The 72,089-nt window shown below is 36.4% G+C and overlaps 2 protein-coding genes across 12 annotated transcripts; one reads left to right on the top strand and one right to left on the bottom strand.

The window, feature by feature from the left end:
- Window positions 1-2,032: 2,032 nt before the first annotated feature.
- Window positions 2,033-10,497, top strand: LOC131156738 (protein RTE1-HOMOLOG). Of its 11 annotated transcripts, none has more exons than XM_058110680.1 (3): window positions 2,033-2,308; window positions 7,952-8,238; window positions 9,961-10,497. In XM_058110680.1, exons 2-3 carry the CDS (start codon window positions 7,969-7,971, stop codon window positions 10,381-10,383), a joined length of 693 nt encoding a protein of 230 aa, XP_057966663.1. In that variant the 5' UTR covers window positions 2,033-2,308; window positions 7,952-7,968; the 3' UTR covers window positions 10,384-10,497. The 11 variants fall into 11 exon arrangements, with proteins under 11 accessions (XP_057966663.1, XP_057966622.1, XP_057966672.1 ...); XM_058110639.1 differs by having other exon boundaries at window positions 2,072-2,308; window positions 9,958-10,497; XM_058110689.1 differs by having other exon boundaries at window positions 2,074-2,308; window positions 7,944-8,238.
- A 9,009-nt stretch (window positions 10,498-19,506) lies between these two features.
- Window positions 19,507-48,756, bottom strand: LOC131158011 (subtilisin-like serine-protease S). Its single transcript, XM_058112589.1, has 12 exons — window positions 48,361-48,756; window positions 47,037-47,216; window positions 35,393-35,487; window positions 25,444-25,541; window positions 25,140-25,298; window positions 24,661-24,772; window positions 24,043-24,571; window positions 23,745-23,839; window positions 23,404-23,643; window positions 23,194-23,308; window positions 22,775-22,961; window positions 19,507-20,057 (listed from the first exon to the last, which is right to left on the bottom strand). The coding sequence occupies exons 1-12, from the start codon at window positions 48,754-48,756 to the stop codon at window positions 19,507-19,509; spliced, it is 2,757 nt and encodes a 918-aa protein (XP_057968572.1).
- Window positions 48,757-72,089: the final 23,333 nt, after the last annotated feature.

Here is a 72,089-nt window from a genome sequence, read left to right as displayed (position 1 = left end):
ATAGGGTTTAGATCTTTGAGCATTTTATCAGATACATTATTTATCAAATATTGAAAATGATATTTGATATCACCCTTACTCTACTGAGCATAATTATATCATATGAGAGACCATGTATTTAAGTTTTTAATGTGTACATCTATGCTTGTATTTAGAAACGTTTTAATATGTACAAAAATGATTTTTAATGTACCAGTTGGGTTCATCCCGTTAATTGAATTGGGGAGTCTCAGTCCCATAAGTGAGACCGGTTCAGTTCAGTTTGAAAATTGAACTGGGGAGTTTTAGCCCCGTAAGTGAGACCGATTTGATTTAACTCGAAAATTGAATTGGGGAGTCTCCGCCCCATAAAGGAGACAAGTTGAGCTCAGCCTTGTAATTGAGTTGGGGTTTACCTTGCCCCATAAGGAAAGGTTGTAAACGGTTTCTGCTCCGCCTGTTTAAGTGAGTAGGGATAGTGGAATCCTTGAGAGGTATGCCCAAGGCGGGGACGTAGACTGGTTTGAGCAAATCTTGATAACAAATATCATGTGTGTGTGTGGGTGTCTATCTCATTTAATTACTGCATTTTAAATTTGCATATGTGTATGCTTGTTTATTCATAGTTCTAATTATTTGCATGCCCACTTTTATTTAAATGAAATATGTTGCACGTGTATGTTCATACTCATAGTTTAATCATTTTACATACATGCTGTAATATCAAATGAGATATGATCTATGGTGAATCAGAAAATGTTTAAATTAATTAAAAAGTTTTAAAACCCAATTCACCCCTTCTTGGGATCACACCATTTCCAACAATTTTTGTTGTTGCTAAATGCATAAAATTACTAATAAAAATAAAAACAATAATGTGTAAGCTCTTTATTTATTTATTTATTTGCAAGACATAGTGTTGTACACATTTATATAAAAAAATTTGTTAAAAAATAAAAATATATAATAAGGATGAGAAATATTTAAAAACATAAAAAGAAACAATAAAAGCTAATAAATTCAAGACTAAGTGAAAAGCATCATGAATATCAATAAAAAAAAAAGTGTTTTGACAAAAGTTGTATAATCAAAACACTTGCATTAAACACTCAACGCTAAAAACACGGTCAAGTCTCAAACCAAATCTATAATAGATCTATGATAATTAAAAATTTAAGCGTCTTACGAACCATTTTTCATTAATGTGATATTATGATTGTCCGTTATCAATCTTTTGTCATAATTAACTATAAATTATCAATTATCTTGAAACACAATATTTTCACACCAAAAAATATCAATCTACAATCTATTAAAATGTGAATTCACAATTCGATTAGATTGCTTTGAAGGTAACATTTTTTAGTTTTAACAATGAAATAAAATAAAATTATATAAAAAATGTGACATAATGAATTAATAATAACATCAAAGATAAAAAAGTAAAAATTGAAATTGAATGATATTTTTATATTGTTTTTCTTATTGCGTTTTATTTTGAGCTGCAATATTTAGTATTGGGCATATCCCTCAAACCACTAATTGAACGAAATTTTGAATTGTTAGAAGATGTGAATCAAAACTAAATCGTTTCAATTGAACAATAAAAATTTGGTTAACTAGTTTTTGGACTAATATTTAACAGTTAATTGAACCAGACCATTATATTTGATTTAAAATTTTAAAGTCATTATCAATTAATATATTTTTTTCATTATAATTATCATGTAAATTATAAAAATCAAAATTAAAATCAAAACATTAGTAAAAAGTTATATAAATTTATAAATTTTAAATTATCACCCAACATAAGTTTAAAAACATTCAACTATGAATTGAACATAAACTAGTTTAGTAATCCAAGTTCAAATTTTTGGAAAAAAAAAAGCCCCACAAAACAACCAATTTGAATTCTAAATTGTTGAATTATTTTATTTAAACTATTAAATATTATATAATATATATTACTACATATGTTTATAATATATCGGCTTACATTTTTAATTAAAAAATTGAAAATTCCTAGAAGGAACCAAATCAAGAAAAAAAATTTAATCGATTGTTTACTTCTATTTTGATTTTGCCTCAATTTGGGGGTTGATTCGTTCTTTCAAATTTTCTTCTGCACTCCTAGAAGTATTCTTGAAACGGAACGACATCGTTTTCTATTTTCGCTCAACGAAACTCGAATTTTGCTCTAAACTAAAATATTTGAGCAAACTATTTTGAGTATTTTCCTTCTAATTTGACGGTTCAGGAGAACCCAGTCCCCATGGATTGAGCTCCGCATCTCGCGAGTCTGCTTCTTTTCCTTGTTCAGGTTATTCAGGTAATCTCTCTCTCTCTCTCTCGCTCGCTCGCTCGCTTGTTCGCTTGCACGCATTGTGTCCTTGTGTATCCGCGACGATGCAATCTTGAATCATTGTCGTTTATGTGTCGAGAATTGAAAGCGTCTAGTTACGGGTGAATTCTAGGGTTTGTATTTTCAGAAAACCGCACTCGATATAAAATTTCTATCAAGGTCAAATAAGTGAGGTAAACCTAGACATGCTTCATCCCCTTAGATTCTCTTGAAAATTGCTCATGTCTAAGCGCGCATTTTGCTCGATATCCTTATTATTGTTGTTTTCGCTATTGTATTACTAATATTATTTGTTTGTTTGTGGGATGATTATTGCCTTTCATTGATTTCTTTTTATCGTAACCGCTTGTTCCTGTTTGCTGGTCATTCTGATAATTTCCACCTGTAGCTCTACTCTAGATAAATTGATATTATTTAGTTGTTTGCACAAAGTATAGCATTGTTGATTGGTAAATGCATATGTTAATTATATGTTTAGTAGTTATGTATTCTTATCTTTCATTTGAGAGTATGAATTTCGGGTCTTGAATTTAGAATTATAGATTTGTGTGGATTTGGACAAAATGTAGTATAAAGTTGTGTTTAGTTTCTTTCAAATCCAAGGCTTGAAATCAATACTCCCAAACACTACATTAATAAGTATTTAAATACTGGTGCTGAGCATTAGTAGAAACATGGTTGTAGAGAGATATACAATTATACATAGTTCTCCGTTGCTTAGCTTAGAGGTTATTGTAAATCCTATTGGTTTGGAGGTCATCTTTGCAAATTCATTTGGCAACCAAAAATAGATACAATTGACTAGCCTCCAATTTTTCATTGCTATTCCGTGGGGTTGTATTTTTTTGTTGGATTTTAGACAAGCTTATGTAAAGTCAAAGAAAAAAATTAAAATGCCTTGAAAACTTATACTGGAAATAATAACTTATTTAGGTTCAGAATTTGAGGTTTCATACCGATAAACCCAGAAATAGTGCAAACCAGGGCCAACTTGGCCAAACCCAGGCAACCCATTCCTCACTCGGCCGAACCTATGTCACGGCTGTCTTAACCCACTTCTCATCAAAATAAAATTTTAATGTCTGCTGGAAAAAAGGATCAATCTGGAAACCTGTCTATAGGAAAGTAAAAAGACTTGACTTACCAATGCACCAAGTTTTGTTTTTGGTTAACTGCTGAACATATATATATATATAGACACACACACACACACAAACACACGCAATTTTCTTGTATATATATATATATATATATATATATATATATATATATATATAGACACACACACACACACACACACACGCAATTTTCCTTGCATGTATATGCATACACATACATATAAAGTTATATACATATGAATGAAAAAAAAACACCCAACTTTTTTAATTCTTAAGGAAATTATTAATTGAGTTCAATGTTTTAAAAGGTGAAAGCGTAAGGCGAGGCGTTTTAACCCTTAAAAGGCGAGGTGTAAGCCTTAAGGCGTTGGGGCATAACGCATAAGCCTTTTGATTAGCAACTTGGAATATAGGGACACTTACGGGTAAAAGTATGGAAATTGTGGATACAATGATTAGAAGAAGAATTAATATAATTTGCCTTCAAAAAACTAAGTGGGTGGGGGAGAAAGTTAGAGAAATCGATAAATCAGGATTTAAACTTTGGTACACTGGAAAAGAAAAACATAAGAATGGAGTAGGCATTATTATAGACAAAACCTTAAAAGATAGCGTTGTGGATGTAACTAGAGTAAGGGATAGAATTATAAAAATCAAAATGGTATTAGGACAAGAGATAATAAATATCATTAGTGCTTATGGTCCTCAAGTTGGCTTAGCGGAAAATCTTAAGACACAATTTTGGGAAGATATGGATAGTATTATACAAGGCATACTAGCAACTGAGAAAATATTTATAGGAGGAGCTCTGAATGGACACGTTGGAAGAGATAATAAAAATTATGAAAGGATACATAGAGGATATGGATATGGAGACAAAAATGAGTCTGGGGAGATGATCTTAGAATTTGCTATGTCATATGATTTTAGTATAATGAATACTTGCTTTAAGAAGAGAGAAGAACACTTAATAACCTGTAAAAGTGGACAAAATAGAAGTCAAATAGATTTTTTTTTAACTAAGAGGGTAGATCGTTTATCATGCAAGGATTGTAAAGTTATTCCAGGGGAAAGTCTAACCACACAACATATAGTCTTAGTGTTAGATATATTCATTAAAAAATGGAAGAAAAAGAATAAAATAAACCAATGTAGGAGAACTAGATGGTGGAACCTAAAAGGAGAAAATATAATAAAATTTAAAGATAAATGATCAAAGATGGAGATTGGACCTTAGAGGATGGGATAGATTCAAATACTCTTTGGAATAGATTAGCTAGCTTTATTAAAAAGATAGCAAAAGAGATTTTAGGCGAATCAAGGGGAAGATTCTCAAATAGCAAAGAAAGTTGGTGGTGGGATAAAGATGTACAAAAAATCATAAAGACAAAAAGAATTTGGTATAAAACGTGGCAAAAATGTAGAAACAGAGATAACTTTGAAAAATATAAGGAAGCAAGAAAAGATGCAAAAAGGGCCGTTGGTGAAGCTAAACATAGATCATTTAATAGTTTGTATGATAGATTAGGTACAAAAGAAGGGGAAAGAGATATATTTAAACTTGCTAAAGTTAGAGAAAGGAAGAACAAGGACTTAGGAAATGTAAAATGTATAAAAAGTGAGGATGATATTGTTTTGGTTAAGGACGAAGATATTAAAGAAAGATGGGGAAGTTACTTTAGTAAGTTGTTTAATGAAAACCAAATAGAAGGCTTAAATTTAGAATTGTCAAATGAGGAAAAGACTAAAAATATAAGATTTATTCGCAAAATTAGAGTTAACGAAGTTAAGTTTGCACTAAAAAAGATGAAAAATGGGAAAGCTATGGGACCAGATAACATCCCAATTGAAGTTTGGAAATGCTTAGGTGATAACGGAAATTATATGGTTAACTAATTTATTTAATACAATTGTAAAAACTAAGAAAATGTCAGATGAATGGAGGAAAAGCACTTTAATACCTATATACAAAAATAAAGGAGATATTCAAAATTGTAATAACTATCGTGGAATTAAACTTATGAGTCATACAATGAAACTATGGGAAAGAGTAATTGAACAAAGATTAAGGTTAGAAACGAAGATATCGGAAAATCAATTTGGTTTTATGCCTAGGAGATCTACCACAGAAGCTATTTATCTTTTAAGAAGATTAATGGAAAAGTTTAGGGAAAAGAAAAGGGATTTGCATATGATATTTATTGACCTTGAGAAAGCATATGATAGGATACCTAGGGAAGTTCTATGGTGGGTTTTAGAAAAAAAAGGTGTATGCTGTAGGTATACCGATGTCATTAAGGATATGTACGATGGAGTAATGACTAGTGTAAAGACTATAGATGGAGAAACTAGAGAATTTCCAATTACCATAGGTGTACATCAAGGATTTGCTTTGAGTCCTTATCTTTTTGCTTTAGTGATGGCCCAATTGACTAAGAGTATTCAAAAGGAGGTTCCATGGTGTATGTTGTTTGCAGATGATATTGTATTAATTGACGAAACTAGGGATGGAGTAGAGGCTGAGTTAGAATTATAGAGAGAAGCTTTGGAATCTAGAGGCTTTAAGATAAGTAGAAATAAAACAGAATATATGAAATGTAATTTTAGTAATGATAGGAGGAATATTGGAGACAAAGTTGAACTTGATGATAAAGAAATCAATAGCACTTGTAGATTTCGATACCTTGGATCTATTATGCAAGCTGAAGGAGAAATTGAAGATGATGTAACGCATAGAGTTAAAGTAGGTTGGGTAAAATGAAAAAGTGCTTTAAGTGTTCTATGTGATCGTAGAATATCCTTAAAATTGAAAGGGAAGTTTTATAGGACAGCTATAAGACCAGCTATGCTATATGGATCAGAATGTTGGGCGACGAAGAAACATAATATCCAAAAAGTAAAAGTTGCCGAGATGAGGATGCTTAGATGGATGAATGGTATAACATTGAAAGATAAATTAAGGAATGAACATATTCGTGGTAAGTTAGGTGTAACTCCTATAGAAGATAAGATAAGGGAGGGACGACTCAGATGGTATGGACACTTGCAACGTAGGCCTTATAGTGCACCTGTGAGGAAGAGTGACTTAGTTACTGTGGGGGGTAGTAAAAGGGGTAGGGGTAGACCTAAAATAACTTGGGAGGAGATAGTGAGTAAGGATTTAATATATTTGAATCTATCAAAAGAAATGGTCCATGATCGCATAAATTGGCGGAAAAGGATTCATATAGCCGACCCCACTTAGTGGGACTAAGGCTTGGTTTTGTTGTTGTTGTATATTTAAAATAAAGTAAAAATTAAGAAAATCACAAATATAATGTAAAAGAGAAAAACTAGATCTACTTCAAAAAATACTTGTTGGCTATTTTAAAAATTGCTAACTTGAATATTACATAAATCATGACAAGAGATAGTCAGATAGCCATACCATTACAAAGTTCAAACTATTTTCATGATGTAAGGTATAAATCCAGTTATTTTGGAAAGGTTGAGGTTCAAGAGTTTTACAAATAAACTTATATTATGACATTCCTTTTGTACAAACATGCAATTAAAATTTTCTAACCAATTCTAACTTGAGAATCATACACCCAAAATGTGTAAGCCTCAACTAAAAAGGCGCAAAAGGCGTGTTTTTTTGTAAAAATGCGTAAGCCTCAGGATGTAATGCATTAGCCTTTTTGGAATTTGGTATTTCAGATTGAGCCTCAAGGCGTTTTAAGCATGCTTTGCCTTGAGGCGAGCCTCGATTGAGACTTTTAAAACACTGATTGAGTTAAGCCCTTCTTTATCCCTATCTTTCATATTTGTTGACCTCCTAAAAACAATAATAACAATTTTCAAGAATTGTTTCAAATAGTAGGAAGATTGACTCAAAATTGGTGACATTGTTGCTCTTTATATCATTTTGAACTTTCCAGTTCAGATCAAGGGTTTGGCTGACTGGTGTTGGTTACCAATCCAGGTTTTAAAACAATGAGAACACTGATGCAGATTTAGAATGTATATAAATTATTTGATTTTCACTCTTGCATTGGCTGGGGTAATGTTAGATTGGAAACTAGTGGAATGCATTGCAGGTATTTGCTGGTGCCACGTCAATCTTTTCTGATAAATAAGTGGTGCACTGTTAGACTGTGTTGTCTGGCACCAAATGTTAAGGTTTCCAAAGATTCACTATAGAATGTGCTTTTCTGAATTTCATGTACTACACAAAGGACAAGCAGATGTCTTGCCCACGAAAGTATATCTTTGGGAGACATATTGAGCTGGATAAAATGTTTCTGTGCCTACATCACAATTCCCCCTCTGAACAGAACAAGAAAGTGAAATGGTCCATTGCTATTGCAACTTTTATGGACTAACACAGCACATCTTTGCACGAACAACATCTTTGTGAAAATGTGAATGGAAGTGCTTATGCATAACAACATATACTTACTGTTATTTTTATGTCAATTTTAAAAATATCTCATGTGTTGAAGTGGTTCAGTTGGATACAGTTCTGCTATGGAACCAAATAAGGATCCTGAGCACCAGGTGATGATTGAAGAAGATGTTCAACAAACAATGCACATTGATCCAAAACGAGCCAGGTTTCCTTGCTGCATTGTATGGACGCCCCTTCCTATCATTTCATGGTTAGCTCCTTTCATTGGGCACATTGGAATATGCCGAGAGGATGGAGTAATCTTAGATTTCGCGGGGCCTAATTTTGTTTGTGTAGACAATTTTGCATTTGGAGCAGTGGCTCGCTACATCCAAATAGACAAAGAAAAGGTATATGTTCATTTATGAGTGATTGCCGATTGATTTGACTTTTGCCAATCATTTACTCAATTGTTGAAGTAACCAGCTTGCAACCTTTTGCTTGGGATTTTGTTGCCCACGTCATGGTAGGTTGGACAAGCTTTTATTGTACAACTAGGAAACTCAGACACTTTTGGAAGCCTAATGGTCGGTGTCCGACACGTATCATATATTGACACCTGCTTGACACTCCTTGACTCATATCCAACACGTGGAAATTAAGTAATTTTTTTTAAAATTTTTTTGACACAACCGAGACACTTCCTGACACAACAAGGATACCTTTGGGACATGTCTTGCACCAAAATGCTGCATTTTTGTTGCCCCTTTAATTTTGTTAGAAAAACCCAAAAGAAGAAAATGAGAATAGGTCAAGTGATTGAAAGTTGGGTTCTCTAACATTGAAGTGGTTGGACTTTGGAGCCTTAGTGCCACTACACTAGCTTTGTAGACCAATGTTGGACCTCCCAGCCCCCAAAATTCCCATCTCTGTAAAGTCATTACTTTTTTGCACTCTTTGTTAATATATATATTTTCTTGATAAGTGATACCCATTGCCTTGATGATTGTATAAGTGTAGTTTGTAAAATATGTGTTAGATTATCACTTTACCTAAAAGTTTAAGTTGTTAGGTTGGGGGCCAACAATATATATTAAGCTTTAATACTCCCTCGCACATGTAGCCTCACGTTGAGAGATAAACAAACGGTAACTAATAGCCCCATTACAGGGAACGATATTCTTTTTTTTGGGGCCAAAAACACTCACCTCCCTTGAGGTTTGACAAAAATATATTGACCTCTCTCCGAGGTTTCAAAAATAACATAGACCTCTCTCCGAGGTTTCAAAAATGCCACAGATTTTGCTTGAGATTTGTCAAAAATACATAGAGCTTCCCTAAAAAAACTTGTCTTTTTGCAATATAAGGGGAGGTATGTGTCTTTTTGATAAACTTGAGGGGAAGTCCTTGGAATTCTTGAAACCGCAAGGGTGGTCTATAGAATTTTTAAAATCTCAAGGGCGTCCATTGTCTTTTTCTCACACTTTAGAGGAGGTCAGTGTCTTTTGCGCTCCCCACCCTCCCCCCCCCCCCCCCCCCCCCCTTGTTTTTTTCTTCAAAATACCACGTAAGAAATGTAAGCAATGAGACTAAAACCCAAGACCTTCTGGTAATCGGCTCTGATACCATGTTAGATTACCAATTTACCTAAAAACTTAAACTTTTACGTTGCGGGCCAACAGTGTATATTAAGCTTTAAAAATGTGTAGTTTGTAAAATGTGTAAATGACAATTTTGCACAAATGGTGCTTATATTTCATTTTAAATCAAAATTTCCACATATTTGTGATATGCCTATATATATATATATAAATCAATGTACCCGGTGTCGTATCCTTATTTTATCAAAATTGTTGTATCATGGAGTCAGTATCATGTCGGTATCAATGCTTCCTACTAGTCGTACAATCAGGGAAGCAGGCAAATTACTGCAATTGTCATCAGCTTCTTAAATGAAATGCTGAGACCCTCATACACGATGATGCAGTGCATTGAGGTTGGCTCAAGCTGTGCAGTGATTGTTGAAAGTTTAGATGTATATTAATTAGCTGCACCTTTCTTGGCAGTGTTTCATCTGCTTATGTCTTGTCATCTTCAATTTCATTTATGTGCGTTCAAATTTTGGCTAGCAGTACTGCGTTTCTTCTCGGTCAGCTGTGTACAAAAATGGGGATCAATATGAGCAGGATGAACATGGAAATGACATACTGATATGGGATGATGCACTACGGAGGAGCACGCAGGAATTCCAGCACCGATCTTACAACCTTCTTACTTGCAACTGCCACTCCTTTGTAGCCAACAGCCTAAACAAGTTGCACTTCCAGGCTGGTGGGTGGAATGTGGTGAACCTTGCAGTCCTGATTTTCCTGAAGGGTCAATGGGTGAGCAAAGCCTCTGTTGCACGATCTCTCTTGCCATTTGTTATTGTGTTTTTTCTTGGACTTATATTTGGAGGTGGGACCTTCTTAAATTTCTTGGCAGCCTTCTGCCTCCTGTTTGTTGGTTGGTTTCTTCTTGGTACCTACTGTTTTAAGGGCTTGATTCAGTTGTAGTTCTGGCTTCTTCTTTACTTGAATCTCTTCATCTGTAAAACTGTATTCTTTAACTGATGTATGTGGGTTTCAGATGTATAAAAAAATGAATCACTGTAGAATAGTTTGATGTCATTTTCGATTGTGGTTTGAGCAGCTAGAAAAGAAAAAGTCTTTTTCTCACTGCGAGTATCTTCAGACCTTTTTTCCCCTCTGTTTGTTTTGGAGGGGTGAGGTTTGTTTAGTAATCTAATAGAACTCCAAATGATCCTAAGCAGAACATGGATGAACAGATAATCTGGGGCCCACACAACGTAAAAGGAACTGTTCATTTTTTTTTTTCTTTCGTGCTGTCATGCATGTAAAATCTTTGGGGGGCCCCTTAGCGAGTTTTTTCCCGTTTTATTATTATAAATAAATAAAATATTAAATAATACTCGATTGAGAAAAATTTTACCAAACTAATGCTCATGTAATCTCGTAACTTGATGCTGTGAGATTTAAACTAATGAGCCACTAGGAAATTGACGCGTGGCACGAAGTGGAGTAAATCTCGCAGCCAGCAAGAAAGTGACGTGTGGCAGGGGCTGGAGCAAATCTCACAGCTTGGAGCTGCGAGATTTGCAGGGAGCGGCAGGGGGATAACACTATGTAATCGATTTTCTCTGTTTTCTTTATTCCTCTGTTTTGAAACTCAACTTTTTCTTCAGATCTGTCAAGGAAGATGGCAGAAAATAAATTTACTTCTCTCACACAAAATTCAACTGGGCCATGGATAACACTTATCCATCCCTCTCTTCTCATCTCCCTTCTTTGCTCTGGCTTTCTTTTTCTCTAATTAACTTAAAAAATAAACATGAACCAGTGGTCCTCCTTTGTTTACTGTATATCGTGTCTATTGATCCAAAAAAAATTTGTTCATTGTCTTCGATTAATGCAATAATTAAACAATGTAATATAAAATTATTCAATTTGATTTGGGTACGGAGAAATTTGTTTCAAGTTGCTCATTTTTAATTTGTGAATGCAGTCCGTGCCACTGTACCTCTCTGAGATGGCTCCATACGGATACGGAGGAGCTCTCAACCTTGGCTTCCAATTGTCTATCACTATAGGCATTCTGGTTGTAAACGTGTGGGTAGAGAGGGGAAGCTGGTTGCAATTGATTCTGCTACAATTTATTCATCTTTGTCGACGTCCCAAGACTACCACCATCAAGGCATCTTCACTACTTTCTCAAATGGGTTCGACAGATCTGCCATGGCCGCACATCAAGAACAGCAGCAGTAGCGGCAACACCACGTTGCCCAGTAGATCTGGCGGGATAAACTAAGAGTGCAAGCAAGTGGGTTCGAACTGCGCCGCCGCTTGTGGCTTTGGAAGAAGAGGAGACTGGGGGGCTTCCCGCTGTGTACGAGACCGGCGGATTGCTGTCCGAGATGTTCAATATTCCTCCTGGTGCATCCCCGGTACTGCCATCGGCGGCCAACGACTAGTACGGAAACCGGCGAGTGATGGTAGGTGGGTTCGGAGAGCCACTTCATCGACGCTTCACATGCTGCTTCCGACGCAAATACGCAATCACTTGTGCCTTCCGCTGCCGCTCCCCGAGATTTGCTCCAGGCCGTGCCACGCGTGGCTTTCTCGTTAGCTGCTTCCTTTAAATCTTGCAACTTGGAGCTGCAAGATTTGCTCCACTCAGTGCCACGTGTCAATTGTCCAATGCCCCATTAGTTTAAATCTCGCAATATTAAGCTGCGAGATTACGTGAGCATTAGTTTGGAAATTTTTTTTTCAATTAGAGTATTATTTAATATTTTATTTATTTTTAATAATAAAAGGGGCAAAAACTCCCCCTTAGCTGTTGCTTGTCAGAGTATTGCAACTGTAACAGTTTACTTCTGCTTCAGAGCAGCACTAGTCTCTAATTATTAAGGGACTGTTTAGATCTTGGAATTCATGAGGGAAAGGAGAGGAAAACATTTTGAAAATTATTCGGAATGTTTAGTCGTAGAATTAAAAATGAAGGGAAGCAAGAGAAGTAAAGAAAACATGTTAAATAAAAAGGAAATCTCATTTTCTAGAATACAAAATAAAAGAAAATGAGGAAATCCTTCATCTGCGATTTCGTACTTGCCCTTCTCACTGGGTCCTGTTACTCGTCCATGGCTGCCTGTAGTTGATTGACACAGATGCAGCCTTCCAATCAGCCGCGGCTGTAAATAGCTTCTGAAAGACTTTGGCCATTGACAAACTTCAAATCTCTATTCACAAATTTAAATAATTTTTGTTGCTTGTTCCCAATACAGATTTGCAGTTAAATTGTCACAGTTATTTATACCTTTGCCTCTCCTTTGGTTTGTAAAGTCAGACTTGAAATGAAATAAAATTTTAGAAATGAAATCGTACTCCTATTATTTGTTTATAGAATTTCAAGACAGAATTGAATTTCAGTATAATTCCTGTGAATGGAGGAATCGTGATTCCTATCAAGATGGGCTAGAATTGATCTTCACTCAATAGAATTAGAATCATTTTATTATAAAATAAATTTTAAAATAAGAACAAATATTAATAATACTAATTATTATTACTATTATAATAAAAATAATAATTACATTAACAATAAAATTTATTATTGTAAAAATAATAATTACAACAAGAACAATATCAATAATAAAAAAATCCAAAAATAAATATTATTCTCATTATTATTTTAAGGATAATATTTATTATAAAAATAAAAATTAAAACAATTAATATTAATTAAAATAAAAATAATATTTATTAATTATGGTAAAACAATATAAAAATAAAAGCAATAAGAATAAAAAAGGCAAAAATAATAATGATTATTTTAAGGATAATAATTATTATAAAAATAATAGAAATAGTAATAAAAACAATAAAAGATAATACTTACACTAATAAAAATCACTACTATGAAAATAGTAAAAAAAAAAAATAACAAAACAAAAACAATAGCAAATAATAATATAATACTAATTGTTACTATTATTATAATAACAATAACAACTAATAATAAATACAATAACAACAATAAAAACTAATAATAATAACATTTAATACTATTAAAATAATAGTAACAAAAAAAATAATAATAATAAAAGTACAAAAAATTATTTTAAGGAGAATAATTATTATAAAAATAATAAGAAAATAATAATAACAACTAATATACAATGTCAAAAATATTTTTTACTATAAAAAATAATAATAACAAAAAGAACAATAATAATAATAAAAGGGAAAAATAATAATAACTATTTTAAGGATAATAATTAGTATAAAAACAAAAAAATAATAAAAAAATAAAAAATAATTAATACTAATAAAAATTACTATTATAAAATAAAAATAATACAACAAAATTATGTAATTATCTATTATGGGGTTTTATAAAAAAATAGCTTATTTTTCATTCTATTACATAAGGAAGAATATCAAATATTAGAAATAAATTGAAATTGAATTTTACAGTCATTCCATATTACTAATCAAACACAACAATTATATTTTGAAAACAATTTCATTCTTAAATTGATTTTATTCCTCTCTTAATTTCTTTCCCGCTTCAATATCTTTCCGCAAAATAAATTGGGGGGTTGGTAGATAAGGGTGGAAATGGATTCGAATAGAATATAATCAAATTCATCATTTTATTTTTTCATATTTTTTGATTCAAATTTTCATTCTATTTCTTTCTTACTGCAAACCAAACGTAACATATATGTTTTTTTTGGATTACATAGGAACTCCAGTCACCGACGAACCCTTCGGACCCCCTGTTGCGGCACCAAACCTACGGATCAGCATCCTCCACCCCCAGGTTTCACTGATCAAGGTAAAGTCCGAAATGTGGATATGACTTTCGTGCATCAGTTGGACGTTCGGCCAACCCGATCCCCGGGACACATCTCCATTACCATCCACGGTCCTCGCTAGCTCACAGAGAACTCTCATCATCCACGGTCCCCACTGACTCATAGAGCAAACTCTCACCATGCACGGTCCCCACTGGCTCACAGAATAAACTCTCACCATCCACAAGTACCGCTGACTTTGTGAGTGTATCTACCTGGAATTGAACCCCTGATGCTCCTTCTTACGTCCTGATGCCTTTCCACTGTGCCATACCTGTGGGGGCAAACGTAACATATTTGTTACGATTATGCTATCACGCTTTAGTTACAAATGGTTTGCAAATATTTTAAAATTCTATGATGGAGTAGAACTGGGGGTCTATGTAATGACCTGCCTATTTTACTATAATTTTTTTTTTTCATAATAACATTTAATACAATAATCTTGATATCCTGATTAGCTAATAAAACATAATCAACTTGAACCCATGGGTACCAGAGACATACCAGAAATATAACTTTGATACCTAGGTAGCGGAAAACACGAATAATATACATATCAAGTCATTCAATCAACACAATACCAGAGTTTTACCAAACTTGTCATATACATATACACATCCCAAAAAGAACAAAAAGTGCCCCAGGGTGATAACCCAAAAATCCATTAGACCCTAGCATAATGATTTACCCTTCTGATAGGGTGGGACAGTATAAAAAAGGGATTTTGCGGGCTTTGTCGATGAAGTCAATGTTCTCGTCAACGAATACCCTTTAGTGCTTTGTCACCGAAATTTAGAGTGTTGTCGAGGAGGAGATCCCAACCGACAGGAAAAACATCAGGCTTGGGTTCGTTGACGAGGGAGGAGGTTCGGCGATGAACATCCTTCTATGTCTCGTTGACGACTGACCAATTCATCAACGAATTTGATAGGGTCAAAAGGCCTATAAATATCATTTTTCATTGCTTAAAGGTTAAGAAACCCAAAATTCTCTCTCTCTCTCTCTCTCTCTCTCTCTCTCTCTCTCTACAGTTCTTCGCCGTCCATCGCCCGTTTTGATGATCAAAAGTTACTGCAAGGATCAAGGAGCTAGGATCTACAGTTCTAGTAGATTAGGTTTTCAGTTTGGTGATAAAGGTTGGGATTTGGTTTTCGAGCGTTTCGGTTTCTATTTCGAAATCAAGTAAGGGGATTATATTTAATGCAGTGTTTTATCATTTTTGACCGGTGAATATGTTTATGGTGTGAGTATGTTTATGTTTTCAGTTGTTCTTCTGAAAATCAACCGTTCAAAAAGTTTGTTTTTAAATTTAAGATATACGATATGATATTTTGAGTAGAAATGAACGGTGGAAAGATCGATTTGTTTCTACAAACCATTTATACAATGTTTTCATGGTTGCCTACGGGCTATGTTTTTAATATGGAAAACTATGTGGCAAGTGAATATTATTTTAAGAATGACGAAAATGCCAGGGTGGATATGTTTGTGTAATAATGAACTATTTGCGAAAATACTGGAATTGTTTTGAGAAATGCAGGAACTTATGAGAGGGCCGAGGTCAAGTTTGTATTAAATGACCAAGGCCGGGTTTTAATAGTAACAGAGTTTATTTTGAGACTGAAGTTTGTATTAAACGAACGAGTTGTAACAAAGGGGCCGAGGCCTGAAATTCTACTTTCTGAGAGGGCAGAGGCCCAAGTGGTGTTAAACGGCTAGTGGCCGGGTTTTGTGAAATGAGTTTTAAAGTGTAGTTTTATTTACTTAAATTGCACGATATGCTTTAGGAAACCTGTGAACCTAGTGTTGCGAGCACGGTACCGTTGCTAGAGAGAGTCTCACCAATTGACCGCGTGCGCCCACATCTACGAGCGTGTGGTGTTGGGTGGTCCTAGCCGATTGGCCTAGACGCAATCAGACCGGTAAGCGAGCTTGTGGAAGCCTGTTGACGTATATAGCAGGGAGTTGACATGACTTGGGTTGATCCCTCGGGTTTTTGTCTAGCCTTTGGGCCGCACAACCCTGACCATGGGGGTTTATACATGGCGAGTAGTTCCAAGGTGTATCTTTTATGCATATTTGTATATTTATGTAATGATGTAATTCTTTTCTAGTATTGATTTATGTTTTGAGAAATGAGAAATGAGTATGCATACTATGTTCAATAAAAGAGAGAGGTATGTTTCTATTATACACTGAAAAGCATGCTGCCACACATTATCATTAACTTAATCTTCCTTATTGAAAGGTGTCTCACCTCGTTTTATAACATATCTTTTCAGGGAATCCTAGAGATCGAGTTTAGTGGGATCAAGGGGGTGGAGACTAGTTAGTTAATTTTTGTGAGTGTTTTCAAGAACTTAGATATGAGTAGATTTGGTAGTATGCCTTTGGGCTTGTATCGCTGGTCATGTGGACCGAGGATGTGAACTAGTTTTTTTTTGGGATGTAATATGTGTATGAACAGACCCTTGATATATATGTTGATTTAGACTCTAGTAATAGTATGTTGAGATTGTTTCATTTATTCCGCTACATATCGTGTATGATATGATGGTATCAAGTACTCAGACATCACTAAAGTTGCACCCTAGGCCCACGTGTCGGGTCGGGGCGCTACAAGCCAGATATACCTCAACATAGGCTCAGATCAGCTGACCTTCCTTGAACCCAGCTCGGCAAAGTCGTATGAGCCTCAACATCGGCTTTGATCAGCCGACCTTCCTTGAACCCAGCTCAACAAAGCTGTACGAGCCTCGACATTGGCTCGGATCAGCCGACTTCATTTTGGCTTGGAGAAGCTGTTTCCCACAAACTCGGCTCCGCAAAGCTTGATACACCTCAACATCGGCTCGGATTTGCCGACCTCCTCCAAACTTGGCTCGGCTAGCCAAAAAAATAAAAATAAATAAATAAATAAATATGATATATATATATAGAGGAAGTGGTAGGACATCTTTTGAACTTTCAAGAATAAGTTCTGAAAATTCGAAATTAAGGGGGGACAACTGATATACCCTAAATATATCAAGGTCAAAAGAGTCCATCTGCTATAAAGGATCATTAAGGCACAACTACAATAAGGGCCATAATCACTGAGAGACAGTTGCTCAACCAGAACAATTGGCGTCAACTCCATAAAGACCAGAGCGATTCACGCCCACACCATAATTTGCCAATAAATGACATTACATCCTCGGGTTAACTTCCGTCACTATAAACAAGGATTTGGAGGAGAGGCTAAGGTATCTCATTTTTAACCCATCTTTATTGTTGCTTGCTACATCTATAGAACAATCCTTTACTTAGGCATCGAAATGATCCCCCAGAGTACACCCCGGATCTTCCAAGCCTTACTTCATTTTTTTGTCCTTTTTAGGAGATCAAGATCGGAAGGTCCACCGGAGGTTCTTCAACTTTTTATTCGGCTACAGAAGGTTCTTTGTAAGCCGAAAGCTCTTTGTGAGCATGTAGGGATTTGTTCCCGAGAGTAGGGTTGTGTACCTGAGTTGTAAGGCTTGCTCTGTCGGAGAAGGAGCGTTTATAGTGGATTGTGGAATCCTTAATTTAGTGTTAAGGCGTGGACATAGGCTTGGTGTCGAACCACGTTAAAACTCGGTGTTAAGTTTTTCTCTCCCTACTCTTTATTTTACTATTTGTCTTGTGCATGATTTATATTTTGTATATTATGATATAATTGCTTGTCATCTTGTCAAGACTATTGTTTTGTAGAGAGAAATTTTTTATACGCGAAAAAAGCCATTCACCCCCCTCTGGACTATATACTCCTGGGATAGGACCGATTAACTGTTTTGGAGTGTTTATATACCATACAGAGTAAGTTTTTCGTATATATGAAAAATGACCCAAAATGGAATTCTTTCCAACAAAGAGAGAGAGAGAGAGAGACATGCCCATGTGATGGCGCTACTTGCAGTTGAAGATACTGTACATGGACATGCTCTAGAGGATTCTTTACGTACTCTCGGAGATTGTGCTCTAAGTTAATGTGGACAAAAAAAATTAAGAACATCTACTTAATTTGTTGAAATTTTCACTTATGATATTATTTGGGTTCTAGGCACATGTTTTTAGCTCAACATTATTTTTTATGGAAATGGAGAAATGCAAAAAATTTTCAATGGGGATATTTTACCCCAAAATGCTTCAAGCCAATTAAGTTTTGCACTCAACAAGACAGTATGTACTACCTTGCAAAGTGAATAACGCCAAATGGTTGCAGTAAGACAAAGAATCATATATTTCTTGGAGCTTCACTAATCCTTGTCAGTTTTTATAAATGATTTGATGGAAGTTTCATCCCATATAGTATTAGTGTTCCTACTAGTTTATCTTGTTACGATTGGCTTGCTAAATTTAATCAAGAATAATAAATAAAAATATAAAATAAAAATACATATGAAACACAAGATATAACGTGGCTTGGTTTCGATGCAAAATCTATGTCCACTAGCAGTAAAGAAGAAAATATTTGTTATGAACAAAAAAAGATTACAATGAATCTCACCTAGATTTCAATTACATCTATTGCTATAATTATCTTTTTGTTTGTTTGTTTTGGGCTCTTGCATTACATCTGGCCAAATGAAAAAAAAAAAAACAAAGGAAAGTTTGGTATCATAAATATATAATAGGTTAGATTGAATTGGATAATACCGTAGAGAGAGAGAGAGAGAGAGAGAGAGAGAGAGAGAGAGAGGTGGCGAGCTGTAATAAGATTGGAGGTTCCAACTAAAAAAGAATGAAAATGATGCAAGTTTACAATTATTTTTTTGTATGGTGAAAGATTTTTGTAAGAGTGAGTGGCTAATTAATTGCATGGTTTCAACCATACGTAATGAATTTCATGAAAGAGAGTTGATTAGCTAAAACTGTAACTCCATGTTTGGGAGAGAAGTTGAATTTGAATTTTCTTGAATTTGGATACTATATAATATAAAATTATAGAAAATTTTGTCCTAATTCATCCAAATCTAAATCTTAAACTCAAAATTCATGCTGACATAGGAGAAAATGTATGCACTTTTTACCAATGCTGTTTATATTATTGCATTCAAGCTCTTTTATTTTTACATACAAACAACTATATTGTTTTATTGTTAGTAGTGAGGAACCCAACCATCTAAAGACAAAGAAGTAGAGATTCAATGGCACAGGGGCAAAATCGATCAAGAGAGCAGGAGAGATAAAGCTTCCATGAAAAGTGCACCAATGCTTGTTATGGTTATTATCTTTGTTAACCCAAGTTCGATGATGAGACCTTGACAATGAGCGGAATGGTCACTGAGAATTTTCCATTCATCCACGATAGGGACCCGAAAGTATAGCGATTCGATGGGGCAACCACCTTGAAATTCACAGTAAAATTCATTTTCTGGCCATAACCGTCGAAAATTAAATGTTGTGGCACAACTGTCGCACTAATCCCAGCAGGGGAAGCCACTGCTGCTTCATAGGTACTTGTTGAATTCCTCACGTTCGTCAGAGTCCGGGTCACAGAGAATCCATCTTTAAGATGGGGAACTATGATGGATGGATAGTTTAGGCTATATGGCGTCTCAGGCGTATGATCACATGTACTTCTGCCTCCTGTGATAAGATGCAACAGCGACTTGTTGTAGCCAATTGAGCAAAGGAACTCTATGTAATCTTGTTGCCGCGCGTCATAGATGAGACCTGGATCAAGGACTCGAAGTGGGTTCATAAAGCCCGAGCCATAATCAAATGGGGTGGCATATCTCCCAGGGTCCACGATGATGGGTTTGCCATTGTCACCCACAACCCTTGCTGCATTTTCAGTTTCCTCAAAATATTAGATTCCTAAGAGAAAAATCATAGACATAAATAATGAAACTTGACATTAAGCGCAGTTAACTTGTTCTAAAAGTACCAATATTTTTTTAACAAAAAAGGGAGACAGACCGAGTGAATGGCTGAAACAGCTAGAACTAAATATGTTCATAGTCTGGCTTATCAGTCTTGTCAAACACGTGTTAAAAGTAGAGTATTCATAGTAATATTCCTTTGGCTACGCCATAAAATGCATCCTTTACCAAGAACATGGTGTTAGATAAAAGTTTGAATGAATTTTTGAGAACCACACAAGCACATGCATTGTAAGTTTCTTCAATTTTTCTCGACAAAAAGATTTAGGTTCTATCTGAACCATAGAAAGAATAAAGATAGCCAGAAGGAAAATATAAAAGAGTCACATTTTTTTAATTGATTATCAAGGAATTTGAAAGAAAAAAAATTATATACTAAATCAATTAATAAAACTTGTATGTTACAAGTCGCTAACCTTTTATTCGTCTTAATTTTCAAGCATAATTGAATAAAATCAAAAAGAAATTTTGTTTTTTCTTTTCTTTGGATAAATCATTGCCGCACTCAATGAGATTTGTCATAACCGCATTGACACCCCATTCTAAAAATAATGTTCACAACCTTTTTCACTTAAATTTCACCAACAATATTAGCGAGTCAAACAAACCTTATATACCAACACTATCTTAAATATTGAAATAAAAAATAATTAAACATTTTTTGAAGTCCGTGGCATCGTACCTGTGATTTGAGGGAAATGATGAAATAAAATGACTTTTTTTTTTTTGAAGTCCGTGGCATCGTACCTGTGATTCCCATAGGGACCACCACAACAAACTACCCTAGCGCCTTCCACACAACAACCCCGCCCCCATCCCCGTTTAAATAAGGAGAAATCTTCCATTTTGAGAATTTAAACCCTAGTCTTGCCAATGGGGAACAAAGGGATCAATTAGGCTCAAGTAAGGGTATTCATGGTTCGGTTACTCGTATCAAACCGAATAGAAAGTTTTGGTTTGGTATTTTTGTGATCTGAAAAAAACCCTGTGGTTAATCGATGGTCCGGTAAACCAACGGTTCAGTTAAGAAAAACAAGATATTTTACTTGAATTTTGATTTAGTGATTGCATTTATACTTTATTTATTTAAATTAATCACAAAAAAAAAATATTTGTGCATCTATTTTGTAATTTTAAATATATTTTATATATTATTATATAATAATATAGAATATAAACAATATATATTGTAAATAAATACATATAATTCAGGTAACCATCAATTCAAGAACATCAATTAAAACTGAAATTAATGAACAGTTAATAAAAAGAGATAAAAGAAAAATGAACCAAAATTGAATTGAACAAATCAGTTAATCAAAATTTCGATTCACTTTGGATCGGATAGGTTTTCAAATATTTTTGAACATCCTAAGCTCAAGTCTATTGGGTTCATGAAATAATCATGAAATAAAATAAATTAGTTATATATTTATTTATTTATGGCGCACATTAGTGGAATTATGAAGGTGATTCTTTTTTTCATTTTCTTTGAATTTCTAGTTTTTGTATATATTTTTTATTCATTATTGTGAGTATTCATACGCTTTTAAGTTGGAAGATGACAGTGGCATGCCTTTCTCTTTTTATTTATTTGCTTACTAAGGTAAACAAGAAGAGAAAGTAAGGAGATTAAATATATAAAAATGATAAAGATACTCTGAAAAATATTAATGACACTCCATCAATCCCCTCCTGGCCCTTTTTAATTGTTTCACTTGTAAAATAAAATATAGGATTATAGGGTTGCAAACGAGTCAACCTGAGCTGAGTAGTGGTGAGCTCGAGCTTGGCTTGTTTATTTATAAGTAAGTTTAAGTTGAGTTTAAAGTTTTTTGTTTGAGTTTGATTCGTTTCGCATAATATAGCTCAAGCTCAGCTCAAGTTTGATTCAACTAAAGCTCATTTCACATATAAATGAGCTGAGCTAGAGCTCAAACTCAGCTCAACTGATTCAAACTAATAAATGAACCAAGCCGCTAGCAAATTAAATTATTTGATAATTAATAAATATAATTTGAGAAAAATATCTTTTAAAACAAAAAATTTAAGATCAAATATTTAATGTGATTAATATTGAGTTTGTTCATGAGCATAATATCGAACTAGTTCACAAGCCTAATATCAAGTTAGTTCACGAATTATTAATGAACTAGCAAACGAATTGATAAACGAGCAAACTTGCGAGTTGTTAAACGAGTTGGCTCGCAAGCTATTAAACAAGTCACCCAACGAGTCTAATAAGCTGAGTATAACTAGATTGAATCCCGTTTGTTTAGTTGATAAGCTTGAAATTTGAGCTCGAAGTTGACTCATTTAACTTAATAAACGATTTCTAGCGATTCATCATCGAGTCGAGTACCAAGTAGCTCACGCTCATTTGTAACCCTATGTGAGAACAAAACTAAGGGGGATCAGTTGAATATTTAAAGCATTGCAGTCAATTTGCTAAACTTTCTGGATGCAAATTTACTCATTTTCTTTTCATTTTTTTCCCTCTCAAATACCCCCCGGGTGCAAAAATGTGTGTTTAAGAATGGAAGAAAACGTGTGTAATCAATAGAAAGAGAAATTTTTATGAGAAGAAACTCGGTTTTAAAGGTACTGAGCAGATTTTACCAGTAGTCATAATTGCAGATTTAATTGCAGAAGGAGACCACGACGGGTACACAGATTTGATCAAGGCTACAATTCCCGTTACATGAGGACAAGCCATGGATGTTCCAGACATAATGCAAAAATTGGTTCCTCTAACTGTTGGAGGGCAGGCTGCGAGGATATTCAATCCAGGAGCTGTGATGTCGGGCTACGATGCAAAATAATCAATCAATCAATTAAAGTGAGAAACATAGCATTCCATTTGGAACTCAAAAAACATTAATAAAAAAAGTAACTTAGGAATTCACATTTTTATATTTAAGCAAACCCTTCATTCAAATTCAAATAGATTGTTTCATATTTTCATTTCCATGATATTTTGTGGTTGCAACCGGAGCTAAAAACAAACAGAACAACCAAGCCCGTTCAGGAATTTTTACCTTCAAAATTTCTGGGCTTACAGAATTGGGACCTTCTGAAGAAAATGCTGCAACTCGAGGTGCACGTTGAACTCTAAACAGAGTCTTTGCACCGAGAATCCTTGATGTCGGCTTGCTGCTGAAGAAGATAACATGGCTTCAATCAAGGGGGAAAAATGTAACTTAGAAGTTGCAGGTGAAACCACTATTTCTATACACTAGAGAACAAACCGCGTTTCATTGATATATGACAGAATCTTATTCCCTGTGGTCCTTCCAACGCTAGCACCAGGGATCAGAAAGGAAAATCCAACGCCAGTATATGCTTCATCCACAAGAATCATCCCGACTCCACCAGCTTCTTTGACTACCTTGCTCTGTTCCACCCTTTTATCTGTTTCATCACCATTGTGGCATACCACGACCTTCCCTGTGGCTTTGGCGCTACTCAAGAAACTCTCCAAGCAGAAACTAGAAGAAAACAAAAAAGTGAAAAAAAAGGTGGGTTACCATCTCCATTAACATCTAAAGATTCTGAACTCCACTAAACTGCCAAATACTTTAAGCTTCACCGGGATTGATCAGGAGTGAAGTTTTCCGCATGAGCTTCTGAAGCAGGGATGATTTCTGCAGAGGCCTTCATTCCCGAGGGAACGAGGCTCTCGCCCTGTTCAATTACCAGAGGCAAAAGTCATCAGAAATTCATTCATGCTATATTTAGGAGCATGGATTTTAAATATTGGATTTAAATTTGTCCATAGTTTCTTTTGGTCCAAATTCACAAAAATTAAACTTTTAAGGTTCAACTTCCAAGCTCCCAAAAACAGGCTTAGTGTGGATATTTGAACATCACAAAGTGCATAGCATTACAGTGAAGTTAGCGCCATCTCCTAGCATGATTTCAGACATGAAGTCCCTATCAGTTGAACCAGCAGCAACTGTGATCATCCATGGCGCGAGATTTGTTGCAGAACCTTTGCTTCCTTCATTTCCAACCGACGAAACAACCACTATTCCATGGGTAGTAGCGTGGAATGACCCCACAGAGATGGAATCACTGAAATAATTTTCCTGAGGAAGACCAGAACCCAGAGACAGCGACAATATGTCAACTCCATCTTTGATAGCATCATCAAACGCAGCAAGTATGTCAGCATCATAGCAGCCTGAATCCCAACAAGACTTGTACACTGCAATTCTTGCCATCGGTGCACCTCCTCTAGCATCCCCACTACCCAATCCCTCATAATTCACATTCGTCACTTGACGCCCAGCAGCTGTCGAGGCAGTGTGGGTCCCATGACCTTGGTTATCCCTTGGAGATTTGAATTTAATTTTCTGTATTGGCCCTTCTTCAGCTTCAAAGCCACTCAGATAGTATCTTGCCCCTACTATTTTCCTACATGAAAATCATTTTACGTAAAACTGAGAAACCTCCACACGCACACATAATATATATTTGATTTATATAACCTCGATAGAATTAACCTGTTGCAGGCTGAAGTTTTAAAGGCTTCCCCTGGTTGGCATTGACCTTTCCACCTTGCTGGTACTGCTGGCATATCTCTGTCAGCAAAACTTGGTGATTCAGGCCAAATTCCTGCTTTGAATAACAAATGAATCAATCCCCATATATATGTTCCTAAAATGAGTAAAATGCTTTTGCAGTCTCTTGATCAGTCCAAGCCAATCCAAATGAGAAAATGAAAGACGAGCAAAATGCTTTTACTGCAGCCCCATTATTGTTCATGTATATATATATATATAAATTCTGTATAGCCAAACTTGACAAAGATATAGGGTGCTTAAGAAACAATCAAGCAAAATGAAGAGTTAAATAATCATAAATTTTTTTTTAAAAAAATTGCGTCAAAATTTGAAAGTAAAATTTTGAAAATGCAAGGAAAAAGTAGTCCATCTCAACAAATTAAGGATGCAAGTTAGGAGTTGATTATGTTGATTCTTACCCGTATCAATGAAACCAATGATGACATTATGTTGATTCTCGGTAGAATGTCCTGGAATTTCCATCGATTCATTGTCCTCTAGGCCCATATAATTCCACGAATGGGTTGTGTGCAATCTTCTTTTAGAATTAGGAAACACAGAAACCACTCCTGGCATCTCTGAATAAGAATTTCATTTACATTATTTTCAATGTAAAAAATTTCTCGTTCCTAAGATCATAAGAAAGTCCTTTCCTTCGTTTGGGGAAGTGGAAACCTTTTTTTTTTTTTTTTTTTTTTTTGAGAGAAAAAAAAATCAACTAACCAGCTATCTCAGAAGCTTGTTGCTCCGTCAACTTGGCTGCAAAGCCTCTGAACCCATGTGTGTAACTATAGACATGAGACGCCCGGGCTCGTTCAATGCTGCGTATAGCTCAATAATAAACATCAATCATGTATGAGTCAATTAATAATTGTTTAAAACTAAAATGAACTAATCATTAAAATAGTATCTGGCAGCATAGATTTTAAGCTCTAGATTTGAATTTATGTAGATTTTGACGAAAGCTTTATCTAGACAAATTAAAATCTTAAGCCCAATCCATGTTCCCAAGTGAAAAGTAAATTTTTTTAGGCAAAAATTTAATCTACTAAATTTAATTCAATACTAAAGACTCACTAATATCATAAAAGTTTACTTATTTTTTTCCCTATATTTAATAAAAAAAACCCCTATATTTAATAAAAAAAACATTAATGTCATGTTTGGTTGGCGAAATGTATCTCATGGGTTGGGGTATTTCGTAGCTTGTGCTTTAGACAAGTTTTGAACTCTTTGTCTATGAAGTTTTGTTCTTATCCACAGTTTCAACCCCTCAATAAAATAGAACAACTTATCCTTCTCCAACGGATCCTAAATATCTAACAACAAAGCAATTTTTCTTTTTTCACATATTCCCTAATTGACTCACCATGTTTGAGGTCTCTCAATTTTCTTTTAGCATTATACTCAATGTTCTCATAAAAGAATTGGGCCTTGAGTCATCTCTTCAAGTCTTCTCAACAATCAATGATACGACATTTGTTCTCAATCTCATCGTACTTGGTACACCACCTAGTTTAGCATCACCAATCAAGTACATAATGTTATGCTGGAGTTGAAGACACGTGAAACACTGAGCTGGAGCCGCAGTTTGCAAGCTGTGCAAGTTGTGCCATTTATCTCCATTTATCTTGATGAATGTAACCTTCCATTTGTGATTTATTGTAATAAGTTGTAATTAATTATCAGTCCTATAAATAGAGGAGTTGTGGAGAGTTGAAAGATGCACAGAGAGAAGAAACAGAGAAGAAAGGAGAGGAAGAAGAGAGTGCGAGGAGAGAGTTATATTTCTTTCCGTTATGACAAATTTTTAATGAATTGTGGTGTGTTTTGTGGATGTAGTTCGATCTTGACCAAGCCACGTAAATTTCTGGTGTTCCAAATTTTTCTAGTTGCTCACAGGGTCTCAATAAGTGGTATTAGAGCCCGGTTGGAGCAGAAAGACCAGATCAGAGTATTCACCAAAATCAGAGCTCTGTCATGTAGCTTGAAATTGAATTTTGAGGCCACCATCACGTTCACCTCGCCGAGACGAAGCCAACCGTGCAATCCAGAGCTCGAAAGGAGTTTACACGACCGTACACGCGCCAACACGCGCTTAGCCGGAGCAGTTCGCCTCGCCATGCGCGGGTCACACGTTGGGGACTTGCCGCTCACACGTGCCACGCGAGCCACACGTCTTCCTCGCCTAGACCGCCTCAACCCGACCCGACAACTCACTCAAACCGGACCAACCCGAGACCCGGATCTGTATCTAACTCGACTTGCTCCAAACCCGGCCACGTCAGCAGGTGAGCCCTAGTGCCACGACATTTGCCACGTTAGCAAGTGGGTCCCAGTGCAACGTCATTTGCCACATCAGCAAGTGGGCCCTAGTGCCACACTGTCTGACACGTCAGTAGGGTCCCCAATGCCACATCAGCATGTGGGCCCCAGTGCCATGTCTTCACCTGCCACATCGGCGTTGACCAGGTTTGACCAATTTGACCTGATCTTTGACTGAGCTTTTTGGAGTCATTTTGGGTCTATTTTTCAAACGACTTGAACCATTTCTAAGGTTTTTGACTGTTTTGGATCCAACCGTGTTATTAATTTGAGCTAATTCCATCTTTATATTAGTAAATCGAGATGTCGAACGAAAAGAGCTTAAAAATCGAAATGTCCAATGGCAACAATTTCGGTTTCTAGAAGATGAAGATAGAAGAATATTTATTTAGGAAGGAATTGCACTTACCATTGAAGGGTAAGCCAGCATCTATGAATGAGGACGAGTGGGAGTTACTTGATCGAAAAACTCTTAGAGCCATCAGAATGACGTTGCCAAAGTTTGTGGCATTCAATATTAAGCATATATCATCCACCAAGTCTCTGATGGATGCGCTTTCTATTATGTACGAGCAGCCGTCAGCCGCTAACAAGGTACATCTTATGAAAAGATTATTTACTATATCTACAAGTGAAAGTTTTAACAAGCATTTGAATAATTTCAACGAGTTATTGGATCAACTCGCCTCAGTTGGGATAACATTTGATAGTGAGATTCGTGCCCTATTGTTTCTCGTTCAGTTGCCTAAAAGTTGGAATGATGTTGTTACTGTAATTAATAGCACCGCAAGGAAATCAAAGCTTGTGTGCGATGAGGTCGTTAGCATGATTTTAACGGAAGAAATCAGAATGCAGTCAAACCATGGCTCCACTTCGAGTTCAGTCTTAAACATTGAAAGTCGAGGCAAAGGAAACATGCACGGACTATTAAACAACTATGACAGATCTAGGCCCAAGCGGTCTAAATCCAAAAATCCAAGAGGTTCTCAGGACACAGGTTCCCAGGGCACAAAAATTGTTGAGTGCTGGAACTATGGAAAAACTGGTCATTACAAGAACCAGTGCAAAAGTCTGAAGAAAAAAAATGAGACGAGAGCAAAGACAGAAGCAAATGTTACTTCAGAAAATGATGATATGTTGATCTGCTTTTTGGAGAGCAAAAAGGAGTCTTGGGTGTTAGACTTTAGAGCTTCATTTCTTACCACTTGCAGTAGAGATTGCCTAGAGGAGTATACATCAGGTAATTTCGGTAAAGTATATCTTGGCAATGATCAACCCTGCGACATTATCGGCAAGAGGACAGTGAAGATCAATATGAATTAGTCAGTATGGAAACTGAGAGATGTCAGATATTTTCCAGACCTGAGGAAGAATTTAATCTCAGTCAGTCAACTGGCACATGAAGGATATAACACATCTTTCATTGGCGATGAATGGAAGATTTCAAAGGGTGCATTGACAATTGCACGAGGTAAGAAAAGTGGTACTCTTTATGTAACTCCTAATGCATGCATGTCTGCTAAAGTTGCTACAGGAAATGATGATGGCAACATATGACATCAACAACTTGGACACCTAAGTGAGAAGGGACTCAGGGTGATGCACTCAAATGGTAAGTTGAGTGATTTAAAGTTGGTGAAGATTGACACATGTGAGAATTGCATATTTGGGAAACAGAAGAGAGTCAGTTTCCAGAAAAACATTAGTACCCCAAAGAAGGAGAGACTTGAGCTAGTCCATTCAGATATGGGGACCAACAACCATTTCATCCACAAGTGGGAAGCATTACTTCATCACATTTATCGATGATCATTCACGGAAGGTATGGGTTTACTTCCTAAAATATAAATCTGATGTTTTTGATGCTTTTAAAATTTGGAAAGCAATGGTAGAAAACGAAACTGGTTTTAAAATTAAGAAGCTGAGAACAAATAACAGTGGTGAGTATGTTGACACCGAGTTCAAAAAATTATGCTATAAGCATGGTGTCAAAATGGAAAGAACTATGCCAGGTACGCCTCAACACAATGGCGTAGCTGAGCGGGTGAGAATGTTGACAGAAAAAGCTAGAAGCATGCGTATACAGTTAGACTTGCCAAAGATGTTTTGGGAAGAAGCAGTCAACACAACAACTTATTTGATTAAAAAAGTCCATCAGTACCATTGGACTATAGTCTACGAGAAGAAGTTTGGAGTAATAAAGAGGTAAGACTTTCACCTTTGAAAGTTTTTGGTTATGTTGCACATGTACATATTAATGATCATGTCAGGAATAAGCTGGATTCGAAATCCCAGAAATGCACTTTCATCGGTTATGGTGGAAATGAATATGGATATCGCATTTGGGATGATGAAAAACAAAAAGGTGATCAGAAGTAGAGATGTGATTTTTGTGAAAAGGTGATGTACAAAGATAGACACACAAAAAAATCTACAGAGTCTGAAACAACCTTTGTAGATGTGGATGATGTTTTAGAAGGTGTGAGGACACGTCAGAACAACACCAAGAATCCTTAGCAGAATACCAAGAATCCTCAGGCAGAGGAACATGTGGAGCAGATTGTTGCACCACCACCTCCTACTCTAGCACAGAGCTTAGGAGATCTTATCGGAAGCACATACCAAACATGATGTATGTGAATCATTTACTTCTTATATATGGAAGAGAACCTGAATGCTATGTTGAAGCATGTTAGGCAGGAGATTCGAAAAAGTGGGAGCTTGCAATGAAAGACGAGATGAAGTCTCTTAACTTCAACAAAACATGAGAACTATCTAAGTTGTCCAATGGTAAGAAGGCTCTTCACAACAAATGGGTGTACAAGATCAAAGAAGAGCATGATGGATCCAAGAGGTATAAAGCTCGGTTAGTAGTCAAAGACTTCGAACAAAAGGAAGGAATTGACTACATTGATATTTTTGCACTAGTTGTCAAACTGACAACCATTAGATCTGTTTTGAGTATTGTTGCCTCAGAGGGTTTACATCTTGAGCAATTGGACGCGAAGATGAAATTTCTTCATGGTGATCTTGATGAGGAAATTTATATGCAACAGCGAGAAGGTTTCTCAGTAAAAGGTAAATAGAATCTTGTATGCAAATTGAGAAAGAGTTTGTATGGTCCTAAACAAGCTCCTAGATAGTGGTACAAGAAATTTGACAACTGTATGCAGAGGAACAATTTTCAGAAATGCAATTCCGACCACTGTTGCTACTTCAAAAGTATCGTACTAGCTATATTATCCTACTGTTATATGTTGATAATATGCTAGTTGTAGGATCAGACATAGAAGAGGTCGGAAAATTGAAATAGCAATTGTCAGAGGAATTGGATATGAAAGACTTGGGTCCTGCAAAACATATTCTTGAGATGCAGATCTCTAGAGATAAGCAACAAGGAATGTTGTAGTTATCTCAGTCAGAGTACATCAGCCGTGTTTTATAGAGGTTCAATATGAGCAGCGCTAAGGCTATAAATACACCATTGGCAGGTCACTCCCGTCTCTCTAAGGATCAGTCTCCCCAGATAAATGAAGAAAAAGACTTCATAGCTAAGGTACCATATGCCTCAGCTTGGAAGTCTAATGTATGTTATGGTTGGTACCAGACTGGATATTGGCCAAGCAGTGGGAGTTGTCAGCAGGTATATGTCAAATCGAGGGAAGACACGCTGGGACGCAGTGAAGTGGATTTTAAGATATCTACATGGCACTATTGATAAGTGCTTATGTTTCGGTAAAAGCGATTTGAAAATCCAAGGATTTGTAGATGTTGATTTTGCAGGTGAAATTAATCATCGTAGAAGCACCACTGGGTATATATTCACTGTTGGCACAATAACTGTTAGTTGGATGTTATAGATACAGAAGATTGTTGTTTTATCTACTACAGAAGCTGAGTATGTAGTAATGACAGAAGCTAGTAAAGCGATGATTTGGCTTTAGGGTTTGTTAACGGAGTTTGGATTAAAACATGAGAGGAATGTTTTGTACAATGATAGTCAGAGTGCGATACATCTAGCAAAGAACTTCTCATTTCATTCCAAAAATAAGCATATTGGATTGCGTTATCACTTTGTCAGATCTCTGATAGAGGACGGCTTGTTGACACTTGAAAAAATCCAAGGTAGCAGAAATCCGGCAGATATGTTAACTAAGGTGGTGACTACAGAAAAGCTGAAGTTGTGTTCAACTTCAGTTGGTTTTCATGCTTGAAGACAAATTTTGAGCACATCATTTATTCATGATACTGGTTGAGGAGGCGTCTCCGTTTCCAAGTGGGAGATTGTTGTGCTGGAGCTGGAGACGTGTGAAAAGCTGAGATGGAGCCGCGGTTTGCAAGTTCTACAAGCTGTGCCATTTATCTCCATTTATCTTGATGAATGTAACCCTTATCTCCATTTATCTTGATGAATGTAACCTCCCATTTGTGATTTATTGTAATAAGTTATAATTAATTATCAGCCCTTTAAATAGAGGAGTTGTGGAGAGTTGAAAGATGCATAGAGAGAAGAAATAGAGAAGAAAAGAGAGGAAAAAGAGAGTGTGAAGAGAGAGTTGCATTTCTTTCCGTTCTGGCGAATTTTTAGTGAATTGTGGTGTGCTCCATGGACGTAGGTCGATCTTGACCAAACCACGTAAATTTATGGTATCCCAAATTTTTTTGGTTGCTCATAGGGTCCCAACATATAATTGCACTATTCACTTTCACCTACTCTGCATTCGTCTTCGTAATGTGAAAGTATTACTCCATATCAAACAAGAAGTTCTCAAACTCTCTGGCATTATAGGTAACTGTTTGTTCTAGGCTCTCATACCTTGGTCCTGCTAAACTTCGAAGTGTTAGAGTTTCCCATAGTAAGAACCACCACATTCACCTTCACAGTCAAATAAGCTATCTTAGCCTGCAACGTTTCTATAGTATGGAACTTTGTTGATATTTTTGTGATCCCTCGATTTATTTCATCAACAAGTTTAGTATGTTAGGTCATCTCTTCGACCACATTGTAGGTTTTCATCTTAGTCTGTGCTTTTAGCATCCCAATCCTCTTGACATTGGTCAGCATGGTATCTTACCAAAGCTTCCAAGTCCCAGAACAAAGGCAACTGAATTCATGTAGTAATTAACTAAGCTTTGATACCAAGTGTCACGGGCTGAGTATTTCACACATTTGTGAAGGATCATATAACACTTGCTAAAGCATTCTTACTTAATTAGCCAGCCAAAAAGTTACTATGGTATACCAGCAAAACATTTTTATTGTCATTGAAAGAAATGTAAGTAGAAGTAATAAGCAATTCATGAAAGTAATGGCAAATAAGTGGTAAACATTGAAGCAACGTTATTTATTAAAGCATCACTTCCGTTAATAACGTGTGTCTAATGAAGGAGGCAAGTAGACTAGACACGTTTACAATTACTAGAGAAATTTATATATTGATGAACATTCACCTTACCTTAAAGAACTTTATATGCAAACCCCATTCTAACACTAGGAAACATCAACTTGTTTGTGAGGTCATACTCCCATTTTTATCTTAAGAAAAAACTATTTTTGAAAAATAAACCTACACTAGTATATACATGATGGTAACCCATCCTATATACACGAAACACACGGTCATAGACAAGCATAATGCCTTGAGCAAGCAAAACTTGACTACATAGCATAGCAAAATTAAGTGATAAATTCAATTATATTCTATTTGTATGCGCCAAAAGTGTAGTAACTATCTAAATATGCAGATAGATAACTTGGGGGTCATGTAGCACTATTGTAAAAAATTATGAACAAAAAAACCATAAATGAAAACTAGAAATTGGAAACAAACTAAAATTGAAAATAAAAAACTACCAACTTGTTTGTTCTATATTTACAAAATTAATATAAATTGAAATATTAATTGAACAAATACTCTCAAATCAAATAACAATTAAAAAAAATGATTTAAATAAAAAAACACAATAGAATATTACAATAAATAGAAATTATTATAATTGTTCAACTTAGTTCTTATATTTCAAAATTTACATTTTAACGATACACAAACAATTTTACTACACTTGAAATTGAAATAAAAAGGTAAATTTTTTTAAATGATTTATTTATTTATTTTCAAATGTTAAGAAGTTTTATGGATTTGTTTTGATTATACTTTAAATATGCATGGTAAATTTTTAATTTAATTAAAATTATGTATAAATGAATGATTAACTTCACTGAATACAACATGTTATTGGAAGAACTATAAATTATACAATATGACTTTCATTGTTATTTTTTTTTTTGAAAAAAAAATTCAAATAAAGTTGAAACCAACAATAAAAATAGAAAACTAGTAACATAAATAAATATATTATTTTAGCTTTTTTAACCATATATAAATGGAAATAAAAAATAAAAAAACATAAATGATACCAAGCATACATTTATTTTAAAGGAATTAGGCTTGAACTATTCAATAAAAAGTGACCTTTTTAACATTACTTCCATTCGCCCCCTCCCGCCCCTTAGAATCAACCCGAAGATATCTAATATGGAAGTCTCAAATTTTAGCAACTAAGATATTCTCGAGAACATTAATTAAAACTAGTGGAATAATTTTTTACTATAAAAGAGTTGATGAATTTAATTGATTTAAATTTTTTTCTTTCTCTAATACATTGGGATTTGTACTATTCATAGGATTTACCCGAGTGGTTTCCAATAAGTACTTATTGCAAATGTGCACCGTCAAAACTACTTTTTTCTAAAGAAAAACTAAATACGTTTTGAGAACTAATGTAGTTACTCTTCACGAATCGGAGCGAACTTGTAAATTTAAAGAACTTAAGACCATGATGTCATTTTATTAAATAAGAACTAATGCCAAATTATTAAAATATTAATAAACAAATAATATTATAAACGTAAATAAATAATAGTACATTTTAAAAATGTTTATTATTACTCTAAATAAATAATAATTCTTATATTTAATTATAAAATATTTAGAATATCAATTAAAATTATTTTTATGAAATTTTATTATAAAATAGTAATTAATTTTCTAATTAGAAAATAATGAAAAGTCAATTAAAAATAACAATTCACGTAAGTATTAATCTTTTTTTAATTATATAACATTAAAAATCTTAATACAAATATTAATAGTAGTTTCTAATTAATATTTTAACCAATATTTTAATTATAAAACATTTGAAATTTCTAGTAAAAGTGTTAATTATAAATTTTAATATATTTTTAGTTATAAAATATTAGTTAGCATAAAAATTAATTAATTTTTTAATTGAAAACATTTTAAATGTTAATTATAAATGTGAATTAAAAGCACAATTTAATAACTATATATATATATATATATTTATTTATGTACTCTAATATGTTAATTATATGTAAAAATATAATAATACATATTCAAGTCTTCCAACAGTACTTATAATATAATCAACACTTTGTTTTGTTTAAATACATTTCTTACTACCTTCATCGTTTTCTCAATTCAATATTTATCATTAATACTTTTCCACACATGTATTGTCGAAACACCCCGAACTCACCTTGACTCGGATAGGAAATCGAGCGAGTTTTGATTGATATTATGGGTTTTTTAGTGTCCAAAAGAATCATCACTAACTTTGATTTACCATAAATTTGTTGGTCTTTAAAGTCAGGTTTCAGAGGAGGGAAAGGGTGGTTGAGGATGGGATTGGGGCTCAGAGCTGTAGAGATTGCGTGAATGGGGCTCAACCACCGGGAAAAATGGCAGAAATCCGGCTCAACCACCGGGAAAAATGGCAGAAAACCGTCGGTGGCGTGACCATGCACGTGAGAAGGAAGAAATAAGGAAAGGAGTAAAACAACGACGTAGTTTTGGACCTTTCCTAAATGGATTTCCAAAAAAGGCAGAAATAATTAAAAAGAAAAGTGAAAGGAAAAAAAAAATCTCCAAAAAATAAATGGAAGAAAAAAAACTTGTATCATGTTCTTTTCGAAATATAGGGAAATAAATAAGTCTCTTTTTTCCTCATTGATTAACTTATTATTATTTCCTTTTCTTTTAATTTCAGTTGCTCAAATTAAATAATAAACAACCAAATCAAGCTTTAAGTCCCACTAGGTGTGGTCGGTTATATAAATCATTTTTTGCCAATTTATGCAATCATAAATCATTTTCAGGGATATTAAATACTTTTATACTATCTCTTCTCAAGTTATTTTAAATCTATTCCTACCCCTTTATCTCTCTCTCTCTCTCTCTCTCTCTTCTTTATACATTTTCTTTCATTAGTCCCCCGCGGAATTTTCTAGCTACCTAACATGACAAAGTATTATGTATTAACTAACCTTCCTCCATGAACAGCAATAAGCATTTGATGATTTTGCCTTAAGATCTCACGAGCATCATCGGTAGTTCGACCACCCATATAAACAGCGTACACCTGAACAACAAATTAAACAATTAATTTTACTAAACTACTAACATTTTTCTCCAAAAAAAAAAAAAAAAATTAGTTAATAGTTTAACCTTGGCACAAGTACAATAGCTAATTTCAATAAAGAAGGCACTTAGAAATATATAGCGGTAACTCCATCTGCACCAACTCATCCAACCCATTTGCCAGCATCTATCAAAAAATATGCATTCATGAAAAAATTTGGAAGGGAGAGAGGACATATATATATATATATATACTCCCAAAAAGTTACACTTACCACATCAAGCCACTTAAAAATTCTGATATTTTAATTAATTAAATAATGAAGTAAATAAACCACTTTTTTAGTATTTAATCGGTTCTTTAAAATCTAGCGTGCAATTTTATTTGTTGTCTCTATCACTAATATGTTATTAATGCAGGTCAATGTTAGCATGCCGACAACTCACGATGGCATGTCCTATAATTTTCATATAGATGTATCTATGATATCGTCATCTTTTTGTTTAATTGGAATAAAAATTCGGAATAGTTGATAAGTTTAGTCATAATTTGTACGTCTATCCAATGAGAATTGTATTTTCTAATAGTGAAAACATATTAGATCGGAAAGACGATTATCTTTTTTTGGATAATATACTCAAAGAATAATATTTTTTTAAAAAATTGCAACCAAAAATAGAAACATTTTTTCAACTTAAATTTTTTTGTCCTCTTAATAATATTTAAAATTTTTGTTGCAACAAAACATAATAGCATTTTTTCAACTTAAACTTTTTTGACCTCTTAATTCATGTCAGTAATTACTTATAGCCTTTACTTAAATAAAAAAAGTTACTTAAATTTTCCTGTCCTCTTAATTCATGTCAAGAACTACTTATAACTTTTATTTAAGTTGAAAAATAACTTTTCCTGATTAATTTCGTTCCTTTTTACTCCAAGGAGGAATTTCACCAATTTTTCAAAAGACAACATACCTTTTGATTGAAAATATTCCTCAACGTGACTTTACTTTATGAGAACTTTTTCGTCATTTTCAAAAGAGAACATGCAAATTAAGGATCTTCCATGTGCACTGTTTTTGTTTCTTTTGCTATTTTCTCAAGAAAAATAAGTTTTTAGCTAGTCATTTAAAAGGAAAAGAAGGTAATGTGTTCTTTACCTTAAATTTAGTAGTCTTTGCCTTTTTTATTTTAATTTGGTATTCCATGTGAGCACATGTGCATCGTTCTTGATAAGAGAAGGAGAGAGAGAGAGAGAGAGAGAGAGAGAGAGAGAGAGAGAGAGAGAGAGAGAGAGAGAACAAGCCGATTATTTCATGTAAGCATGTTCACACTTTTTAAAACGAGAATCCACGATTTAAGTGATAATATTCCTCCACATTTCTTTTCTCGGTACACAAAATCTGATTTGTAAAAATATTTGTTAGCAAGTGAAATGCAAAATATATGTGAAGATTTAGATAAGTTCTCTTAGGATAATGTTTATACTCGCTAGTCTATAAACGAGATTTTTTGTACAGTGCTAACATTTGGATATCCAATAACTTTTTGTTATTTCACATAGTGTTTTCATAAACATTTATTTTTCAAACGCATGAGAGACTCAATTCTAAATCCGAGTTTCAAACTCTATTTTTATTTTCGAAACAAAAACGTAAACTCTATGCCCCAAAGATAGAATCAATGTTAACTATAAATCAATGATTTGGATCATTGACATGTGCTCTATTCATTGAATTTGGAGGTGTCTATGTTGTGAATTTGTTGATATAGATATCAATGGGTCTTTAAGGAATCTCTTCATCACTAATGTATAGCTAGCGTTATTTAATTAGTTACATTTGTTTTCTAAAAATTGTGTATCAAATTAACAACATAGAAATATATATTTAGATCATTGATTTTTATGTAGTGATAGAGCATTAATTTGTAATGCTTATTAATTTATCTCTCTCTCTCTCTCTCTCTCACACACACACACACATACACACACTTTTAATGGACGAAGTAGCTTATGAATTATGATTTAACTTATTTGTAGATGAATCTTCTGAATATAGATTGTGTAGATTTTACAGGCACTTGTAAATTAAAAAAAAGAAAGCTTAAAAAAGGTATAAAACTTGTAACATCCTGAAAACACACACAAAAATTACATAAAATTTCCATATTATATCCACATCATTCAATACCACATGCCTTGATACCACATTTGTAAATTTTCAAGTACTCAGTGGGGTCCAGAATATCAGTGTCCATAATTTAATTAATAAACAATGGAAACAAAGTATTTTTCTACAACCATAACTACCAGAGTACTAACCCATCCTGAACGTCTACAAGTCCCAAAATAAACAAATGTCCACCCCATAATGTAAACATCTAACATAAACAAAACGATATCCTACCCACACTCACCCTCGGCAAGATTGTCTAAGTCTCGCCCTGGAGCTCCCAGGCTTGACTCCCTAAAGGCCCTAAAAGGTTGATATTTCGATAGGGTGAGACATTTCTTAGTAAGATGGGATACTTTATTATCAGTGTGTGACGGATGAGTTTTATTGTACGATCATTTATATATGCATTCATTATATTGTCCCTAAATAAATATGTCATTCGTATAAATTATATGTTGTAGTTCAGATAAATCTACTAACGTAGGTTTTACAACACATCACAGATAATTTAATATAGTTCATGGTAAGTCTACTAACGTAGGTTTTACAACATATCACAGATAATATAATTCACACTTCTATAACACTTTTATATGCCACGCAGGCCTTCTTCTCCATTTTGTATGCCACACAGGCCATCTGCTTCTATTCATATGCCACACAGACTATTCATATGCCACACAAGCTATTCATATGCCACACAGGCTAATTATATGCCACACAAGCTAGTTATATGTCACACAAGCTATTTATATGGTACACAGACTATTTATATGCCATACAGACTATTTATAATTAGTCACTTCATATTTCCCCATTTGATGCAAAGTCTAACTTACCATAAAACGGAATTAAACTGTCATATTTACATACTCATATCGAACCCGTCATTTCATAATTTCACAGTAATTCCGATATATATCCATAAATCAGCATAGCAACACATACTCGCAATATATATAATACTGTAACAGTTCAACAGATCCATTTAAAAACCTATTATGAATTTATCTCATGCCATACAATTTGAGTGATAATCCATAATTTTATAAAGTACTCGACAATGTTTCACAAACATACATTCAGTAAATTTAAATAAAATTGCGGGTGAGATCAATTTCACCTATTTAATTTAATTTCATTAAATTCCAAAAATTCGATATAATCAAATCTCTGCAGTTTGATTTAATTCCAAAAAAATATTCTCAAAAACCCAATATGATCAAATCCCTACAATTTAATTTAACCCAAACATATTTTTAAAATAAAATCTAAACATAGATATAATTAATTACACATACTCAATTTCAAATCAGACATATTTTTACTTATTATAAAACTAATTAAATTCAAGTACTCAAAATTTAATCTGGAATATTTTAAAAATAAAAATCTAACATAATCTATTCCCCTTACCTTAACCCTAAAGTGGTGTCTACGACATTCGAATAACACAATCTCTCTAGTTAGAATGTCCAGGATCGGAGCTAGGACCCAGAAATGGTGTTCCTTTTTCAATTTAGCAGAAAGATGGAGAAGAAAGCTAGAGAGAGAGAGAGAGAGAGAGAGAGAGAGAGAGAGCTTCACGGCATGCGCGGGGGGGGGGGGGGGGGGGCATTGAACAAAGACTTCCTAAAGAAGTTTCCCACTTCCTTTACATATATAAATATAATATGGGGGGGCATTGAACAAAGACTTCCTAAAGAAGTTTCCCACTTCCTTTACATATATAAATATAATATATGATTATAATAATATATATTTATGTTAAAGGATATTATATTAGTATATATCATTATCTTCCTAAGGATGATTCCTTCATATACATATATAAATTATATTATATTATTTACTTAATAGTTATTATTATCCAATATATATATAAAGAAGTTTCCCACTTCCTTTACATATATAAATATAATATATGATTATAATAATATATATTTATGTTAAAGGATATTATATTAGTATATATCATTATCTTCCTAAGGAAGATTCCTTCATATACATATATAAATTATATTATATTATTTACTTAATAGTTATTATTATCCAATATATATATATATATATATATATATATATATATATATATATAGACTCTCACCTAATATATACTTACATATATGTATAAAACTATTTAATTTATTATCTTATTTAATTAATCACCTAGTTAACCAATTAATTAATTCATAATATATTATTATTATTATTATTATTATTATTATTTCTTTTTTCAAGTTACTACATTCTCCTCTCCTTATAAAAATTTCGTCCTCGAAATTTGTCAACTCATACTTATCATCACTCTTGGAATTACTGAGTCGATCGTCCAACCCTAGGAAGAGCCGGTAGCCACCCATATAGCGGCTTCGTCCTAAATTTGTTAATAACCCTCACTTTTGGCGGAGGAAAATTGTGGTTACAATATCAGTATTTGGGAGATTACAAATATAAATTATATTATATTATTTACTTAATAGTTATTATTATCCAATATATATATAAAGAAGTTTCCCACTTCCTTTACATATATAAATATAATATATGATTATAATAATATATATTTATGTTAAAGGATATTATATTAGTATATATCATTATCTTCCTAAGGAAGATTCCTTCATATACATATATAAATTATATTATATTATTTACTTAATAGTTATTATTATCCAATATATATATATATATATATATATATATATCCTATCACCTAATATCTACTTACATATATGTATCATACTATTTAATTTATTATCTTATTTAATTAATCACCTAGTTAACCAATTAATTAATTCATAATATATTATTATTATTATTATTATTATTATTATTATTTCTTTTTTCAAGTTACTACATTCTCCTCTCCTTATAAAAATTTCGTCCTCGAAATTTGTCAACTCATACTTATCATCACTCTTGGAATTACTGAGTCGATCGTCCAACCCTAGGAAGAGCCGGTAGCCACCCATATAGCGGCTTCGTCCTAAATTTGTTAATAACCCTCACTTTTGGCGGAGGAAAATTGTGGTTACAATATCAGTATTTGGGAGATTACAAATATAAATTATATTATATTATTTACTTAATAGTTATTATTATCCAATATATATATAAAGAAGTTTCCCACTTCCTTTACATATATAAATATAATATATGATTATAATAATATATATTTATGTTAAAGGATATTATATTAGTATATATCATTATCTTCCTAAGGAAGATTCCTTCATATACATATATAAATTATATTATATTATTTACTTAATAGTTATTATTATCCAATATATATATATATATATATATATATATATCCTATCACCTAATATCTACTTACATATATGTATCATACTATTTAATTTATTATCTTATTTAATTAATCACCTAGTTAACCAATTAATTAATTCATAATATATTATTATTATTATTATTATTATTATTATTATTATTATTTCTTTTTTCAAGTTACTACATTCTCCTGTCCTTATAAAAATTTCGTCCTCGATATTTGTCAACTCATACTTATCATCACTCTTGGAATTACTGAGTCGATCGTCCAACCCTAGGAAGAGCCGGTAGCCACCCATATAGCGGCTTCGTCCTAAATTTGTTAATAACCCTCACTTTTGGCGGAGGAAAATTGTGGTTACAATATCAGTATTTGGGAGATTACAAATAGCCAAACAAACTTTCCCCCAAAAATCATGCATAACATAATACCACAACACATAAACTTACACACAATAAAACATAATTGCATAACCTGCATAAAACACATTTACATTCAAAATTAACCATTTACCTCCTATGTTGGCCTTACTTGTCTAACGCTGGGTCCCATTGAATAGCTATGGATTCTTCCGCCGTATTTCCTCTTCCAATTCCTCTTCCAATTCCCATGAAACTTCCTCAACTGAATGATTTCACTACAACACTTTCACCAATGGTATCTTCTTAGTACGCAATTCCTGCTCCTTCTAGTCTAGGATCTGAACTGACACTTCATCATATGATAAGGTGTCACTCACTTCCAATGACTTGTAGTTTATCACATGTGAAGGATCTGGAATGTATTTTCTCAACATAGATATGTGAAATATATCGTGGATCCTAGATAATGAAGGGGCTAAAAATACTTTGTAGGCAACTGGACTAATCCTCTCCAGAATCTCAAATGACCCAATATACATAGGGCTCAGTTTATCTTTCCTCTCAAATCTCATAACTCCCTTAATCGGAGCAATCCTCAGGAAAATCATAGCCCCCACATCAAACTTTAGCTTCCATCGGCGAGTATCAGCATAACCCTCCTGTCGACTCTAAGCTGCTTTGATTCTATCTCGAATCAAGTTGATTTTCTTATATATTTGTTGAACCAATTCTGGCCCCAAAATTCGCCGTTCACCAACCTCATCCTAATACAGTGGAGATCGACATCTTCATCCATACAATGCTTCATATAGTGTCATTCCAATGCTGACCTGGTGGGTATTGTTATAAGCGAACTTTACTAATGGCAAATACTGAATCCAACTACCTCCAAGATCTAGCACACGTCCGCAACATGTCCTCCAATATCTGGATCATTTTTTCTTACTGTCCATCAGTTTGGGGGTGAAATTCCGTATTGAATGACAGTTGAGATCCCAAGGCTCTCTGTAAACTTTTTTAAAACTAAGAGGTGAACCATGGGTCTCGATTTGACACAATGGACACTAGTACGCCATGGAGTCTAACTATCTCCTCCACATTCAACTCTGTTAACCTATTCATAGAATAGATGACTCTAATTGGAATGAAATGTACAGTCTTCGTCAGATGATCCAAAACTACCCAAATGGCATTTTACTCATGCAATACTGAGGGTAACCCTGTAACAAAATCCATGGAGATATGCTCCCACTTCCACCCAAGAATGTGGAGTGGCTGCAATGGCCCTACTGGTCTCTAGTATTCAGCTTTCACCTGCTGATACGTAAGGTGTTGGAATTGGCATATTCCTAAGAGGGGGGTGAAATGGGTACTTAAAAATTTCTCCCCTACGTTCAACTAGTTCAGCAACAGCATATTCACAACCTAGGATTAGTCTACCCAAATGCGCAGATAAGTAAAATATGTGGAATTTAAATTATGTGCATCATTCACACAATAACATACATGTGTGGTAAATATAAAGTGTGAAAATATAAACAGACACACGATATGTTATCGGGGTTTGGCCAACTGTGCCTACGTTCCTGCCTCTAACTCGCAAGCTTGAGGATTCCACTAAAGCTCACTTAACGGGTGGAGCGGCACCGATTACAATCAGGTCAATTAGCATAGCGCTGACCTCAACCTTTATAACCAGGTCAATTAGCGTGACTGACCTCAACCTACACCTTACCAGGATGGTGCACCTAGCTTTCCTAACCTGGTCTAAGCCAATCCATGACTATTCAACAGGGCTAATCTCCCTCTTCAGGCCCATTCCTAGAAATACAATAATATTTTTCTTAGTCAAGTTGGTACAGTGATTGTGCTTTCATGTAAAGCAGATATGTACCCAATACACACAAGTAATAATCAAACTACACCATACATGTAAGAACTATAAGCTCAGTGGTGTATATGTGCAATCCACACTCAATATAATAACTTTATCTAATCAAGCACAAGAGTGTTCAAGCAAGCTAATCTTTGAAAGCAAAGTATAGGAGATCTCAATATCAGCTTAGTGTTTCAGAGTTGCTAGCAATATTATTCAAAAAAACCCAAAAATATTTTCTCAAATTGTATCAAACACAAGAGTTGTTTGAAAACAAGTTTTGAAAAATATTTTGCACACAAAAATAATTACTCAAGGAATCTTGTAATGACAATGCAAAGATCCTTAAGCTAAAGAGTTTTCCCAGCACAAGATTTATCAAGTTAAATTCGTGGGAAAGTCTTTACTTAACTCTCAATATGAAAATCAAATATCAACAAATGTAATGAGAGTTATAGCTTTGTAGGATTACACAAGATGTACTCAGTCAAAAAGATTTGGCAAGGGATTGATAAAAGAATGAGTGTATAAGATGTGTATGAAGAAAGGGCGCTAAAAAATTCAGAGAGAATTTTCTTAATCTAACTCCCTAATCTCTCATTAATTTTAGCAAATGATCTCATATATATAGACATGGGGAGAATTATGACAGCTAGGAACATGAAGGGTATTATTACGATTGTTTTAAAACATTTAAGAATAATTAACCCTGTTTAAAAAAGTTAACCACGATAAAAAATCATGTTTAACCCTAGAGCACCGCTCGACCGAGGCAAGTTCGGTTGACCGAAGTTCTTGAGGTTCGGTCGACCAGGAATAAAATGAACTGTGAGCTCGGTCGACGGGACTTGTAAGTCCAAGGCGATTTTTCCTTTTTGCAGGTTCAGTTGACCGGGGATATTTTGAACTACCTCGGTCGGTCGACTAGACCGTTGAGTTCCTGCACGTGGGAACTCGGTTGACCAGGGCGTTGCAATGTATTTTCTTCTTGGTCGACCACGAGGTCAATAAAGTTGACCCCTGGGAAGTTCGGTCAACCGAGGTCAAATGAACTGCTTGAGTTCGGTCGACTGGGAGCTTTTTGTACATAGGAGTTCGGTCGACCGAACATGTAATTTTTATACATTTTGGTTCTTTTTTAAGCATTCACTTGCCCATTTCAAATGATCATTCACATACGTGCAAGAGTGAGTGTCCTAGGGTCATTTTAATCCTTTTTTTCAGGAGATGTGTAGCGACCTAGAGTTGTTCTATGGTCTTTGAGTTTTGTAGTTCCTATATGCATGAAATGCATTAAATATTATAGACCTTTCTTACTTAAATATTACCAACCCTATTACAGACCCAAATGAATAGTAACGAATTACAACGTAAATGATCTTCAGGGTCTTCATTTTCCTTCAGGTGCCCGAGTGCCATCATATGATACTACCAAGATAAACCTGCACATCAACTCGGTAGACATTAAATACTTGAGTATTTGTCATAATCAAAACAGGGTATGACCTATAGGGTCAACATAAGGCACTGCTCCACAAACCGAGCAATTTCCGTCTTCATATTATTCCACCAGAAGGACTCTCATAAATCCCTATACATTTTAGTGCTTCCCATATGCACTGTGTAGAGAGAGCGATGAGTCTCCTCCAGAATTGTCCTTTTAATTCCCGCATCATTAGATACAAAAAGCATGGCATGAAATCTTAGAACTTCGTCATCTGAGATATTTAAATCTATTTTTAGTCCCCCGTGTACCTTATCCTTAATTTTCATTAGTTCTGCATTTGTCATCTGTGTTGCCTTAATCTGTTCTAGTAGGGTCGGTTGTGTGATACCCCATGAAAGAAATGTTTAAAAAGATTAGATGTTACTACCCATATCAACAAGATGCACCTTTCTTTTCGAGAGTCTTCCTATAAGAACTCCATAGTTAAGCGTGCTTGGATTGGAGTAATCTTGGAATGAGTAACCTTCTAGGGAGTTTTCTTAGGAAGTGTGTGAGTGAGGAAAAAACACACTGAAAGGACACGTATTGGTCTGTGGGGTCAATCATTAGTTCGATAAGGTTTGTCCCTCTATTGTCTGGTCTAAGTGGAGGAGGAGAGACACAGTGCTCCCTGGTAGACCTAGGTTGGGGTGTTACAAAATGGTATCAGAGCAATTATCCAGCCAGAAGTGTGTTGGGATTCACATCACCTGGGTTTGGAGATGTGGTTCGCAATGAGGACGTTGCGTTCAGTAAATGTGGGAGAATGTGATACCCCATGGAAGAAAGGCTTAAAAGGATTAGATGTTACTACCCATATCACACCTTTCTTTTCGAGAGCCTTCCCATAAGAATTCCACGGTTAAGCGTGCTTGGCTTGGAGTAATCTTAAGATGGGTGACCTTCTGGGAAATTTTCTGAGGAAGTGTGTGAGTGAGAACAAAACACACTAAAAAGCACACGTGTTGATCTTTGGGGCCAGTCATTAGTCTGATAAGGCCTGCCCCCTTATTGTCTAGTCCAAGTAAAGGAGGAAAGATGCAGTGCTCCTTGGCAGACCCAGGTTGGGACGTTATGGGTTGGATTAGCAGACTAGAAATGACTGTCTCATGATTTCCTTCCACTATATCCAAACTAAATCTTTCTAGATCCATTCTGATTTGATGTTGAGCTACTATTTCCAAGACTGACGCGTTCCCTCTCTTTCAACTCAAAGCGTCAACTACTACATTAGCTTTCCCTGGGTGGTAATTGATGGTGTAGTCATAGTTTTTAATTAATTCAAGTCATCTCCATTGTCTCATATTCAATTCCTTTTGGGTGAAGAAGTATTTCAGGCTTTTGTGGTCTATGAATATTTCACATCTTTCCTCATATAAATAATGGCTCCAAAATTTTAATACGAAAACCACCGCTGCTAACTCTAGATCGTGTGTCAGGTAGTTCTGCTTGTACTCCTTGAGTTGCCAAGAAGCATAAACAATTACTTTCCCTCATTGCATTAGCACGCACCCAAACCCTTTCCTGGACGCATCACTGTAAATAACAAAACCCCTTCTCCTAAAGGAATGGTCAATACCGGCACAGTGATGAGTCGTTGTTTTAATTCCTGAAAACTTTACTCGCATTCATCTGTCCACTCATATCTTATATTCTTCCTCATCAAATTTTTTTGAGGGCCAAACAACTTGGAAAAATCCTTCACGAATCGACGATAATATCCTGCCAATCCCAAGAAACTCCTAACCTCGTGGACATTCTTCAGTCTTGCCTAGTCCACCACTGCCTTAATCTTGCTTGGGTCAACAAAAATGCCACCCTTGGATATCACGTGCCCGAGGAACGCAACTTGCTCTAAATAGAACTCACACTTCTTGAATTTATCATACAACCTCCTTCCTCTCAACACCTGGAGTACCATTCTCAAATGATCTTCGTGCTCTTTGAGACTCTTTGAATAAACCAATATGTCGTCAATAAACACCACTACGAACCGATCCAAGTATTCATGAAATACTCTATTCATGAGGTCCATAAAAGCAGCAGGGGCATTAGTCAATCCAAAGGGTATAACCGAAAATTCGTAATGGCCATAACGAGTTCGGATCACAGTCTTTGGTACATCCTCTGCCTTAACTCTCACCTGATGGTACCTAGATTGAAGATCAATCTTAGAGAACACTCACGTTCCTTGAAGTTGATCAAACATATCATCGATGTGGTGAAGTAGATACTTGTTCTTTATCATCACTTTATTTAATTCATTTCACAACATTCCAATGCTCTCTACCTAGAATAGAGAGAAATCTACTAGCTACACCAACTACATGAGCTAAATCCAGCCTTGTGCAAACCATAGCATACATTAAGCTACCAACTGCAGATGCATATGGAACACTTTCCATGTCTCTCTTTTCTTCACCATTAGAAGGAGATTGTTTACTGCTTAACTTAAAATGTGTAGCAAGAAGAGTACTTACCACTTTGGTTTTCTCCATGTAAAATTGTTGAAGAACCTTCTCAATATACTTTTCCTGAGATAGCCATAACTACTTAGCACTTTTGTCATATGAGATTCTCATGCCAAGAATCTGTTTCGATGGTCCCAAGTTTTTCATGGCGAAAGACTTGCTCAACACGTGCTTTAACCTGTCAATTCTAGAAGCATTGTGACCAATAATGAGCATGTCATCAATATAAAGCAACAAAATAACGAAATCATCATTAGAGAACTTTTAAACAAATACACAATGGTCTGATGTCGTCTTCTTGTAGCCTTGTTGATCCATGACAGACTTGAACTTCTTATACCACTGTCTAGGAGCTTGTTTCAGACCATACAAGCTCTTCTTCAATCTGCAAACATAATTTTCCTTACCTTTCACCATAAAACCCTAAGACTGGTTCATATAAATTTCTTCCTCAAAATCGCCATGGAGTAAAGCAGTTTCACATCCATCTACTCAACCTCCAAATCAAGACTAGTAGCCAAGCCCAAAACAACACGGATTGACGACATTTTCACTACCGATGAGAAGATCTCCCCAAAATCAATCCCTTTTTTTCTGACTGAAGCCTTTGACAACTAATCTAGCTTTGTACTGTGGGAGTGAAGGATTCTCTTCTAGTTTTAATCTATAGACCCTCCGATTTTTCAAAGCTCTATTACCTTTAGGTAATTTTACCAGTTCAAAAGTGTGGTTGTTATGCAGAGATTTTATTTCATCTTCCATTGCACTAAACCATTGTTGCTTATGCTCACTTTTAATGGCTTCTTCATAACACGCTGGTTCTCCCTCATCAATTAGAAGAACATACTCATCTATAGGATATCTCGTGTAGGGCTGTCGATCTCTAGTAGACCTCCTGAGTGAAGCTGTTGGTGGTTCAATAGTCGAAGTACCTTCCTCATCAATAGTTTTGTGATCTTCCACCTCATGATCATTCTAAACATCTGCCTTTGTATCATACTGATTGCCAATCTCAACTGTATCAGTAAAATTTTCAAAAGAAATCGGATCCAAGTCAACTGAGTTATCACTATCTTGAAACTAAGAATTTTTTGTCTTGCTAATGTCTTCAATGGTTTGATCCTCCACGAAGACTACCTCACGACTTCTTACAAGTTTCTTTTCCACTAGATCATAAAACCTGTAGCGAAACTCATCCTGACCATACCCAATAATAATGCACTGCCTTGCCTAACTTAAACCTGTCATCTTTTGGCACATGAACAAAGGCTTTGGATCCAAACACACGTAAATGGTCATAGGATACATCCTTCACATACCAGATTCTGTCAACGGCATCAATCTGCAACACAACAGTAGGAGACAAGTTAATTACATGAGCAACAGTATATAATGCCTTGCCCCAAAATGATCTAGGTAGTTTTGCTTCTGAAAGCAGACATCTGACTCTCTCTTCTAGTGTTCTATTTATCCTTTCTGCCAAAGCATTCAACTGAGGTGTCTTAGGAGGTGTCCTTTGATGTTGGATTGCTTGTTGTCTATAGTACACATCAAAAGGACCACAATACTCGCCATCATTATCAGTGCGAATACATTTTATCATCTTTCCTATTTCTCTCTCAACTAAAGCCTGAAAATACTTAAACTTATCAAGCACCTAATCTTTGAATTTAAAAACATAAACCCATAGTTTTCTTGAATGATCATCAATAAAATTACCAAAATAAAGTGCACCACGAAGTGCCCTTACCTTCATTGGGCCACAAACATCTGATTGAATCAACTCAAGTAACTTTGTTTTTCTGGAAGGAGGATGACTCTTAAATGAAACCCTTTTATGATTTTCGGCCAAATAGTGAACACATCTTTTTTGTTTTGCACCATTTAAGCTTGACAACAAATTATTCTTGGCCAAGCAATTGAGTCCTTTCTCACTTATGTGACTAAGCCTCTTGTGCCACAACTGTGATGTGATATCGTTATCAGATGCATTCATAGAATTCAAGCAAATAGAAGCATTCATAAAATATAAATTAGAAAGTTTGTTACCTTGGGCCACAATTAAATTTCCTCTCGTAAGTCTCCATTGTCCATTATCAAAGAAGTTGCAATATCCATCATCATCAAGTCTTCTAGCAGAGATCAAATTGTTAGCTTTGGTGTATTCCCAAAAGGGGGGGGGGGTGAATTTGGGTATTTAAATTTTATCCTAGGTTTAGCTAATCTAATAGCTGTATTTCACAACCTAGGGTTTTTCCATATACTTATAAACCCAAATGCGCAGATAATATGCAGAAATTAAATCATGCGCAATATTCATAAAATAACGCACACATGTAGAAATATAAATTACGGAAAAGTAAAGTGCACACACAATATGTTATCGGGGTTTGGCCAACTCTGCTTACGTCCCCGCCTCTAGCTCGCTAGTTTGAGAATTCCACTAATGCTCACTTAATGGGTGGAGTGGCACCGGTTACAACCAGGTCAATTAACGGGGCTGATCTCAACCTATAACCACACCTTACTAAGATGGTGCACCTAGCTTTCCTAATTGGGTTTAAGCCAATTCGGGACTATTTAACAAGGCTAGTCTCCCTCTTCAGGCCCATGCTTGGAATACAAAGGATATACAAATTTGCGTACAAAAAATGTTTATTACCTAGGCAGACTATGTACTACAATTCAGCACAATATAATCAATGCACATCAACAATATAAGAATAGTAAACTTAGTAATATGTATGTGTGCTATCAACACTCAGTATAATGTGTATTCTCAAATAAGCACAAGTGTCACGCCCTGAACCTGTAGATAGGTCCTAGGTGTGAATATAGTAACCTAACCTGTCTTTCTATCAATTCAAACATATATGATACAATATAATAAGAGGGTCCGACCCTGTGGGGTACACGGGTGCCCTATACACATACACATATACATCCATACTCATCAGTTACGCAGCGAAAAATGTTTCATTTATCTATATAACATACCATACCAGAGTCTGTACAAAGCTAAGATACACAAACCCATACAATACTAAGGTATACAATCCCATAAATACCATACATACTCCGAGTGCCTACAAAAAACCATCACAACAACCCGGTTACAAAATCTCCTACCTAATTAGGTACTAACTACAGCTAATGTCACCCCCACTTCCGATTGCTAGGATGCTAAATACGGCTACCAGATGGACCTGAAAACATTGTACGTACATTTGGGGTGAGACACCTCTTAGTAAGGAAGAAAGCAGGTTATATTACTGTGTGGCATACCAGTGTTATTTTACACAAAACATAACACTATACAATACGACACTGTTTGAAAACATTTCCATACAGTTCCATACAGTTCCAGTATATCCACAAATGCATTCCAGTATATACGATACCCAAAACATACGGTCAGTGTCATCACACTAATACGCAACTACACTATGAAACCGGAGGCTTCACAGTGATTACATTACCAGTACGATGTAGCTCACACTAGTACACAACTACTCCATCAATCTGAAGCCTCACAGCAATTACATTGCCAATAAGCAACTAATCTATGAAACCCGAAACTTCACAATAATTACATTGCCTATATAGTGTAGCTCACATGTGATACCCTATGGATGAAAGACTTAAAATATTAGATGTTACTATCCATATCAACAAGATGCAACTTTCTTTTCGGGAACCTTCCTATAAGAACTTCATAGTTAAGCATGCTTGGTTTGGGGCAATCTTGGGATGGGTGATCTCCAGGGAAGTTTTCTCAGGAAGTGTGTGAGTGAGGAAAAAACACACTGAAAAGAACACGTGTTGGTTTGTGGGGCCAGTCATTAGTCCGATAAGGCCCGCCCCCCTGTTGTCTGGTCCATGTGGAGGAGTAGAGACGCAGTGCTCCCTGGTAGACCTAGGTTGGGGCGTTACAAATGGTATCAGAGCCAACACCCAGCCAAAAGTGTGATGAGATTCACATTGCTTGGGTTTGGAAATGTGGGTTCGCAATAAGGACGTTGCGTTCTATAAGTGGGGGAGAATGTGATACTCCATGGATGAAAGACTTAAAAGATTACCCATATCAACAAGGTGCACCTTTCTTTTCGGGAAACTTCCCATAATAACTTCATAGTTAAACGTGCTTGGCTTGGAGTAATCTTAGGATGGGTGACCTCTAGGGAAGTTTTCTCAGGAAGTGTGTGAGTGAGGACAAAACACACTGAAAATGACATGTGTTAATCTGTGGGGCTAGTCATTAGTTCGATAAGGCTCGCCCCCTTGTTGTCTGGTCCAGGTGGAGGAGGAGAGACGCAGTGCTCCTTGGCAGACCCAGGTTGGGGCGTTACATCACACCCCTTGGTGACCAGCCAGGATACGTAGTGATATTTCACACCCTTGGATATAGAGCCAGACACTCTTGCCCATGGTTTTCATACCTGTACATGGTGCAGCGTACGGTAATTAGCCGTCACATAGCTATTTCGGCGTACGGTAATTAGTTGCCACTAACTGATTTCACAAAATCTGGAATCATTTTGGAGGTCACACTCATATATATATCAGCATACGGTAATTAGCCACCACTAGCTGTTTTACAAATACTTGGAACAATTACATACGACCATACATACCACACTTATTTGATTTACGGCAAATCATATCGTTTTCCAATTCAAGTATACAGTTTATACAAATATGGATAACAGTCATCTCAATAATACAGGTTTCCAAACAAAGCAGAGATGATACCCGAAATCCCCAAATTTTCCTGAAAATTGTAACCCGAAAATCCTGTATTTTTACCCTATAGATTTCCCCAAATAAGATACCAAAACATACATACGATCGTAGCCTACAAGCTTACCGATCCCAATTTCGAAAATAAATTGATATAAACAAAATCCTCTTACCTTAACCCGAATTCCAACTACGAACTCTATGGTCCCCAAAACTATGAACCGAGACCCCAAAACCTACAAATCACAGTACAATACATGCTTACAATTTGTACTACTACACATATTCTGAATCAGAAATGAAAACTGAGCCTTAACTTAATTTTAGCTCGAAATGAAATTCTGATCCGCTAGAAACGTAGAGAATCCTTCCCTGATTCTCACAGTAACGTTCGAATTATGAATCAGGTGACGAACGGCGAAGAAATCAAGAAAGAGAGAGAGAGCTCCGAGTTCTAGAGAGAGAGGGAGAGAAAATCAAGCTAACTTACCTTGGAAGCAACCTTTTTGGACATTTATAGCCCTTTGACTCGGGTGAATTCGTTGACGAATTGGCGTCCTCTTCAACTAGTCCGCCATTGCCTTCGTCGATGAGACGATGGCATCATCGACGAGCCGAGGTTCCAGATTTTTTCCAAAATCCCTCGGGATCTCCTCATCGACGAGACACTAAATTTTGTCGCCAAGAATAGAAGGGGCTTCGTTGACGAACTCTAGCTTCATCGATGAACTCTGGCTTCGTCGATGAAGCTTGCCCAAATTACCACTTTACCCTTCTTTCAAATATTGAATCCACATACCACAGTTTGGGTTCTTACAACCTCCCCTCCTTACAATAATTTCATTCTCGAAATTTGCAATCTCTCATTACAAATACATTCATACTACTACATATATACGCACTCTGAGGTGAACCAGCGGCCACTTATACGCAGCCCCGTTACGATACATACATACTTTAAAGAAAGCAGCGGCCATTTATACGCAACCTCATTACGATCCATACATACATATTCTAGAGAAAATGACGGCCATTTATAAGTAGCCCCGTTATGATACATACATACATACTCTAGAGAAAACGGCGGCCATTTATACGCAACCCCGATATAATACATACATATATACATTCCCTCACTTATGGCAGAGGAATACCGTGGTTACATATATACGTGGCCTTGGGAGCTTACAATACAATAGGACTCTCCTAGAGACTAACCACCCAATACTAATACGATAACAAAGTATTACCTACGTACATACATACCCATACCAACCCTGCTATCCAACTACTACTCAGAACAACTGTGGGTACTTCCGGCGTATTTCCTTCTCCAGTTCCCAAGAAGCTTCCTCAACCACGTGATTCCGCCACAATACCTTTACTAACGGTATTTTCTTGGTACGCAACTTTTGAACTTTTTGGTCCAGAATATGAACTGGTACGTCCTCACACGCCAAAGCATCCCCAAGTTCCAAAGATTCGTAACTAATAACATGCGACGGATCCGACACGTACCTCCTCAATATGGATACGTGAAATACATCATGGATCCCCGAGAGCATAGGGGGAAGTGCAATCCGGTAGGCTACTGGACCCACTCGTTCAAGAATATCAAATGGTTCGATATATCTCGGGCTCAATTTGCCCTTCTTCTCGAATCTCATCACTCCCTTCATCGGAGCAATTCTAAGAAATACCTTACCCCCACCTCAAACTCCAACTCACGGCGGCGAACATCCGCGTAACTCTTCTGCCGACTCTGAGCCGATCTAATCCTCTCTCGGATCAAACCTACCTTCTCAGACGCCTGTTGCACGAGTTTAGGTCCTAAAACCTGACATTCACCGACCTTATCCCAATACAAAGGAGATTGACACCTCCGACCATACAAAGCCTCGATCGGTGTCATCACCATACTAGTCTGGAAGCTATTGTTATAGGCAAACTCCACTAGTGGAAGAAACTGGATCCAACTACCACCGAAGTCTAATACACAAACCCATAACATATCCTCCAGGATCTGTATCATCCTCTCCAACTGTCCATCAGTCTGGGGGTGGAACGCTGTACTGAAAGTAAGTTTCGTCCCCAGTGCTTCCTGCAAACTGTTCCAGAATTGAGAAGTAAACCTTGGATCCCGATCTAAAATAATGGACACCGATACTCCGTGCATTCTCACTATCTCATGCACATACAGGTCCGCTAGCCTACTCAAAGGGTAGCTAACCTTCGTCGGTACAAAGTGAGCATATTTCGTCAACCTATCCACTATTACCCAAATAGCATTCTGCTCGTGAAGCGCTTGCGGCAATCCGGTAACAAAGTCCATGGAAATGTGCTCCCATTTCCACACCGGAATAGGCAAAGGGTGCAACAGCCCTGCCGGGCTCTAATGTCCTACTTTTACCTGCTGACACATCAGACACTGCTCCATGAACCGGGAAATATCCCTCTTCCTTGTCAATCGTGTCAAAGGTCCAGACAGTTTAAAGAAACCCTTTACGAATCAACGATAGTAACCCGCCAATCCCAAAAAACTTCGAACCTCATGCACACTCTTCGGTCTCGCCCAGTCGACTACAACATCAACCTTGCTAGGATCAACAGAGATACCACCCTTAGACACCACATGGCCTAAGAACACGACCTGATTCAACCATAACTCACACTTCTTTAGCTTGGCATACAACTTCCTTTCCCGTAGAATCTGTAGCACCAACATCAGATGATTCTCATGCTCTTCCGAACTCCTCGAGTATACCAGAATGTCATCGATGAATACCATTACGAACTGATCCAGGTACTTATGGAAAACCCTGTTCATCAAATCCATGAACACTGCTGGTGCATTGGTCAAACCAAACGGCATAACCAAGAACTCATAGTGGCCGTATCTGGTTCGGAAAGCAGTTTTTGCTACATCCTCAGATCTAACCCTCACCTGATGATACCTTGACCTTAGGTCTATCTTCAAGAAGACCCGCGTTCCCTGCAGCTAGTCAAAGAGATCATCTATATGAGGCAACGGATAACGGTTCTTCACCGTCACCATGTTAATCTCATGATAATCAATGCACATATGCATCGACACGTCTTTATTCTTCACAAACAAAACTAGAGCTCCCCAGGGTGAAACACTCAGTCGAATAAAACCCTGGTCTACTGCTCCTTCAACTCTCAAAGTTCTGCTGGAGCGATCCAGTACGGAGATTTAGAGATCGGCACCTTGCTAGGCAGAAACTCTATCTAAAACTCCACCTCACGATCCGGAGTTAAACCGGGTAAATCATCAGGAAACACATCTAAAAAATCATTGACCACTCCAATATCCTCGAGCCTCAACTCCTCTCGCTGCGGTTCCTTCACGCAAGCTAGGTACCCTTGACATTTGTCCAAGTGCAGCCTCTTCGCCTATAATGCTGATAGAATCTGTGGCGTCGAGTGCACACACGATCCTACGAACTCGTACTCCAGCTCCCCAGGAGGTCTGAACACTACTACCTTCTTACGACAATCAATCACCGCAAAATTGGAGAATAGCCAATCCATCCCCAGTATGACATCAAAACCATACATGTCGTATACTACAAGATCCGCTGGCAGCAGTCCCTCCTGAATTACAACTGGGCAGTTCCCTAAAATCTCACTACATATCATTACACTCCCAGCTGGCGTAGCCACGGACAATCTCTTATTCATAGCTCAGGTTTCAACCTCACATAACTTCACAAAACTAGTAGATATAAACGAATGGGTTGCTCCTAAATCAAATAAAACAATAGTTCTATTCGAAAGCAATAACATGGTACCTGTCACCACATTCCCAGTGTGTTCCGCATCTGCTGGAGTCAGTGAATATGTAAAAACCCCAAAAAGAGATATAAAATATTAGTGGATTGATTTCAAAAAAATAAATAAAAATAAAAATAAAAATAAATAATTAAAAATAATAATAATTATTAATTAATTAATTATTAAACGAATTTTAAAAAAAAAGAAAAAAAATAATTAATTAATTAATCGAATTTAAAAGAAAAAGAAAAAAAAATTAATTAAAATTTATTTTTATTTTTTATTTTTTTTAATAAAATATATTATTATTAATATTAATTAAATATATATTTATTATTATTTTTATTATTATTAACATTATTACATCCTGAAGCTTCCAGCTTCAGGATTTCTTTTTCTTCTTCTTCTTCTTTTCTTCTTCTTCTTCTTCTTTTCTTCTTCTTCTTTACTTTTCCTTTCTTTATTTTTATTCTTCTGCAACTCTCAGAACACTCTCTCTCTCCTCACGTTCTCTCTCCCTCTCTCCTCGATTTCGCGACGGATTTTCGCCCGATCGAAAATCCGAAGATACCACTGGACTCCATTCGCTGCTGCCGTCATTTCTACTGGAGCGGATCGATGGTAGGAGCGGCGTAGGCATATTCCCTGGGGTAAGCCATTTCCCCCTTTTTCTTTAATTTCTTGCAAAATATAAGCCCAATTGACGAACGGACACCACCACGAGAATCTAGGGATGATTCTCTACAAGTCTAGTGGGACGGAATTCTCGTGGGGGTGTCGGGCCAAAACTCCAAATTTGGGGTGCGGCCATTATTAAGGGGCTTATTTTTAATTAATTAGCATTAATTTAGAAATGCTAAAATATTAAGCATCTGCGACTGAAATAGGATTTTTGAAATTTAGGGCTCGGGTGAGCGCCGCGGGTGTAATTTTGGGACCCGCAGGCAAAATTTGAAAAATTAAGTAGGGATATTAAATAATAGTTTAAATATTAATTTGAGGTATATGGAGCCTAAGAAAGGCTAGATGAGTATTATTTTGGAGAAATAGATTAATAAATCTGGGGAAAAATGTAAATTGCAGGAATTAAATTTCGGGCGCCAAGGGCGTGAAATTTTGGGTCCTAAGGAATTTCTCAATAGTCAGGTAAGGGAATAAACTAAAGCAGTAATTTTTCATACAAATTATTATTGATTATGAGTAAATTTATTTTCAGAAAAGCATATGTTATATTGTGTATTACGCATGAAATGTACGATTGGGAAAATACTGCTATGATGATTAAAATGTATATGTATGTATGAGATGTAAATAATTCACGTTTTTAGAATATGAAGTATGACTTTTAACAGCATATGTGTGGCATGAATATTATTTTATGTGAAATGTATTATGATGTGAAAGATTTTACGAACCAAGCATGATTTCAGGCATTTATGAAAATATGAGTTATGTTGTGATGGTTTTGACGATTGTGTGATAAATGAGGTATTTTCAGTATATATATACCTGAAACAATTTTGGCGCGAGGCCATATATTTATGTTATCGGCACGAGGCCGTATTTATGTTTTTGGCGCGAGGCCATATATTTATGTTATCGGCACGAGGCCGTATTTATGTTATCAGCACGAGGCCGTATTTATGTTATTGGCGCGAGGCCACGTATTTATATTTTCGGCACGAGGCCGTATCTATGTTTTCGGCACGAGGCCGTAATGATGTTACGTATAATCATGTATTATATGTTTTCACAACCAGGATGTTAGTTTAGTTCAGACCAGGAGCTCGGTACCGTAGCTATGGGTTCATTTTGGCACGAGGCCTTATTAGTGCTACCGTCCCACGAGGGGATGGGAGATGGATAGTCGATGTGGCTTTCAGTAGAGTGTGGACGTCCACCTGGCAGTCCGGACCAGGGTGTGGCGGGCTCATCGTACTTACAGACATATTTGATTCGGCAGTGGTCGGCCAGCCATTGTCGGGTCCCGCCTTCGAGCTGCACAACCTGTCATGGGGGGTAATTCATGACACCAGCTAGCTAGTCATCCTGTGTTTTTTTTTAGTACTACAGTTATAACAAATGATTTTATGTATGATATGAATTATTAACAGATGTGAAAATATATGTTTAACCAGTACGATATGATGATGTTTATGGAATTATGAAATGTACTATATACGTATAAATGCATTAAATATTCATGTTGCCACACAGCTGTATTTAGTTTATTTTCCCTTACTGAGAAGTGTCTCACCCCCAATATTATTACATTTTTCAGGAGTCCCTGAGAGACCGGCGGGTCAAGGCCGCCGTTGAGATTAGTGAGATTATCCCGTGAGGAGGGTAAGATTTTGTACTAGGGTTAGAATTATTTTGTGTTTGACCCTAGAGATATTTTGATGTATGTGAGGATGTATAGAATGCTCTGGTATTATATTTTATGACTGGATGTTTGAGATTTTATGTGTACTGCTGCTAGGTTTTCCGCTGCGTATGACAGGTGTCCCCGCTACCCACGGGTTCGGGTTGACCATATTATTTATTATGTGATATTTTATGTTAAGAAATTGAGGGACGTTACAGAATATACCCTCGCTGGAGTTGTGGTTGCCTGGTAGTTCCCCCGAGGCATCTGATGACTCCCACGGTTCTGGCTCTGTGCAGGCGTATCTCTCCTCGGTGCTTGACAGCTCCGTGACATGTGGCCTGGCTAGCCACAGTTGTAGTAGTTTCCCCAGAATGGCTAACACTCCCCATCGTGCCTATTATGGCACTTGGCACATGGGGCGGAGGATGGATCCCCCTGATAACTCTGTCGCTCAATATTCTGCCAATAACCCGAACTGTAGTTCTTTTTCTTCTTCCATTGTCCTTGTCGAGGACCAGAAGATACTGGCCTCTTCCCCTGATCCTGCACCACCTCATCTCCCAGAAGGTCAATCTCAACTATGGTGGCTTTATCCACCAAGACAGAGAATTCAGGGATTTATAGCATCCCCACAAGACGACGGATGTCTTTCCTCAGACCCCTCTTGAACCTCCGAGCCTTCTCGTGCTCATTCGGAACCAAGTACGACGCAAACCGAGATAACTCGATAAATCTGGGGCATAACTCATCGGCCTTCGCATCTTAAGTGGAGACTAGAAAGTATCTCTCGAAAAATACCTCCTTGAAGCGGCCCCACGTCATACTAGATGGATCAGCTCTCTACCTCTCAAGCAGACTCACCGCACTCCATCAACGCCCTGCCTCCCCAGTCAGCTGGAAGGTAGTCCATTAGCTGCAGTGGAGGACTTCCAAAATCTTATCAGTCTTCTCGACCCAGTCCTCTGCCACTATCAGATCAAGTCCTCCCATAAATGTCAGAGGCTGCATGCGTGTGAACCTTTCGATGGTACACCCAGTATCAGTAGGAGAGCATTCGCATCTCCTAACACTCTACCCAATCTCTCGGATCACCTATCTTGCCAAACCATGAGACACAGAAGGAGACTCATCACTTGCTGTCTCCTCAGAGCCACTCTCCAAGTTATTATCCTTGGGCTCCATTCTGAAAACAATAGGAATTGGTTAGAATTCCTACCTCGTACACAGCTAACACAATCAAACACCTAATTATGTTAACTACCAATCTCACGGGTGTAGGCCTGTCCCGTCACACTAACACGAATCTATCAATGGTTTGCTGTGATCTTTCTGAAATCGTCATTCTAGGAAGGACACAGAACACCACCAATGAGTCCCCGTCAAGCAACAACACAAACCTCGACCCACACTACCCATTTCCTACATCTTATACTCTGGTATGTACACATCAATACACCTAACCAAGTCTACAAGACCTAACAACCTAGTTAGCTCTGATACCAAACTGTCACCCCCCGAACCCCTAAATGGGTCCCAGGTGTGAATATGGTAACCTAACTTGTCTCTGTATTAATTCAAACATACATGATACAATACAATAAGAGGGTCCGACCCCGTGGGGTACACAAATGCCCTATACACATACACATATACATCCATACTCATCAGTTATGCAGCGGAAAATGCTTCATCTATCTATATCGCATACCATACCAAAGTCTGTACAAAGCTAAGATACACAAAACCATACAATACTAAGGTATACAATCCCATAAATACCGTACATACTCCGGGTGTTTACAAAAAAACCATCACGACAACCCGGTTACAAAATATCGTACCTAATCAGGTACTAATAGCAGCTAATGATACCCCCGCTTCCGATTGCTAGGATGCTAAATACGGCTACTAGATGGACCTGAAAACATTGTACGTACATTTGGGGTGAGACATCTCTCAGTAAGGAAGAAAGCCAGTTATATCAGTGTGTGGCATACCAATGTTATTTTACGCAAAACATAACATTATACAATACGATACAGTTTGAAAACATTTCCATACAGTTTCAGTATTTTCACAAATGCATTTCAGTACATACGATACCCAAAACATATGGTCAGTGTCGTCACACTAATACACAACTACACTATGAAAACCAAAGCTTCACAGCGATTTCATTACCAATACAATGTAGCTCAAACTTGTACACAGCTACTCCATGAATTTGAAGTCTCACAGCGATTACATTGCTAATTCACAACTACTACGTGAAACCCAAAACTTCATTGTGATTACATTGCCAATATAGTGTAGCTCACACCCCTCGATGACTAGTCGGGATACGTAGTGATATTTCTCACCCTCGGATATAGAGTCGGACACTCTCACCCAAGGTTTTCACACCGGCACATGGCGCAGCGTACGGTAATTAGCCGCCACATAGCTGTTTCGGCGTACGGTAATTAGCTGCCACTAGCCAATTTCACAAAACCTCGAATCATTTTGGAGCTCACAGTCCTATACATATCAGCATACGGTAATTAGCCGCCACTAGTTGTTTTACAAATACCTGGAACAATTACATACAACCATACATACCACACTTATTTGGTTTTCGAGAAATCATATCATTTTCCAATTCAAGTATACAGTTTATAAAAATATGGATAAAAATCATCTCAATAATACAGTTTAAACAAAACTAACCGTTTTCCAAACAAAGCAGAGATGATACCCAAAATTCTCAAATTTTTTCAAAAACTGTAACCCGAAAATTTCGTATTCTTACTCGATAGATTTCCCCAAATAAGATACCAAAACATACATACGATCGTAGCCTACAAGCTTACCGATCCCGATTTCGAAAATAAACTGATATAAACAGAATCCCCTTACCTTAACCCGAATTCCAACTACGAACTCTACGGTCCCCAAAACTACGAACCGAGACCCCAAAACCTACAAACCAAAGTACAATACATGCTTACAATTCGTACTACTACACATATTATGAATTAGAAACGAAAACCGAGCCTTACCTTGACTTTAGCCCGAAAACTGAAATCGCTTGAAACGAAATTCCGATCCGCTAGAAGCGTAGAGAATCCTTCCCTGATCCTCGCAGTAACGTGCGACTTACGAATCAGGCTACGAACGATGAAGAAATCAAGAGAGAGAGAGAGAGAGAGAGAGAACTTCAAGTTCTAGAGAGAGAGGGAGAGAAAATCGAGCTAACTTAACTTGGAAGCAACCCTTTTGGACATTTGTAGCCCTTTGACTCGGGTGAATTTGTCAGCAAATTGGCATCCTCTTCGATGAGTCTGCCATTGCCTTCGTCGACGAGACGGTGGCCTCATCGACGAGCAGAGGTTCCAGATTTTTTCCAAAATCCCTTAGGATCTCCTCGTCGACAAGACACTGAATTTTGCCGCCGAGATTAGAAGGGACTTTGTCGACGAACTATAGCTTCATCGACGAAGCTTGCCCAAATTACCACTTTACCCTTCTTTTAAATATTAAATCCATATACCACAATTCAGGTTCTTACAACAAGAGTGTATAAACTAGTCTTTTTCTTTGAAACACGATATAGAATATCTCAATATCAACCTAGGGTTTCAAAGATGCTAGCAAAGTTATTCAAATAGCCTAATAAAATATTTTCTTAATTTACTAGGCATAAGAGATGTTTGAATCCTAACTTGTAAAAATGTGTTTGCACAAACAAAATTTATAGGCTAAGGTATCTTGCAATATTGATGCAAAATCCCATAAGCCTCAAAGTTTTCCCCACATAAGATTTATTAGATTAAATCAGTGGGAAAACTTATGCTTAACTCTTAATATCAAAATCAATTAACAAAAAAAAAAAACAAATGAGAGTATTAAGCAAAATGAAGTGCAGTATAAACACTCAAGGCACTCTCACAAAGCTTGGATGATCAAAGAAATAGGTGTATGAGAGTGTATGAGATTAGTATGAACAAAATAGGATCTGGAAATTTGAGAGAGTTTTGGCTTAATCGTATTTGCTAATCACCCCTAATTTGTGCAAATGAAAACATATATATAGAAAAGGGGAAAATTATGACCATTGGGGACTCAAGGGTAATTTTAAAATTTATTTTAATTATGTTTAAGAAATTAACCCCCTTTTTACCCCAAATTACCTAGGTTAAAAATTTGCCAACCCGAGAGTTTCGAGTGGCTGACTTAAGGTTCGGTCGCCTGAACAGACTTAACAGAAAAAGGTGATTTTCAAAGTTCGGGTGCCTGAGTCAAGGTTTGGTTGGTTGAACTAGGTGATTTTCCAATCGTTCGGGTTCACTCGCCTGTACATAATTTCGGTAGCCCAAACAACAACCTTCGATTGCCCGAGGGTATTTTACACGTGAGGTTAGGGCGCCCGAGTTGGTGGGAGAGGTCTTGAAACAGGTTCAGTCACCCATGGAAGATACATTCATTTTGGTTCGGTTTACCGAACTCAGGTCAACTTTTGACCTATCCACGGTTCGGTCGACTGAGGCAATTTGAGCTGCCAGGTTCGGTCGCCTAAATGCCTTTATATTTTTACCTAAGGTCCTTTTCTTTGCTTTACAATTTTCCTTGATAATGTAAGAACTATGTTAGGGTTTTATGCACTTAAGTGTGGGAACCTAAGGACCTTTCTAAGGTCTTTTTTAGCTTACTTATGCCTACATGCATGCTATGCAATGATTATTACAGACCGTTAAATATATACTTATTACAGACCCAAATGAATAAAAATTACAACACTTAAAAGAATATAGGCTCTTCATTTTCCTTCGAGTCTCCGAGTGCCGGCATATGATATAATCAATGTAAACATGCACATCAACTCGCTAAACATTAAATACCTAAGTATTTGTCATAATCAAAATAGGATATGACCCGTAGGGTCAATGATCTCCCCCTTTTTGATGATTAAAAATACTTGTGGGTTTTTGCATCAATATTGCAAGATACCTCAGCCTATAATTTTTGTGTGTGCAAACTCATTTTTACAAGCTAGGATTCGAACATCTCTTGTGCCTAGTAAATTAAGAAAATATTTTTTTGAGGCTATTTGAATAACCTTGCTAGCATATTTGGAACCCTAGGTTGATATTGAGATATTCTATATTGTGTTTCAAAGAAAAAGACTAGTTTATACACTCTTGTGCTTATTTGAGAATACACATTATACTAAGTGTTGATAGCACACATACACATCACTCTTGTTACTGTATTGAATTGTAGTACATAGTTTGCTTAGGAAAGAAGCATTTGTTTGTATGCAAATTTTTATATCCTTTGTATTCCAGTGTGGGCCTGAAGAGAGAGACTAGCCCTATTAAATAGTCCCGGATTGGCTTACACTCGGTTAGGAAAGCTAGGTGCACCATCCTGGTAAGGTGTGATTATAGGTTGAGGTCAGCCCCTTTAATTGACCTGGTTGTAACTGATGCTGCTTCACCCGTTAGGTGAGTATTAGTAGAATCCTAAGACTTGCGAGGTAGAGGCGGGGACATAGGCACAGTTGGTTGAACCCCGATAACAAATTACGTGTGCACTTTACTTTTCTGTAATTTATTCTCTACACGTGTATGTTATTTTATGAATATTGCACATGATTTAATTTCCGCATATTATCTGTGCATTTGGGTTTATGTGTATATAGAAAGACCGTAAGTTGTAAAATACTACTATTGGATTAGCTAAACCTAGGAAAAAATTTTAAATACCCAATCCACCCCCCCCCCTCTTGGGAATACACCAAAGCTAACAATTGGTGTCACGCCCCGAACCCGAAAATAGGACCCGGGGGTGAAAATGTAATCTAACCTGTTCCTGTATCTGATAAAACATCCACAGATACAGTACAAAGGATGAGGGTCTGACCCTGTGGGGTTCCCAGGCACCCTAAACACATCCAAACACAATCATATACACAGCGAAAAAAGGTCATTCTATATACACATATGCAGTACCATACCAGAGTCTATACAAGAGCAAAGACAGGCTCTATTAAAACATACAAACGGGTGCCGAAATACATCTCAAAATGGCAACCCACCAAACTACAGTCCTAACACTTACCCAAGCACTAACCGCAGTACACTGGATACTATGCTCCCTACACCAGGATTCTAGTTCCGGTTACTCGAAGGAGCAATAAAAATGTACGTACAGCAGGGGTGAGACACCTCTCAGTAAGGAAGAACACAGGTTATATCGGTGTGTGGCATTTGAGTGTTATCTTGATACAACATACATGCAATTAAACACAGTCAAGTACTAGTTTTACACAGTGCATACACACACACACACACATGATCAACAAACCCGGTGTCGTCACACCCTTCGGCCTGAAGTCGGCTTGCGACATACGGCGTTGGCCCGTAGCCAACCCACAAACACGGCGCCACCGGCACATGGCTGGTCCCTAACTCCCATGGCATCATACCAATGCTAACTGGTGGATCCACACTCTTCGACTTGATCTACCGGTATAGGCTCACGCCCTCGGATATAGAGCCGGACACGCTTGCCTATGTGGCAGGCGATAAACACACGCCCTCAGATATAGAGTCGGACACTCTCAGTACCTGGAACAATTCAGAACCCCGTTCCTACTAGCATTTCAACAGTTACACACACATGCATGCTCATATAACCAAAAAAACCACACCCATTTGGTAATCTAAATCATGGTTTTCCAAAAATATACAATTTAAACAAGTCAAGGCATAACCATTCCAATAACACAGTATAAATCACCATATACGCTCGGTTTTCAACAAAACCAGGGATGCAGCCCGTCGCCCCCTTTTTTTCCCAAAACTGTAATAATGAAAAACTCATAGTTTTCCCCGTTAGATCCCCCCAAATGAGTAACCAAAACACACACAGGACCGTGAACCGCAGTTCCACCAAGTCCGATTTCAAAAATAACCAATATAAACACAATTTCCCTTACCTTTTGCCCGAACAGCAATCTTGAACTCCAAGGCCCCTAAACAGCGAACAGAGTTCCAAAACCTACAAATTACAGTACAAAATATACTCACAAGACTGTTTCCTACAACACTACCACATTAGAATTGAAAACCAAGCCTTACCTCGATTTTATGCTAAAACCCAAAAATCTCCAAAACGGGATTCCGATTCGTAGAACTTGTAGAGAATCCTTCCATGATCCTCGTGGTAACTTTAGATTCACAATTCCAGCAATGATCGATGAAGAAATCTAGAGAGATAGAGATTAGGGAGAGTTCTAGAGAGGGAGAGAGATAGAATTTGAGTTTCTTAATGAAGAAGTAAAAGAAAATGATATTTATAGCCCTTTGACCCGGGCAAACTTGTCGACGAAATGGTGCCCTCGTCAACGAGGCCCTATAGTCTTCTCGTTGACGAGACGGGGAATTCATCGACGAATCTTGATATTCCTGATTTTCGAAACTCCTTGGCTTCTCCTCGTCGACAAGTTTCTGAATTTCATCAACGAGAAGGACAAAGACTTCATCGACGAAATCTGACTTCGTTGACGAGACTCGCTCTTTTACCAAAATGCCCTTTCTTTAAATATTTAGACCCACTTATCACGGTTCGGGTTCTTACCATAATCCCTCCTTACAAAAATTTCGTCCTTGAAATTTTCCATCTCTCATTAACAGACCCATACATACAATCAAAAAATATATACCATTTTAGATAAAAACTGGCGACCACTACAGCGTGGCCCCATCATACACATACACATACATACCCTCACTTATGGCGAAGGAATACTGTAATACCCCAACCCCGAAGGGTCTGGGATATTTACTTTTTACTATTGATTTACAGCGGAAGTAAATAAACTCAATTATTATTAAACCAAAGCGCTAATTATCCATATTACAATCATTTATTTCAAAAGAAGAAAAATTACAAAAGCATAAATATTTGGCATCATACTAATATTTCTAATCAATATTTATTTTTCTATCCCCACCCGCATGCTTGCTAAGCCTAATTTCCGACATGCCCTTCAGAGTTATCTGACATAAAATATGATTGGAGTGAGATGACGCTCAGTAAGTAAATGAGATTATTATTAGTGCGTGGCCAAAATGAGCTTTTAAAAATTTTGTAAAATAATATTTAATACTATAACTTCAAAACTGCTTCTAAAATAAATGTAAATCTAAAAATTTCTACATAAAACTTTTACCATCAACTATAACAATAAAATTTAATAACCATATATTGTGACCGTTAAATTAAACTTTTAACTTTAAAACTATAAAAATATTTAACTATATACATACCTATACTTTTCCTTATACGTTTCCTTTAAATCGTCATTTAGACACAAGAATGACATTTTTCATATAAACTTACACTTTTCTTCCAACTTATTAATAAATTTGTACATGTAATTAAATATGAATAACATATATCGTAAAAACCACCCTTAGGCCTGTTTGTCGTAAGTCATGTTTACCCCTATGACCGGGTTGTGCGGTCCGAAGACTGGACTTAGTTGGCTGGCCGACCAAACTAAATCAACGTACGTAAACATTAAGTGAGATTTTCCTTATTAAGTCCTGGTCCAGAACCAGGTGTACACTTAGGAGAAATCCACTAACATAAATAACCACTCTGTAAACAGTGTGGGTGCACTCTGATCCGTATAAACTTTAAGCTGCGGTACCGAGTATCTGTAACTTTGAACTTTCATTACCATAAGGGGTTTTAAAATCATCTTATTATAATTTATGCAATTTAAAATAATATCGTGAAAATCTCATCTTTACACATATTTTTCATAAAAAAATGCAACATAGAAATAAACTCATGCCACACAATTTTTGTGTTAAAAATATATAATTTTTTTTTTGAATAAAAAGAAATGCTGAAAATTTACCCAAGGGGATTAGAACATTTCTTAACCCAAAGATAAATGCAAGTATATTAAAGATAGAACTGATATAATTAAATATACGTAAAAATAAACTTATGGAAATTTTATGGAACTAACTAACATAATTGAAATTTTCTTACAAAATAAACTCGGGTATGAATTTTAAATAAAAAAAAAAACTAACATAATCAATTTTACTTACGAACTCTTTTACCTTGTGCTACAAATACAATAACTATCTCTAAGAAATGAGATCAGAAAGAGTGGGTGAGTGAGAACTTACTCAAAAATTCTCTCTCCACCACAAATTCTTTCACTCACTAATCCTTCTCTTCCTTGAAAAAATTGTTGTGAAAAATGAAGATTGAGAACTTCCTATTTATAGGAAAATTTTGGGGAAGAAATGAAATTTATAAAAGTGTGGGGAGATTGGTGAAATTATAATTTTGTTTTTTAAATTAAAGAATGAGCAAGGTATGGGTTGAGTATGGGATGGGGATGGAGGCTATGTGGGAGTGCTTGCCACCATTCCTATTAAATAAATTTATAATTAATTACTTACCTAATTAATTAATCAATTATTTAATTAATTATTTTATTATTTTTATTAATCATTATTATCATTATTATTATCATTATTATTACCTTTAAACTATTTTTAGCATTTATTTATTTTATTATTTATTTTTGAACAAGAATTAAATTTAAATTTTGAAAACTCATGTGGGCCCCACACAACTTCGAGACCCAAATGGATTTTACGTAACTCTAATAATCCTTATACAATTTTATAAGCCCTATACAGCTTCGAGACTCGTGTAAACCTCCACACAGTTTCGGGACTCATGTGGGCCCCACACAATCTTGTGGGCCCCGCATAGGATACTTATATTATTATTATTATTATTATTATTATTATTATTTTATCATATATTTCTACAAATTATGTCATTGAAAATATTATTTTATGTACTTATTTACGTATATAAATAGTGTCTACCCTATTTATCTTACGAAATTTCATTTTGACTAGGCCGACCTCTAAGGAGCAACTGAGCCACAATGGTCTCTGAGCATTCGCTTAGACAAAATCTTTCTTAGGCATCAAATATGGAATCAAGGATCCTACAAAAAAACACTTCTGTATTGATATTAACTTAATTACCATTTTTATTATTTTATTATTATTGTGCTTTAATCATATATATATTTTTGGGTCATCATAAATACCGTGGTTACATATACAACGGTCTCAGGAGTTCACAGTACACACACTCCCGATGACTAACCACCTATCCCAACCCATAGTAGGATCATGTACAAGTGCGTAAAACAACTGTGGATACTTCCGGCGTATTTCCGTTTCCAGATCCCAAGAAGCTTCCTCAACCTTATGGTTTCGCCACAATACCTTCACTAATGGTATCTCTTTCGTACGAAGCTTCTGAACTTTATGATCCAGAACCTGAACAGGTATCTCCTTATATGCTAAAGTATCCCTAATTTCCAACTCATCATAACTAACAACATGTGAAGGATCCAACACATACCTCTTCAACATGGATACGTGAAACACATCGTGGACCCACGAAAGTTCTGGAGATAATGCAATCCTATAAGCTACCGGACCCACTCACTCAAGAACCTCAAAGGGTCTGATATACCTCGGGCTCAACTTGCCTTTCCTCCCAAATCTCATCACCCCTTTCATCAAAGTGATACGCAAAAATACTTTACCTCCCACTTCGAACTCTAACTCACAGCGGCGAACATCTGCATAACTCTTCTGCCGACTTTGAGCTGATCTAATTCTCTATCGGATTAAACCCACCTTCTCAGATGCCTGCTGCACGAGTTCAAGTCCTAACACCTAACGTTCACCAACCTCATCCCAACACAAAGGAGATCGACACCTCCGACCATACAAAGCCTCGAACGGTGCCATCCTGATACTAGATTGGAAGCTGTTATTATAAACGAACTCTACAAGTGGCATAAACTGTATCCAGCTACCACCGAAGTCTAACACACACGCTCACAACATATCTTCCAATATTTGTATCGTCCTCTCTGACTGTCCATCAGTCTAGGGGTGGAACGTTGTACTAAAAGTAAGATTCGTCCCCAATGCCTTCTGTAAGCTCCTCCAGAATCGAGAAGTAAACCTTAGATCTCGATCTAATACTATGGACACCGGTACGCCGTGCATTCTCACAATCTTATGCACATACAAATCTGTTAGCCTACTCAAAGGATAGCCAACTTTCATCGGTATGAAATGAGTAGATTTCGTCAATATATCAATGATCACCCAAATAGCATTTTTCCCGTGAAGTACTGGCAGCAATCAGGTCACAAAATCAATTTAAATATGCTCCCATTTCCACACTGGAATAGGTAAAGGATGCAACGGCCCTGCCGGCCTCTGATATTCAGCTTTCACCTGCTGACACGTCAGACACTACTCCACAAACTAAGCAATCTGCCTCTTCATACCTGACCACCAAAAGGTCTCACGCAAGTCTCGATACATCTTTGTATTACCAGGATGTACCGTATACAAAGAACGATGCGCCTCCTCTAGAATCGTCCTTCTCATCTCATCCTCATTCGGAACACACAACCTGGTCCCAAACCTCAACACACCTCCCCAGAGATGTTAAACTCTGTAGCCAATCCCTATTGTACCTTTTCCCTAACCTCTGCCAACTCTGCATCACTAGCCTGCACGACTTTTATACGTTCAAATAAAGTCGGTTGAACCACCAAACCAGCAAGATAAGCCTGATGATCACCAACCACCAACTCTATACTTAAGCTCTCCAAATCCCGTCTAATGTGACACTGAGTTACAACCGCAGATACAGCCGTAGGCCCTGACTTCCGACTCAACGCATCAGCTACCACATTAGCCTTCCCCGGGTGATAACTGATCGTGCAATCGTAGTCCTTAATCAACTCTAGACACCATATCTGCCTAATATTCAACTCCTTCTACGTGAAGAAATACCTGAGGCTCTTATGGTTAGTGAAGATCTCACACTGCACCCCGTACAGATAGTGTCGCCAGATCTTCAATGCATATACCACAGCAACCAATTCCAAATCATACGTAGGGTAATTCTTCTCGTACTCTTTAAATTTCCGAAAAGCATATGCCATTACCTTACCTTGCTGCATAAGCACACATCCCAAACCTTTCAGAGACGCGTCGCTATAAATCACAAATCCACCATCCCCCGAGGGAATGGTCAACACTGGAGCATTAACCAGCCTGTGCTTTATTCATGAAAACACTGCTCGCAATTACTAGTCCAGTCAAACTGTACTTCTTTCCTGGTCAATCGAGTCAGAGGCTCAGATAGTTTAGAGAACCTCTCCACGAACCGACGATAATAACTCGCCAGTCCTAGAAAACTCCGAACCTTCTACATATTCTTTGGCCTCACCCAGTCGACCACAACTTTAATCTTGCTAGGATCAACTGATATACCTTCACTAGTTACCACATGGCCTAAGAATGCAATCTGACTCAACCAGAATTCACATTTCTTCAGCTTAGCATACAACTTTTTCTCCTGCAGAATCTGTAATACCAACCTCAAATGATCCTCATGCTCTTCCGAACTCCTTAAGTATTCCAGAATATCATCAATGAACACCACCACGAATCGATCAAGGTACTCATGGAAAACCCTGTTTATTAGATCCATGAACACTGCCGGAGCATTTGTCAACCCAAAAGGCATGACTAAGAACTCGTAGTGGCCATATCTGGTTCAGAAAGCTGTCTTTGCTACATCCTTTGATTTGACCCTCACCTGATGATATCCTGACCACAAGTCGGTCTTCGAAAAGACCTGTGTTCCCTACAACTGGTCAAAGAGATCATCTATACGCGGTAAAGGATAGCGATTCTTCACAGTTACCTTGTTAATCTCATGGTAATCAATGTACATCTGCATCGACCCATCCGCATTTGAGACAGGTGTTGCAGACTCTCAAGGAGGGGAAACTTTATGCTAAGTTTAGCAAGTGTGAGTTTTGGCTTGAGAAGGTGACATTTTTAGGCCATGTGATCTCAGGGGACGGTATTTCAGTGGATCCTAGCAAGATTGACACAGTGGTAAATTGGGCTAGGCCAAGAAATGTGCAGGAAGTCAGGAGTTTCTTAGGACTAGCTAGTTATTACCATCGTTTTGTCGAGGGGTTTTCAGCCTTGTCAGGTCCTCTCATGTGGTTGACTAGGAAAAATGCCAGATTTATGTGGGATGAAGAATGTGAGCAGAGCTTCCAGGAATTAAAGCAGCGACTTGTCATTACACCAGTTCTGATGATTCCATCAGGAGGTGATGGTTATGTTATCTACAGTGACGTGTCTTTGAAAGGGCTCGGTTGTGTGCTGATGCAGCATGGTAGGGTGGTGGCGTATAAATCCAGACAGTTGAAAGAAAATGAAAAAACTACCCTACTCACGATTTAGAATTGGCTACAGTTGTACATGCACTGAAGATCTAGAGGCATTACCTTTATGGTGAGAGGTGTGAGATATTTTCTGATTATAAGAGCTTAAAATACTTCTTTACACAGAAAGAGTTGAATATGCGGTAGAGGAGGTGGTTGGAGCTCATCAAGGATTACGACTGCACCATTCGGTACCACCAAAGTAAAGCAAATGTGGTAGCTGATGCACTGAGTCGTAAATCAAGATACACAACACAGTTAGTAGCGGTAGTTCAACATCCGATTCTGATGGACTTAGAAAGACTCGGTGTGGAATTAGTGGAAGATGATTCCCAGGTGCTTATTGCCACTTTAGTGATATGGCCTGCATTATATGAAAAGATTAAAGCTACTCAGAGGGATGACCCAGAGTTAGTGGAGGTGTTTGCCAGAGTACAGGATAGTCAGGGCGAAGAATTCAGTATTTCTGATGATGGGGCTTTGAGATTTTGCACCAGATTGTGTGTGCCTGCAGATGACAGCATCAGGAGGATGATTCTAGAGGAGGCACATAGATCTCTATACACTATTCATTCTGGCAGTACGAAAATGTATAAGGATCTATGAGATTGTTTCTGGTGGAGTGGCATGAAGAGGGAGATAGTAGAGTTTGTGCAGT

The sequence above is a fragment of the Malania oleifera genome, chromosome 1 (assembly GCF_029873635.1).
Source record: "Malania oleifera isolate guangnan ecotype guangnan chromosome 1, ASM2987363v1, whole genome shotgun sequence".
NCBI lineage: Eukaryota > Viridiplantae > Streptophyta > Magnoliopsida > Santalales > Ximeniaceae > Malania > Malania oleifera.
This window is presented reverse-complemented; position numbering and strand designations above follow the sequence as displayed.

Coding starts and splice junctions, on each gene's coding strand:
- LOC131156738 (XM_058110639.1), top strand. CDS start 7,969: ATGGAACCAAATAAGGATCCTGAGCACCAGGTGATGATTGAAGAAGAT. Junction 8,239..9,957: donor TCCAAATAGACAAAGAAAAG/GTATATGTTCAT, acceptor AATTTTGGCTAG/CAGTACTGCGTTTCTTCTCG.
- LOC131158011 (XM_058112589.1), bottom strand. CDS start 48,756: ATGATAAAATGTATTCGCACTGATAATGATGGCGAGTATTGTGGTCCT. Junction 47,217..48,360: donor AGGCAGTGCATTATTATTGG/GTATGGTCAGGA, acceptor TGGCTATCTCAG/GAAAAGTATATTGAGAAGGT. Junction 35,488..47,036: donor GTAGCTTAATGTATGCTATG/GTTTGCACAAGG, acceptor TTTGTTGTTCAG/GTGTACGCTGTTTATATGGG.